Source organism: Microtus oregoni, unplaced genomic scaffold (genome assembly GCF_018167655.1).
Source record: "Microtus oregoni isolate MIOR12 unplaced genomic scaffold, Mior012 000069F_ref0000032, whole genome shotgun sequence".
Classification (NCBI taxonomy): Eukaryota; Metazoa; Chordata; class Mammalia; order Rodentia; family Cricetidae; genus Microtus; species Microtus oregoni.
This window is the reverse complement of record NW_024543976.1, coordinates 4,701,556-4,773,644: the sequence shown is the minus strand read 5'-3', so window position 1 is coordinate 4,773,644 and position 72,089 is coordinate 4,701,556. Positions and strand designations below refer to the sequence as shown.

At 41.0% G+C, this 72,089-nt stretch overlaps 4 protein-coding genes across 4 annotated transcripts; 2 read left to right on the top strand and 2 right to left on the bottom strand.

Annotated features, from left to right (window-relative positions):
* Positions 1 to 6,008: 6,008 nt before the first annotated feature.
* Positions 6,009 to 7,307, top strand: LOC121440596 (interferon-inducible GTPase 1-like; the record flags this gene model as incomplete). Its single annotated transcript, XM_041641357.1, has 1 exon — positions 6,009 to 7,307. A coding segment is annotated over one exon (1,299 nt), but the record flags the coding sequence as incomplete, so codon positions are not given.
* Positions 7,308 to 11,916: 4,609 nt separating this feature from the next.
* Positions 11,917 to 23,681, bottom strand: LOC121440652 (interferon-inducible GTPase 1-like). The gene is made up of 2 exons (XM_041641444.1): positions 23,575 to 23,681; positions 11,917 to 14,020 (listed from the first exon to the last, which is right to left on the bottom strand). Exon 2 carries the CDS (start codon positions 13,999 to 14,001, stop codon positions 12,775 to 12,777), a length of 1,227 nt encoding a protein of 408 aa, XP_041497378.1. The 5' UTR covers positions 14,002 to 14,020; positions 23,575 to 23,681; the 3' UTR covers positions 11,917 to 12,774.
* An 11,319-nt stretch (positions 23,682 to 35,000) lies between these two features.
* LOC121440595 (interferon-inducible GTPase 1-like) lies at positions 35,001 to 41,882 on the top strand. The gene is made up of 2 exons (XM_041641355.1): positions 35,001 to 35,038; positions 40,550 to 41,882. The coding sequence occupies exon 2, from the start codon at positions 40,569 to 40,571 to the stop codon at positions 41,880 to 41,882; it is 1,314 nt and encodes a 437-aa protein (XP_041497289.1). The 5' UTR covers positions 35,001 to 35,038; positions 40,550 to 40,568.
* Positions 41,883 to 49,746: 7,864 nt separating this feature from the next.
* Positions 49,747 to 54,174, bottom strand: LOC121440594 (interferon-inducible GTPase 1-like). The gene is made up of 3 exons (XM_041641354.1): positions 54,049 to 54,174; positions 51,798 to 51,908; positions 49,747 to 51,143 (listed from the first exon to the last, which is right to left on the bottom strand). Exon 3 carries the CDS (start codon positions 51,121 to 51,123, stop codon positions 49,747 to 49,749), a length of 1,377 nt encoding a protein of 458 aa, XP_041497288.1. The 5' UTR covers positions 51,124 to 51,143; positions 51,798 to 51,908; positions 54,049 to 54,174.
* Positions 54,175 to 72,089: the final 17,915 nt, after the last annotated feature.

The window sequence follows — 72,089 nt, the reverse complement described above, 5'->3', positions numbered from 1 at the left end:
CTAGATAGGTGGGGTTTTTATTTAATTTTTTCAGAATTTTATACATGAGTCTTGTTCTTATGTGGTTTCTACCTCTCATTCTTTCCCTTCCAAATCACCCTACATCATCCAATACTTCCTCTCAAATTCACAATCTCTTCTTCTGTTATTAACACACATGAATGTGCAGACACACACACACCTTACTGAATTCATTTAGTGCTGCTCATGTGTCCATGTGGTTAGGACTGGCCACTTTGGATTGGATAATCTATTAGTGGGTTTATTGCTAGAGAAAATTGATTCTCCCCTTTTCAATAGCCATTGGTTTTACTTGTAGCTATTCTTCTAGAGATGAGATTTTGAGAAGTTTCTCCCATCCACATTGATAAGTCAACTGATGTCACTATGCAGCTATGGTTAGGCAGTCATATACTCGAGGTTTCCTGGCTACAGCATCCTTTCCATGTCTAAAGGAGAATATTTGCAGTTGATGTCCTGATGTTCCGACTCTTACAATCTTTCCACCTCTACTTCTGTGATTTTCCTGAGCCCTGGGTGTAATGGTTACATTGTAGATGTGTCAATTGGGGTTCAGTACCCAGAGTGACCCCTTCTCTGTGTGGAAACCAGGCACGGGCCTCTGTACCACTCCTTGACATACAGTCAAAGGACTTTATGCCCTACTGAGGAGACACCATTTATTTATTCTCTTATTTGTGGATTCTAACTGAGAACCTGTAGATTTGAGGATATAATCTGAGATAATTACAGAAGCAATGAAAGAAGGCAAGGGCCGTGGGGAAGGAGAGAAAAGAAACTCTGTAGAAGAGGAAAGCAGAATTCCCTTATGCTATGAAGATGGAAAAGGGGAAGTAGGAGGAGCTGTAGCTGCGGGCAAGATGATATGGAGGAGAGGAAAGACTGAAAGAGAAAAACACTAAGGCTGTTGAAAGCCATGGGGAAATATATTATTTTATAAACCTACTTTAGAATACATATATGATATATACATACAAATAAAAATGCATATGTTTTAATGGAATCTTGCAGCAATGAGTGATAAGGCTCCCCCACAAGAACTAAAGATCATGTAATGAAAATCCCAGTCTTAGGCATGGGAAACCTTTCTTTGACTTATAAATCAGAGGGTCCAGCAATCCACCAACACAACAAAGGCCATTTCCATTGCCCTTGGAGGCCTCCCAGAACTTGAAAATAAGGCCCTATTACTGAATACACCTTGGACACAGGACTTGGAGGAATCCACCTGGAATTGGTCTGGAAGCCTCCTCACTGAAACTAGCTCTCCCAGTAGCAGCCTCTGTGCAAGCTGCCAAGGGAGAAAAGCAAACAACAGGCCTAACTCCACTGCGGCATGATGAAAACTGACCTTTGGTGGCCAAGGGAGAGCTGGTTTGTCAGGAGAGATCTGCGTTCTCCTCTGACCTGGTCCCTTGAACAAGGGCTATCAACTTTGTTCATCAGCACAGCAAATATGGTATCAAGGGAGAACGAGGGACAATCAATCTTTTACAGAGCCTCGCAAGGGGAGAGATTGTTCTTTGGCCCTATTAACTCATAACAGCACACAATTTCACACTCAGATGCTATCGGTCTGTACCCATATGTCGCTTTCAACATTTTACTTGAAGGGGAACACTTTTCAGGACCTCACTGTTTTCAGCAAATGTGCTTAGGTCCAGCCACTGCACCTTATGTATACATCCATTGTCCTGAATTAGGGATATGAATGGTAACAAAGGAAAAACAAGGAACATGGTCCATCAGGGCCATTGATTACATTGTTTTTCTTAAAGGGCAGCTGTTTCTGACTCAGTATGTAAAAAGAATGAGTGCATAGTCTAAATGATTTCAAAGCACATTATTAACTTGGTTCAAGGTTGGGTGAAAGTTTGATCTGTAAAGACAAGCTTCAAACAGCATTTCCCAGAAAAACCATTCCCACAGAGCTCTAAAGCCATGAACCACAATGACCAGCCCAGAAAGATGTCTCTTATGGGGCAATGATAACACTTCATATTGTGGGTATTTAATAGCGTCTAATTGAACTAAGTCCCATTCTATAGAAAGAAATGTATGCCTACTTTAAACCTAGACAATTATCCATAATTGGAGAGGTCATAGACACTAGAGAAGCACCTGTTACTGCATCTTTCTAAATCATTGTAGCTTTGATTGTATTGGAAATTCTTGTCTTCATAACCACGGATAAATGTAGCTCTCACTCCTCATCAAAGAAACTTCTTTCACATATAAATCTATTTCGAATTTCATACATGAGTAATTTATAGATGAGTATTTATATCAATTCTATTTCTCCCTTTTCCCTTTCACCCTGTGTCCTCCCCAATTCATGACTTCTTTTATTATTGTTGTTGTATATACAGACATAAGTATATATACATAGACAACTGACTGGGTCCTTTTAATGTTGTTTGTATGTATTCAAGGGTGACCTCTTGGAATTGGATTCATCCAATGAGGGATAAGTTCCTAGAATGTATACAGGACATACTGTTTTCAATACAAATATGTCAAATCCCATCCATAATGAGAGGATGAACAAAACAGACAGTCCTCAAAAGAAGAACAAAATGCCCAAGGAATGCATGATAATAATCTTCAAAATCTTTAATCCAAGAAAATGCAAATAAAAACAACAGTGAGGAACTGGAGAGATGGTGCAGTGGCTAAGAGAGCTTGCTCCATAAGTATGATGACATAATTATGATGACATCCCAGCAAGCATGGAAAGAGCTGGGCAGATCAGCACTGAGAGGATCCCGAGACAAGAGGATTTCTCTGGCTTGATTACTTCCTCACTAGGAGAGAAGTAAGCCCCAGACTCAGTGAAGCCCTGTTTCAGAGGAATAGGCACCAAGTGGTGGCAGAGAAGAAATTTCTTCTAACTTCTGCACACATAGTCACCCAGCAACACACACGCTATTCCCCCTCAAATCATAAATCAATACAGATAACTCTTAAAACACAAACTCCATTGAAATTCTGTTTCACCCCCAAGAAAAATAGCTATTAATCCATAAGGGTAAAATAACACAAATGTTGGAGAGGAGGGAGGTGAGAGGGGAAGGAACACCTAAATATTGTTGATTGATGGGAGTACAGGAATGTAAATGTTAGTTCCTTTACAATGAACAATTATAATAGTGGTTTCCCAACAAAGTAAAAAGAGAAATGCTCACACACTTTTACATGCGAATATCTAGCTTTCCCAGATCATTTGCTGAAAATACTACCTTTTCTCTTGTGTATATTTTTGATGCCTTTATCAAACATTCCATGGTTGGGTTTGTTTCTGATTTCTCTATCCAGTTTCCTGACCTGAATTTCTGTGGGTGGGTGGGTGGGTTGCTTGATTGCTTGCTTTACCAATATCAGGCTGCTACTTGTCAGTGTGGTTGTATTCTGGGCTGTCCACAGGTGTTATGATGCATCCACAATCACTCTTGATTCGTGATTGCTGTGGGGCTTCTGTCCATCTGTGTGGACTTTAGGGTTGGTTTTTCTACCCCGTGAAGAATGGAACTGTAATTGTTATGCATTGCCATGTATCCAAAGATCAGTTTTAGTGATACAGCAGTTTCCACCATACTAATTCTCCCACTTTATGAGCACAGGACTTTCCATATTCTAATGTCTTCTTCAATTCTTTTCTTCAACGTTCCAAGTTTTTATTGTAAATTATGCTTATGCCCTGGTATTTATATTTTAGTTACTTTGGTGGGATTTCTCCTCCTCTCTAATTTATTTCTTAGGAAGCTTGTTACTGGCATATAGAATAGCTACTGATTTTTGTGTTGATTTAGTATTCTGCTACTTTGTTGAAAGTGTTCACCGCTATTTTCTATTTAAGTTTGTTCTTTTTTTTTTCTGACGTACTAGAACACTGGCTAAAAGCAACTTGGGGAGGAAAAGGTTTATTTGGCTAACATATCTAGGTCACAGTCCATTGAGAGAAGTCAAATCTGAGGCAGAAGCCTGGAGAAAGGAACCTAGAAGCAGGAACTGAAGCAGAGGCCGTTAGAGGAGCTGCTTACTGGGTTGCTCCCACCACTACCACCACCACCATGCACCAAACCCATTTTTCTCATCTTCCATAAAAATCTATTCAAAGGGATCAAAGACATCAGCATGAAAAATTGACTGGATATGAACCAACATGTAGGTAAGTTTGTAAGTCTATAGCTATGTGTTCACATCCAGCCAGGCTTATGCAATATTGGGGATCAAACCCAGGGCCTTTTTCATGCTAGGAACATTCCAACAACTGAGCTACTCTCCAGTGCACAGGTAGATGATTTTTATGAAGTAAAGTATGAAAATAAAACAGAGCTAAATAATAGTTTGAGCACACTGAAATATTACATTGAGTAAATGTTTTTTAACATGGACTTTAATAATGAAGAAGGTTTGTATTATTATTGAAAGTTTTCATTACTCACAGAGGTGAAAAAGACACAAAGAGAGAAAATCAATGAAAATTAATATTTACAAAAAAAAGAAAAAAATTAATATTTACATCAACTAAATCAAATGGATGAAAGTAAAAGTATAAACTGAAGGTTTATGTGACTGTTGATACAATTTGACATTGACTAAACATTGATGATGATTACTATTTGCTTCTCAGTTTGAAAGATTATACTTATGTTAGTTAAAATTCCCCACATTTTGAAGGCACATATTGAAGGATGAAAGAACACCTTGGACTGGCCTGGAAGACTCTAGTCAAATTAGATGCAACATAGTTACTCTCATTTCTAAAGTAGTTGAAGCTAGTAAATGGGCATGTGCAGATGTGTAGAGAGATGTTTCTGTCCTGTTTGGTCCCTCAGCTGTTCAGTCCCCAAAAAACACACAGCAGCTTATATTAATTATAAACTGGTTGTCCTATTAGCTCAGGTTTATTATAAATTAAATTAACCCTTAATTCTTACCTATGTTTAGCCACCTGGCTTGGCACCTTACTCAGAGCAACATTCTCATCTTGCTTCTTCCCTGTCTGACTGGTAACTGCACACTGACCCCTCCCTCTTCCCAGAATCCTCCTAGTCTGGTTGCCTTGCCTAAACTTCCTTCCTGGCTACTGGCCAATCAATGTTTTTTAAATCAATACAAGTGACAAATCTTTACAGGGTACCAGACCATTATCCCACAGCACTTCCCCTTTTTTCCTTTCAAAAACAAAATCATATCTATAAGAGTAGAACAGTCAGTCACTGGCTTTTACCTCTACCTCAGTCTGAAATGGTGGTCCTGCCTCCAGGAATCTCAGAATGAGACTGAGCCTGATAGCTGTCTCGTCCATTTTATAATCCTCTTCAGGGCTAAGATTAAAGGTGTGCACCACTGGGATTAAAGGCATGCACCGCCTTGTTTCTATAGCAACTTCTGTGGCTACTGGGATTTAAGGTGTGTGTTACCACTGCCTGGTCTGTAAACCTGACCACTAAGGCTATTTACTCTCTGATCTTCAGGCAAGCTTTATTTATTAAAATGCAAATGAATAGCCGGGCGGTGGTGGCGCACGCCTTTAATCCCAGCACTTGGGAGGCAGAGGCAGGTGGATCTCCGTGAGTTCGAGACCAGCCTGGTCTACAAGAGCTAGTTCCAGGACAGGCTCCAAAACCACAGAGAAACCCTGTCTCGAAAAACCAAAAAAATAAAAATAAAAAAAATACAAATGAAATGCCTTAACACAGATGATTATATGAATACTCTTACTTTCATAGAGTTTTAAATTTTCCATCATAAAAGACTCAACGGAGAGCAAGTAGAAATACATAAGAACTAGTCCATATCAGAAGGTGATAGGCATCTGTCTGGAGGACACAGTGCTTGAAGAGGGCAAAGCACAAAGTCATCCATCTGGCATCAGCCTATCCCAACTTACTCTCCCTTCTTCCTTTCAGGGCCTTTATTTGCTTACTGTCACGAGTCAGCTGCTCTCTGACGCGTCTAAGGATGAAGACGTGTGCAAATACTTTAAGATGATTAAGGAAGAAAACAGAATCATTTCTCAGAAAACCATCACTTCAATTGAGTTACACCTGGCACAAAGAAACATTCAGAAGACAAATAATGTAATTACTGATTCATTAAGAGAAAGTAGCAGTACCTCACTCAATATTGCTGTAATAGGAGAGTCTGGAACTGGGAAGTCCAGTTTCATCAATGCCTTTAGGGGGATTGGACATGAAGAGGAAAATTCAGCTCCAGTTGGTGTGGTGGAGACAACCATGAGGAGAACTCCATACAAGCACCCCAATATTCCCAATGTGGTTATTTGGGACCTGCCTGGGGTTGGAACCACAAAATTCCCACCCAAAGATTATCTGGAGAAAATGAAATTCAACGAGTATGATTTCTTCATCATTGTTTCTGCCACACGCTTTAAGAAAAATGATATAGACCTCGCCAAAGCAGTCAGCATGATGAAGAAGGATTTCTACTTCGTGAGAACCAAGGTGGATATAGATTTAGGAACTGAGAAAGGATGCAAACATGCCTTTGGCAGAGAAAACTTACTGCAGCAGATACAACGCCATTGTGTCGATACCTTTAAGAAAAACAACCTGCATGTACCACCGATCTTCTTGATCTCTAACAAAAATTCTTCTGACTATGATTTCCCAATCCTGAAGGACATGCTAAAAAACAAACTTTCTACTCCCACACGTCCAAACTTTATGGATTCTTCACTGAGTAAGGCTGAGGCAATCATTGAAAGAAAGCGTGAGTCGATGCACCAGTTTATCTGGCTAGAAACCATAAAGAATGAAGCTTGGACAAGTCTTTCTGTAAAGGGCATCCTCAAGGACAGTGATATGGAGAAGTTGAAGGTGATTTTAAACCACTATCGAAAGCTCTTTGGAGTTGATGATGGAACCTTGAAACTCATGGCAAAGGATTCCCAAGTGCCTGTTGAAAAACTGAAAAAAGTCATTAAATCTCCTTATTTGTTGGAAACTAAGAAAAGAGAAACATTAGAAGGAAAACTTTTGAAATATTTGGAGAGATTTGCCTCAGCCAATGGTGGACTCTTGGCTACAGGTCTCTACTTTAGGAAAACCTTTTACTTACAACTTCTGTTCCTTGACACAGTGGCTGAAGATGCCAAAGTTGTCCTTAGAGAGACATACTCAAAAATTAGTTCAAACTCACATCACCCACAGCTACTGACCATGGATAGGTGTTACTCTTTCCTCATGTCCTTGACAGGATTTGTGCTTGTATGTTTTGCTTTGTCTTATCTTAGACTTTGGACATGGAATGAGGTGTAATATCCAAATAATTTTTTTAATGTTCAGATTATTTTTATCTTACTATATAATAACACAAATATGTAATTTTTAAACATATTAACATGAGTTAATTCTGCAATAGCCTGTTTATTCAATTACTTTTAAGGCTAAGGCTCCAACCCAGGCCTCGTAGATGCTAGGCAAGCATTTTATCAATAAACTATGCATCTCACATTGTGAAAGCTTTTAGATTTAAGTAAGACAATTATCTGACTATTCTGAAATTCTGAACTTATATAATTTAATTGCCGTATCTGCTCATCTAACAAAAAATGATAGGATGTAGATTACATATTGTTATTGTTCTGGCAAATAATGTAAATGAAATAGGTTCTTCAATGTTCAACATAATCATATGTAATAAACCAATTGTCACACATTTTAATATGTTAATAGTAAGTCATAATTAATTTGAATCCCTACGACATCAGCTTGTATTGCGGAACACTCAGACCATTCGTTTCCCTTCCTGATTACCCTAACCCTCCCTAATAATGTGGCAAAAACATGTGAAGGCTGGGTTTTGTTGTTGCTCTTGTTTGTTTTTATAAGATTTTTCTGTACTTCCTTAAGACCCCATTGATTTCTATAAACCTGCTTTGCAAGTACTCCTGATTTTACCCTTAAGAGAGCCCTAAGAAATGAACTCAGCGTTGCTCTCTTTAACCGGCCCAGAGAGGCAGTCTCTTGCCAGGTCTCAGGTACATCACAATAAAAACCTCAAATTTGGCTCAGAATGGTGATAATGGTCTCATTCTCACCCAGTGTGGTTCACATTGTAGGGGCATGGCTTGGTCTGTTCCAAAAGGGGGGATTTTTTTAATATTTATTTATTTATTTATTTATTTATTATGTATACAATATTCTGTCTGTATGCCTGAAGGCCAGAAGAGGGCACCAGACCTCTTTACAGATGGTTGTGAGCCACCATGTGGTTGCTGGGAATTGAACTCAGGACCTTTGGAAGAGCAGGCAATGCTCTTAACCACTGAGCCATCTCTCCAGCCCCAGGGGGAAATTTTTGTAATGAAGCCACACAAACAGAAGAAAGTAGAAATAAATGCAAATCAACTGTATTAAAAGCTGTAAAGAGAAGCATCAACTCAAAAGAGAAACACATCAAATTAACATCCAATCTCTAACCAGCAACCCTAAGTGACAGGGAAGTGTGGGGTGGTGAATCTAAAGCCCTAAATGTAAATCATTGCAGTTAATATCACTATATACACAAAGCTATCTTTTAAAATTGACAGAAAAATAAGAACATTTTAAGACAAGCACAAATTCTGACAATTATGACTACTAATCTAGTACTCCAGAACATACCTAAATGAATATGATATGCAGAAGAAGAAAAGGACAGTCTCATCCTTTTCAGTCATGACATCACAGGAAAGAAAGCAATCCATGAGAGAATAATGAACAGGGGAGGAATCAGAAAGACTGCAGCTTGTCCAGCACAGTGAACCTGCAAACAATGGGATGTGGGAGAGGACATCTAAGAAGGAAAGGAGAGTAATGGGGAAGAGGTCAGAGGGCAGGGCAGAGGAGGAGGGAGAGAGAGAAGGAATCACTAACTGAGCATGTCTGACAACACTGTACTGGATTCTACCTTTTATGTGTGCTTAAGGAGTTTAACTGGAGTTATTGTTTGCCGCAATGAGGGGGTGATGCTTGTCCAAGAAGATAGAGCTTATTGTATTAGTTAGGGTTCTGTAGAGTCACAGAACTTAGAATTAATCCCTCTTTATATCTAAAAGGGGGGATATTGGAATGGCATACAGGCTGCAGTCCAGCTAATCCAACAATGACTAGATGTGAAAGGAAACCCAAGAATCTAGAAGTTCATCAGTCCCACAAGGCTGAGGTCTCAGCTTGTCTTCTGAATACTCCAGAATTCCAACAAAACAGACTCCAATGCCAGTGAGGGAATGAATGGGCTGGCAAGGTGAGGGCAACCAGGGAAACAGCAAAAGCTGCCTCCTTTTATGTCCTTATATATGCTGTCAGCAGGAAGCATGGATAGATTAAAATTTCTTGTCTTCCTACCTCAAAGGTCCAGACTAGAAGGGAATTCACCCATTTTAACCCCAGCATAAAATCTGTCACAGATGTGCCCTCAATTTCTGGATTATACTTCATTCCAGATAGAGTCTAGAACTTGATTATTTCTAGAATGAAGTTCGCAACAAGAAGAGCTATTGAAGGTGTCAAACAGAACTCAGTGTCAGCTGTGTGATACCTGTCCCTCCGTTGTTGATCAGGAAGGTCCCAAGACCTCAAAACAATACAGGATACTGCTTTCATTCTTCAATTCCCACCAGAATCTGATGGCAAGAATCTATTGATAAAGACACCATATACTTTGGTCATAGGACATAGAAATATGTTGGCACCAACCAGAAAACTTCCTGTTTTGTGGCTAACATTCACAGTATTGGTGAGTGCTACTCAGGCTGCTGAGGAAGTCTTATGTGACTGAGGATTTGATCAAAGAACAATCCCAATGGGAAGAACACCTGCCCTGCTCTTCTGCGGAAATCTTGTTATCTAAACCTTGATCACTTCTGCATGACCTCAAGACCCAAGGCCCAGCTATGCCCTGCCATTTTCTTATTTTATCCACTGGCTTTAAAGAGTCTAGTGACTGCCATGTCCCTTTATCCAAGAGTCACTACTGCAGCAGGGCTCATCACTGTGGGTATGAAATGCTGTCCTTTGGACAAGTATGACTCATGTTGGAATAGAGTCCTGTTCTATCGAGTGTGAGTCTCTGGAGCATCTGTTTCCTGTTAGAGCCATGGCCGTGCTGTGCTCTGTTCCATAGGGACAGAGTTATTGCCACATCTATTCCCATGGAAATGAGCTACTGAGCCATATGTCTGAGTCACAGACCGTGGATATGTGATCTGTTTTCTCCTGAGCCTTATGAGGGAATGTAGGCTTATGTCCTAGGTGCCACAGACCCTGAGGGCCATCATTTCACTGCCGCTCCAAACAGAACTGCCTTCAAACAGCCTAAAATGATGCTGTGGTTTACTCTGGGTCACAGTGGACCTGAACCTTTTCAAAACAGCCCTTCCTTACAGTGAGTCTTCAAAAGCTCAGTTGTATTGCACATAAAATTCATACTAACCCCACACCCAGAAAAGTTTTTTTAAGAATTTAGTTTTTCGTTTCTCCTAAAATGTATTGTCCATGTTCTTTGTTATAAGCAAACGCAAACAATCCCAAATGAAGGGCAAAGCCTGTCTAGTGCAGGTTCCTCCCTAGCTGTACTGAGGCCTTCATTGCTAGAAAATGATTGACAATGGGAAGAAAAGAAATATGGCAGATATATGGGAACCTGTATTAATCTACCAGATATGATGGTGGCTTTGACCAGGGAGACTTCGACGTGAACAATCATAGGTAAATAAGAATTTATTTAAATAAGAAATAAGAATTACCAAAGTCCTGGTCTTAGAGGAATGAACCCCATTGCCTCACTTGCAAGAGGGATTCTCAGTTGAGGAATTCCTTTAATCAGATTGGCTTGTGGGAATATCTCTGGGGGATTTACTTGATTGATAAATAATGTAGGAGAATATAGCCCACTGTGGTGAGTGCCATCCCTAGGAATGTGGTCCTGGGATGTGTGAGAAAATAGGGTGAACAAGCCATGGAGAGCAAGTCAGTAAGCAGTGTTCCCTCCCAGTCTCTCCTTCAGTTCCTTGGTTTCTTTTGATGATAGACTGTAACCTGCCAGCCAATTAAATACTTTCCTCCCTCAGGGTGACTTAGTTAGTGTTTCTGCTGTATTTGGCGGCATGAACTTGGGAGAGTGGAACCTAAAAATGAGGTGGTCTAAAGTCTCATGCAATAACCAACTTTATTCAGGGAATCAGACAATTTATATTCTGAGTGCATTTTGTGTGTCAAACAAGATCATGTGAGCAAAGATCACTTGAGTTCAAGTTATGATCAATCACAAAGGCAAGCTCACCTGGGTTTAGGCAGTATAAAGTCAGGAGGACAACTTCTGTTTGGAAACATCATCCTGAATACTAGAGGTAAGATGACGGGTAATCTACAGTAAAACCCACTCCTGTTTATTCCACCTCAGAGGGGCACGGCAGCGCATTCCACAAAAAAAAAAAAAAAAAAAAAAAAAAAAAAAAAAAAATCCATGCTATGGAAGAACAGAATTACAAAAAACTTATATGTAAATATGTAAATTTTATGATTGCTTTAGCCAGGTGGTTTTGTCTTTTTGTCATTGTCCTGGAGTTTTCTCACAAGCTCTCAGGAATCTCCTCACACAGCTTCCTTCACTGACTGTGTATCAAGAGCTAGTGTTTAATCCCATCAACAGAATTACAAACTATGACAATGTACAGACTACTTGTTATCCTTGAGGAGAGCTTCATGAAACTTTTATGTTTCCATACTTTAAGACTTGAGATTTTATTTCCTTCCTGAATCTTATTTTATTTTATATTTAAAATGTATCCCTGTGTACATGTTTACATGTGTGCGGACATGTCAGGCTTATGTTGGGTCTCCTGCTCCATTACTTTCTACCCTTTTCATCAATGCAGTTTCTCTCAATTGAATCAAGAGCTTGTAGATCTACACAGCCTAGCAAGCCAACCTGCTCCATGATTGCACTGTTTCTGCATTCTGAGTGTGGAAGTACAAGGCAGCTGCCACACACACTGAACTTCTATATAGGTTCTAGCAATTGAGCTCTGGTCCTCATACATGCATGGCAAGTGCCTCCAGCTACCTGGGATGCCATTAGAATGTCTGATTATCTGATTAGGAGGAATTAGCTACAAAGCACTTATTCATATCTTTTGTGTGTGCTTGAATATTTTGGGTGTTGTACATGTCGATTCATGAATGTGTGCATGTTTGTGTGTGTGTATTCAAGTGTGCAGGTGAATGTATCTGATTTTTTGGGCCACCAATCGGCTCCCAAATTATGACACAGAGAGTTATTAGCATTGAATGCTGGGCCTCACTTTAGCTGGGTTTTTTTTTTTTTAAAGTGGCTTTTTTCTTTTTCTTATTTCTTTTTTCTCAGCTTTTTTAGGCCCTACTTGAAAATACAGGCCCCACATTGGAATGCCAAATGTACCATGATTTTTACACAGTTAAGGTCATATTCTGCAACATAAATAAATGTAACACATCTTTGTCCAGATAAAACAATTTTCCTCAACAGGTGGAGTTGAAGACAGAAAGGAGGGTAGAGAGGTGAAGAGGGATTGGGTTGTGAGACTGTGACATAGTAAAAAGCAGGGTCCATATCTTTAGGTGTCTCCATGGTGATACTCGTTTCGATAGAGTAAAAAAAAAAAAATATGTCCGAAGGGGGAATTCATCTAATGACTTCTTGATAGTAATCATTTGCTCTTGTCATGGTCAGTAGCTGTGGATGAGGTGAGTTCAAACTACTTTCCTAAATTTGTCTAAGGAGAACTTTGGCGTCTTTAGTCACTGTATCAAGGAACAGAAATTGCAAGTAAAAGGTTTTCCTAAAGTAGAGACCTGTAGCCAAGGGCCCACCAGTAGCTGAGGCAAATTTCTCCAAATATTTCAAAAGCATTTCTTTTAATGTTGTTTCTCCCTCAGTTTCCAACAAATAAGGGGATTTAATCATTTTTTTCAGTTGTTCAACAGGCACTTGCGAATCCTTAGCAATGACTTCCAGGGATGCATCGTCCACTCCAAAGAGGACTCGATAGTGGTTTAACTTCTCCTTCAGCTTCTCCACATCATCCCTGAGGATGCCCACTACAGGAACAGTAGCTAAAAGTCCATCCTTGCAGGCTTCCCACCAGATAGCCTGCTGCATAGAGTTGTGCTTTCTGTCAATGGCTGGTTCTGTAATATTAGCCAAGGAAAGCATAAAATTGTGGCGCTTTTGAGCAGGAAGATCCTTTACCAGGGTGTCCATCAGGACTGGAAAATCATAGTCAGATAAATTGCTGTTAGAAATCAAGAAAATCTGTGGAGCATCCATGTTATTCTGACTGAAGGTGTTCACACACATGCTTCTGATCTGCTGCAGGGTCTTTTCTCTGTCAAAGGTATGTGAATTGCGTTTCTTCTCATTGTCTAAATCCAGGTCCACCTTGGTTCTCACAAAGTAATAATTCTTTTTCATAAATTTGATTGCTTTGGCAAGGTCTAGTTCAAGTTTTGTAAAACGTGTGGCAGAAACAATAATGAAGAAATCATACTCATGGAAATTCACTTTCTCCAAATAATCTTTTAGTAGAAAGTTTACAGTTTCAATGCCAGGCAGGTCCCATAAAGTCAAAGTTTGAATTTTGGGGTGTTTGTATGGAGTTCTTCTCATAGTTGTTGCTACCACCCCAACTTCAGCTGCACCTTCTTCTTCAGGTTCAACCCCCCTCAGGGCATTGATCAAACTGGACTTCCCTGCTCCAGACTCTCCAGTGACAGCAATGTTTATTGGGACATTATCAATATTTTTAAAAGCATCCCTGATTACAGAGTTTGCCCCCTGAATGTTTCCTTTTTTTAGGTGTAACTCAATTGAATCGATGGTTTCTTGGGGAATGATTTTGCTTTCTGTGTTAGTCTTAAAATATGCAGTAAAGCTGGACTCCAAATCTCCACAGTCTTCATTCTTAGATGTATCAGAGAATAACTGACCCATGAGTGTTGATAAAAAGGCCCTGAAAGAAAGTAGGGAGAATAAGTTGCAAGAGATTCAAGATGCCTTTATGCTTAACATTGAGTTCTCTATGCTGCAGCCTCAGTTATGTTCTGATGCTGACCAGTTCCCATATATATTATGTTGATTATTTTCACCCAACAGGATATAAGCTGTAGTCCTTTTGGAGGAGAAAATCTCATTTGAGGAATAACCTCCATCAGATTGAACCGGGAGCAGTCTTAAGTGATATTTTCTTGATTGAGTATTGATGCGGAGCTACCAGTTCACTGTTGGTGGTACTACCCCTGAGCTGGTGGTCCTGGGTAAATTAAGGAAGCATTATCAAACTATGAGGAGCAAGAGAGTAAACAATATTCTTCTTGAAGCACAATTAATAGAAACTCAGAGAGAGAAAATGGGTTTCAACATGAAGGCCAGAAGAGCAAAGCAGCCATGCACCGGCTCTTACCTCTACCTCAGTTTGAAATGGCGATCCTGCATCTAGGAATCTCAGAATGAGACTGTGTCAGACAGATATCCTTCCATTTTATCATCCTCTCCAAGGCTGGGATTAAAGGCATGCACTGCCTGGTTTCTATGGCAACTAGTGTGGCTACCGGGATTTAAGGTGTGTGTTACCACTGCCTGGTCTGTAAGGCTGAACATTGAGGCTGTTACACTCTCTGATCTTCAGGTAAGCTTTATTTATTAAACTACAAATGAAATGCCACGTCATCTCCTATTGATCCTGCCTCTACTCCTGTCGAGCTTCTGCCCAGACGCCCCCAATCATAGACTGTTAGCAGAGTGTGTAAGTCCAAAAAAAAAACATTTTCTTCTAGAAATTCTTTTGGTCGGTTGCTGAGGAATCCCATCAGGACGGGTGAGTGTGTGCTATCCAGGGGCGGACTGTCCTGGAAGAGAGCACAAACCCCCTTCCCCCAGCTCCTTCTGCAGCAATCAAACAGGTTAGGGAAGCGGTTCAAGACATGAAGAATGAAATGGAAGCAATGAAGAAAGCACAAACCGAGGGAAGAATGGAGATGGAAAATCTGGGTAAACGAACAGGAATGACAGAAACAAGTACTAACAACAGATTACAAGAGATAGAAGAGAGAATATCAGACACTGAAGATACCATAGAAAAAATAAACACACTGATCAAAGAAAACAGCAAAACCAACAAATTCTCATCACAAAACATTCAGGAAATCTGGGACACAATAAAAAGACCAAACCTAAGAATAATTGGAGTAGAAGAAGGAGAAGAAGGGCAGCTCAACGGTCCAGAAAATATACTTAATAAAATTATAGAAGAAAACTTTCCCAACCTGAAGAAAGATATACCTATGAAGGTTCAAGAAGCATACAGAACACCAAATAGGCTGGATTAAAAAAAAAAAACATCCCCTCGCCATATAATAATCAAAACACAAAATATACAAAATAAAGAAAGAATATTAAGAGTCGCAAAGGAAAAAGGCCAAGTTACTTATAAAGGTAAACCTATCAGACTTACACCTGACTTCTCTATGGAAACCATGAAAGCCAGAAGGTCCTGGATAGATATACTGCAAAAACTAAGAGATCATGGATACAAGCCCAGACTACTATATCCAGCCAAGCTTTCGTTCACTATAAATGGAGAAAACAAAATTTTCCAGGATAAAAACAAATTTAAACAATATGTAGCCACAAATCCAGCCTTACAGAAAATAATAGAAGGAAAATCACTAACCAAGGAGTCCAACAATGCCCACAATAACTCAGTCATCTAGAGACCCTTCAACAGCGCAACTCAAAGAAGGGAAACACACAAACCCTACTACTAAAAAAAAGGACCAGAGTTAACAACCACTGGTCATTAATGTCACTTAATGTTAATGGCCTCAACTCACCTATAAAAAGACACAGGCTAAGAGATTGGATACGAAAACAGGATCCAACATTCTTCTGTTTACAAGAAACACACCTCAACCACAAAGACAGGCACCTACTCAGAGTAAAGGGCTGGGAAAAGGCTTATCAAGCAAATGGACCTAAGAAACAAGCAGGTGTGGCCATACTAATTTCTAACAAAGTTGACTTCAAACTTAAATCAATCAGAAGAGATGGAGAGGGACATTTTATACTCATAACAGGAACAATTCATCAGGATGAAGTCTCAATCCTGAATATCTACGCCCCTAATATAAAAGCGCCCACGTACATAAAAGAAACATTACTAAAACTCAAGGCAGCCATCAAACCACATACACTAATAGTAGGAGACTTCAACACTCCTCTCTCACCAATGGACAGGTCAATCAAACAGAAATATAACAGAGAAATTAGAGAATTAATGGAGGTAATGAAGCAAATGGACTTAACAGACATCTATAGATTATTCCACCCAAATAGGAGAGAATATACCTTCTTCTCTGCAGCTCATGGAACCTTCTCGAAAATTGACCACATACTCGGTAGCAAAGCTAACTTACACAGTTACAAAAAAATATTAGTAACCACTTGTGTCTTATCAGATCACCATGGATTAAAGTTAGAATTCAACAACAATGCTACCCCCAGAAAGCCTACAAACTCATGGAAACTGAACAGTCTACTACTGAACCATACCTGGATTAAGGAAGAAATCAAGAAAGAAATTAAAGTCTTCCTTGAATTCAATGAAAATAAAGAAACATCATACTCGAACTTATGGGTCACTATGAAAGCAGTGCTAAGAGGAAAGTTCATCGCACTAAGTGCCCACTTAAAGAAAACAGAGAAAGCACATATTGGAGACTTAACAGCCCACCTGAAAGCTCTAGAAAAAAAAAGAAGCAGACTCACCTAGGAGGAGTAGAAGACTGGAAATAATCAAACTGAGGGCTGAAATCAACAAAATAGAAACACAGAAAACAACCCAAAGAATCAATGAAACAAAAAGCTGGTTCCTGGAGAAAATCAACAAGATTGATAAACCCCTATCCAAACTAATCAAACGGCAGAGAGAGAATTTGCAAATTAATAAGATCAGAAATGAAAAGGGGGACATAACCACAGACACAGAGGAAATTCAGAGAATCATTAGATCTTATTACAAAAGCCTGTATAACACAAAACTGGAAAATGTAAAAGAAATGGACACTTTTTTAGATAAATACCATATACCAAAGTTACACCAGGACCAGGTGAACAATCTAAACAGACCTGTTGGTCGCGAAGAATTAGAAGCTGTTATCAAAAACCTCCCTACCAAAAAAAGCCCAGGACCAGATGGTTTCAATGCGGAATTCTACCAGAACTTCCAAGAAGAGCTAATACCTATACTCCTTATTGTATTCCACAATATAGAAACAGAAGGGTCATTACCTAATTTCTTTTATGAAGCTACAGTTACTCTGATACCAAAACCACACAAAGTCTCAACCAGGAAAGAGAATTACAGGCCAATCTCACTCATGAACATCGACGCAAAAATCCTCAACAAAATACTGGCAAACTGAATCCAAGAACACATCCCAAAAATTATCCATTTTGATCAAGTAGGCTTCATTCCTGATATACAGGGCTGGTTCAACATACGAAAATCTATCAATGTAATCCAGCATATAAATAAACTGAAAGAAAAAAACCATATGATCATTTCATTAGATGCTGAAAAAGCATTCGACAAAATTCAACATCCATTTATGTTAAAAGTCTTGGAGAGATTAGGGATACAAGGGTCATACCTAAATATAATAAAAGCTATATACAGCAAACCGACAGCTAACATCAAATTAAACGGAGAGAAACTCAAAGCCATCCGGCTTAACTCAGGAACACAAGGCTGTCCACTCTCGCCATACCTCTTCAATATAGTGCTTGAAGTTCTAGCAATAGCAATAAGACAACATAATCGGATCAAGGGGATTCGAATTGGAAAGGAAGAAGTTAAACTTTCGTTATTCGCAGATGATATGATAGTGTACTTAAGCGACCCCCAAAACTCCACCAAAGAACTTTTACAGCTGATAAACAGCTTTGGTAATGTGGCAGGATACAAGATCAACTCCAAAAAATCAGTCACCCTCTTATACACAAAGGATATGGAAGCAGAGAGGGAAATCAGAGAAGCTTCACCATTCACGATAGCCACAAACAGCATAAAATATCTTGGGGTAAATCTAACCAAGGAAGTGAAAGATCTATTTGACAAGAACTTTAAGGAATTGAAGAAAGAAATTGAAGAGGATACCAGAAAATGGAAGGACCTCCCTTGCTCTTGGATTGGGAGGATCAACATAGTAAAAATGGCAATTCTACCAAAGGCAATTTATAGATTCAATGCAATCCCCATCAAGATCCCATCAAAATTCTTCACAGATCTGGAGAGGACAATAATCAACTTTATATGGAAAAACAAAAAACCCAGGATAGCCAAAACAATCCTATACAATAAAGGATCTTCTGGAGGCATTACCATCCCTGACTTCAAACTCTATTACAGAGCTACAGTGATGAAAACAGTGTGGTACTGGCATAAAAACAGAGAAGTCGACCAATGGAATCGTATAGAAGACCCGGATTTTAACCCACAAACCTATGAACACCTCATTTTTGATAAAGGAGCTAAAAGTATACAATGGAAGAAAGAAAGCATCTTCAACAAATGGTGCTGGCACAACTGGATGTCAACCTGTAGAAGAATGAAAATAGACCCATATCTATCACCGTGCACAAAACTCAAGTCCAAATGGATTAAAGACCTCAATATCAGCCCGAACACACTGAAAAGGATAGAAGAGAAAGTGGGAAATACCCTACAACAGATGGGCACAGGAGATTGCTTCCTATGTATAACCCCAGAAGCACAGACATTAAGGGCAACATTGAATAAATGGGACCTACTAAAACTGAGAAGCTTCTGTAAAGCAAAGGACACTGTCACTAAGACACAAAGGCAACCTACTGACTGGGAGAAGATCTTCACCAACCCCGCAACAGACAAAGGTCTGATCTCCAAAATATATAGAGAACTCAAGAAACTAGACTTTAAAATGCTAATTAACCCAATTAAAAAATGGGGCCCTGAACTGAACAGAGAATTCTCAACAGAAGAAGTTCAAATGGCCAAAAGACACTTAAGGTCGTGCTCAACCTCCTTAGCAATCAGGGAAATGCAAATCAATACAACTTTGAGATATCATCTTATACCTGTCAGAATGGCTAAAGTCAAAAACACCAAGGATAGCCTTTGCTGGAGAGGTTGTGGAGAAAGGGGTACACTCATCCATTGCTGGTGGGAATGCAATCTTGTGCAACCACTGTGGAAGTCAGTGTTTCAGTTTCTCAGGAAATTCGGGATCAACCTACCCCTGGACCCAGCAATACCACTCTCGGGAATATAACCAAGAGATGCCCTATCATATGACAAAAGCATTTGTTCAACTATGTTCATAGCAGTATTATTTGTAATAGCCAGAACCTGGAAACAACCTAGATGCCCTTCAATGGAAGAATGGATGAAGAAAGTATGGAATATATACACATTAGAGTACTACGCTGCGGTAAAAAACAATGACTTCTCGAATTTTGCATGCAAATGGATGGAAATAGAAAACACTATCCTGAGTGAGGTATCCCAGACCCAAAAAGATGAACATGGGATGTACTCACTCATAATTGGATTCTAGCCACAAATAAGGGTCACGGAGTCTACAATAGGTGAATCTAAAGAAGCTAAGTAAGAAGGTGAACCCAAGGAAAAACATATAGTTATCCTCTTGGCGAACGGAAGTAGAACAAATTTCTGGGGAGAAAATTGGGATCTTGGGGGTGGGGTGGGATGTGGGTAAGGGGAGATGGGGAGAGAAAAGTTAGAAGGGAAGGAGGGGGGGCCTTGGGGAAACAGGAGGATTGGGATAAAGGAAGGTTGGACAGGGGAGCACGGAACCACAATTCTTAGTTAAGGGAGCCACTTTAGGGTTGGCAAGAGACCTGACCCTAAGCCGAGGTCCCCAGTTAGTTCCTGGGGCAGCTGAGGATAGGGAACCTGAAATGACCCTATCCTAGAGCAATAATGACGAATATCTTACATATCATCATAGAACCTTCATCTGGTGATAGATGGAGATAGAGACAGAGACCCACACTGGATCACTGGACTGAGCTCCCAAGGTCCCAATGAGGAGCAGAAGGAGGGAGAACATGAGCAAAGAAGTCGGGACCACGAGGGGTGCACCCACCCACTGAGACAGTGGAGCGGATCTATTGGGAGCTCACCAAGGCCAGCTGGACTGTGACTGAAAAGGCATGGGATAAAACTGGACTCTCTGAACATGGCAAACAATGAGGGCTGATGAGACGCAAAGGACAATGACACGGGGTTTTGATCCTGCTTAATGTGCTGGCTTGGTGGGAGCCTAGCCAGTTTGGATGTTCACCTTCCTAGATATGGACGGAGGGGGGAGGACCTAGGACTTACCACAGGGCAGAAAACCCTGACTGCTCTTTGGACTGGAGAGGGAGGGGGAAAGGAGTGGGGGGAGGGGGAGAAGGGTGGGAGGAGGGGGAGAAGGGTGGGAGGAGGGGGAGGGAAATGGGAGGCTGGGAGGAGGTGGAAACTTGTTTTTTTTTCTCCTTTTCTCAATAAAAATAATAATAATAAAGAAATTCTTTTGGTCACAGTGTTTATATATCATAAATAGAAAGGAAACTGGAACAAATTTATACTAACTCTCAATTAAACCCTTCATTATAGAAAAATATTACCTAAGTAAAGAAAAATAATATAAAATCTGCATGTGTCTTTTCGCCAGCATCATCAAGTAATCAAGTATAAAGTCATGAGTAAATTTGTCGCATCTAACTAAAGCTGGAATATTTGTATGAAATCTGAGATTTCTTCTCCATCTGTGCCCACTTCCCTCAGTGTGTGCTTTCAAATGAATAGAAATTTAACAAACATCTAGTTTTGCACACTGAAAAATAAATAATAACAAATGACAATTGACATCAGTGTTTAATCAATGCCAAATCTCTCTAACAATCACACAAATCTGGTTTTGTCTGTGTTATTTTGTTTTCAGAACATTTCAGTAGGTTCAACTACTGTGTTTTGCTGAAATAATTCTTATTTTGTCTAGATTTACTTGCCTTCTTTTCATGACAAGGAACTCATCTCCATGAAGAATATAAACTTAAAATACTATAAAACTTCTCTACCCTTAAACTCTGTGCTAAAATTAATTTATCCAAAACAACATTTCCGTGTCTTCATGTCATCATTTAGATTCACTATTTTCTTCTAAATCTTTTATTTTATGAATGCAATCTAACTGCACTGCAGATGGAGCCCAATTGGTAGAGAGCTTTTCCATGAATAAGGCCTTGAGTTCAATCCCCAGCACCTCATCCAAAGCAGGTGATTGTGGATCCCTATAATTCTGGTAGTGAGTTAGAGGCTAACCTGAGCTACTTGAGACTTTGTCTCAAAAGGGGGAAAAAAAGAGTATCAAGTATATTAAGAAGGCTCAGCCGGTAAATACACTTACTGCCAGGTCCTAGGACCCAAGTTTAATTGTTGGGTAGTTAACGAGCTCAGATCCATATTTCAACCCTTTATTTTCCACAAGCCTGCCTATACGACCTCACACGACAGCATGATGGACCTCATTGTCAGTAAAGGAAACAGCAAATCCCCATTGTCACCCTGGAGCCTCTTTTTATCTCTCCCACAGTTCACCCTCTTAGGCTCTATTTCCTAATCCACTTACAATTGATCATTCTTCCTCCTTTATCCTATGCAGACCTCCTCAATTCAAGCCTTGATTATGTCATCGATATTGCTATATTTCCTGAGATTGTTTATGTAATAACATGCATGATCAAGCAGCCAGAGTTATCCTAGTGACACTGACGTCATACCATGTCAAGTCATTCTGTGAGGCACCACAAGGATTCCCATTTCAGTCAGAGACCATTCATTGGATTTACAGTGCACATGCTCCATACATTATACCTTTGAATACTTATTGCATTTCTGGAGCCTCTGGTGTCTGGATTCCAGACCCCTGGTATCTTGGGCTGTCTTCTCGTCTCATCACTTTGAACCTTGCAACTGCTTCTGTGTCTTTTTGTTCTCTCCCAGTAACCACACGGATATTAATTACATTTCTCTAGGTCCTACTTCAATTAGGCAGGATTCAGGATTTATATTCACATTGGGATGTACAAATATGCCTTCCTCTTATCATTTGCCATCCTTTCGTCATGTTTCAGTTTCTCCACAGCCCTTGTTGCTGCATAGTGCGTATTTGTCGTTCATTTGCTGTTACCTTCCCACAGTATAGTGAACCTCACACAGCAGAAAGTGCTTTTGTCTTGTTCACTTCTTCACCATTAACACACAGATATATCACCAGGCTATTAAAGGGGGCTGTGAGGAAAACACTTGGACTTTACTGTGAACACTTGTGTGCCTGTTCTGTAGTTCAACTGCTCAGTGGGAACCTGAAGTCTTAGTAGATTCTTAAACAGTAGCTGACAACAGCCTGGAGAGAGCATAAAACCAGTCTAATACAAAACACAGATGTCGTTAGAATCATACTGTGTATGAGCACAAGTGCATACAGACTCACTGCACATACAGTCCCTGTGCAATCTACAAGACAAATGGCTACATCTGTGTAGGGAACCAGAGCTGCAGAACTTTGTTCAGTCTGACTGCAGGCAGAGGATGGAAGGAGGTCAGTAAAGAAATTGTCCTGAAAAGGAAGCTAAACCTGGTTACATAAACACCATAGCCTGATTTACTTTTGACGGGGGGGGGGGGGGGGGCGATCACAGACAGAATGTCCCTGAAGCACACAGCTGTTCTCTCTTTTCAGTTTTCCCTCTCATTCTGTCAGCTCCTGGGTCTGTGATGCAGACTCCAGTGTGACAGTTGTCTGCAAGGTCTTTCCACTGAGTATGAACACAGGGAACGAGAAGGCTATTACACAGCAAGTATTAAAAAAGGAAACCTGCCTAAATGTCAGCTGTCACCAGATCCTGACACAGCTCATATTCCTCACAGATGGAGAGAAGGTATTAGCACTCCTGCTTTATAATAAGGAAAAGCACAGTGAAGATGATTCTTCAGGTAGAGATTTCCACAGTCAGTTACAGCAGAAGCAGCGTGCAGAGAGACCTCTTCTCCACAAGTTGGAGGCCTCGGGATGTAAGAAATTATATAGTTGACAATGAACTAGGGAGCAATTTGAGATTGCTCCCTTATTGGGATACAATAAGCCTAATACACATGGCAGAAATATTCCATTACCTATTACAGCCATTTTCGGGAGAGGAGTATGAGACCAAACCAAACGAACTTAATGACTTATTACCAAAACCAATATTGGGATCATTTCCTTCAGGTCTACTTAAACTTGAATGATTGGCTAAGAACATCTACAAACCTGTCCTGCCTGACTCCCACCAAAGCTCCTTAGCTTTCAAACTGAGGCCCCCCACTTTCAGGACATGTTTCTATATGTCCTGGTACCTGTCATATCTTTAGAGATGGTGAGGGTTCAGAGGTAGATTTGAATGCTGCTGTCCCCTTACCAGATTATCCTGTGTCCAGTGGATTTCCTCACTGGGTTCAGCTGCAGGAACCACGCTCCACTGTCCTACAATCTTTTCTCTTGTATCCCCTCTCTGCTTCCTCTGTGGGAAAGCCGCAGATTCAATTCAGCAGGGCAGGACTTATACATTCTTCTGACTTCTGCCCCTTCCCTCTCAGTGGGTTTTGACCAATCATCAAAGCGCATGGGTCTTGTTGTTTTTCTGAATCCCCTACCCTTCCGAGAAGAAGAAAGAGAAAGTGAAACTATTGGCTGTTTACCAATCTATTAGCTCTTCATTTCTTGGCAGCAAATTTTGGAAAGTCTAAAAATAATAACGGAGTGGAATGTGGCCTTTGGAAGCAGGGACAACATGGACAAGCAGCTGACTTAGATAGGCAGGAACACAACCCTTGAAAGGTAATTTTTATGATCACTGACTTCACAAATGCAACTTGAGCTGGTCACACAACACATTGTGCTGAGTCCTGTGCAGATGCCAATTTTTGTATCATTCAAGAAAATATTCATTTTCTCCCCTCTGACTATAATCCTAATTTCTCATGGTTGTAAATTCACATTCCTTAATTCTTGTTTTTCTCTATTCCCCTGTCTATGCTGCTATTCAGTCCAGCACGGGCTTGACAGGTCTTACACCTGCTGTCACGACCATGGTGAGTTCATAAGTGGAGCTGCCGTGCTGTGTGCAGAAGACACTGCTTCCCTGTCACCATCCACCAACTCTGGCTCTTTCAGTCTTGTCATCCTCTCTCCCACAACCATTCCTGTGCCTTTAGAAGAAACATTGATATATTCCATTTAGGGCCAGATAGTCTTTCATGTCCTAGTCCCTGTATCTAGGCTATTTGCTGAGCTCTGGGTTGATCTGCTGCAAACAAAAGCTTCCACGATGAGGCTTGAAAGTGCCTTATATCATTATACCCATGGCTTATATCATTATACCCATACCCATCTTATGGGTATAATGATAACTCATTTGGAGGTGGCTTGATATTATGTCCATTTAGCAGAATAACAATAATAATTCTCACCTAGGGTCTCTGATCTCTCTACATTTACAACCATGAGAAGTTAGGATTGTAGTCAGATGGGCGAAAATGAATATTTTCTTGAATGATACAAAAATTGGCATCTGCACAGGAGTCATGCTTAGGTTCATGCTCAGATACAGGTTTCTTCTTGTGGAGAAACTATTAAATCTAATCAGGAAGTAGCTGGTTACTCCTTAGACATTTCTACCACAATTATAGTGAGATGAATATGTCTTGTCTGGTCAGTTATTATTGTAGCTCACAGAGATCACAACTGGCTTTAATTAATGATTCCTTTTCACCCTTGGTATTAGGGCTACAACCTTCCAGCACCATGAAAGCTAGCCAGTAGGGTTGAAGCTTCTGGTCAGTATCAGTTTGACTTCTTCATGTTCTCTAACTCAAGCGTTTGGTGTCTTCACTAATAGTGTGTGTTACCTCCAAGTTCTGGGATGTAGACAAGAGCACCTACAATCCCTGTAATGCTGAGGGAATTCATTGGAAAACACTTTGAAAAATCAACCTATGTCCTGGGTCTGGGCTTTTTCTTTGTTACCCTGTGGTGTCTAGCAGGGACATTATTGTCCTAGTGGAGGGCAACTCCATCTAAATTCTTCTGTGTATGTGCATAGATTATTTTAGGAAATTTCTGGAGTGGCAGATTTCCATATGACTTGTGGGAAATCCTTCAGTGTTCTTTATCCCTCCCACTTTCCTTCCTCTACCTTCATCCTCTACCCTTTCACTTCCCATTTTACCCTTTCTTAAAAACATGATTTTCCTTATCCCTTTATATCAGCGTATATTATCTTTTCTCTATTGATGGTTCCACGTCATGGCCACATAGTAATATAAAACCTCTGTGTTTATTCCCAATGGAACACTCATCCATATGTAGCCTGACTCCCAAAAATATAAAGGAGGCTTTTGAGCGAAGCAGGCACAGTGGCTCACAGCCATAATCTTAACACTCAGGAGGCTGAGGCCGGAGGATCACCAAGAGCTCAAGACCAGCCTAGACGATATAGTCAGTACCTCACTCTGGGATACAGAGTAGGACACTGTCTCAAAAATGTCTTTTGTAAAAGACACCATCACCCGAGTGAAGAGGCAGCCTACAGAACAGGAAAAATCTTTACCAGTTCTATTCTGAACAGGAACTTAGTATCTAGAATCTATGAAGAATTGTTTCACATCAAGAAAACAGGCAACCCAACATTAAAATGGAGCATGAACCAAAATACAGGGCTCTCAAAAGATGAAATACAATTGACCGAGAAATGTCTTTTAAAGGTGTAACCTTCCTATCCTTAAGGAAAATGAGAATCACAACCACTTTGAAATTTTATTTTATCATGAGATTTTACCCCAGCCAGTATAGCTGGAAACAAAATTACAAATGGCCAAAATGCTGTTGTGTCTGTGGGGAAAAGAAAACACTCAGTCCCTGCTGGTGGGTGTGCAAACACATACAGTCACTAAGGTAATTTGTGTGGAAGTTCCCCCAAAAAGTAAAACTATATTTATCACATAATCCAGCTTTATCACTCCTGAGAATACTCCCAAAGGACTCTCTATTCTGATATGGAGATACTTTCTCATCCATGTTCATTCCTTCTCTGTAGACCCATATTTCTGTATGTTATGGCAGCCAGGCTCAAAAGCCATAGGCCATATCTGAGATTGTTTTACCTAGCCTATAGATAAGGAAAGCAATGACCTAAAACTAACCTTGTATTAAAAGATTCCCAATCCCTCACTTTACAATTGCAACATTTCACTGATGACTTTAGTTCAGGAGATTTACTATTTGTGTCTTACTCTCAGGAAAAAATAACTAACCATCTACACACAGCCTGGAGGAAGACAAACCTCCAATGGTGAGGCTGATAGGCATCAAGCAACCACACACACACACACACACACGCACACACACACACCTGATCTTAGAGCAAAGATATAAACTTGAGATCTAAAAATTTTTTTAGAGCTTGCTAACATTTGACAAAAGTGATAATGGAGCAGGACCATAAACTTCCCTTGTCTGTTTACTAGGTTGCTTGGTTACCCATGCCAGCAAGTTTTTGTGGGTCTTTATGGCTGGGTAATGATAAAGAAAGTTAACAGAAGTGGGAACAGGAGCTAGAGAGAAGTTAGAGAAGAAGCCTCCCAGAAATTAGCAGATTTAGGAAAATGAAGAAAGAAAAAAGAAAAGAAAATATATAGCAGAGAATTGGAATTGGAATTAGGATTGAGATAGAGAATTAGAGCTAAGAAATTCCAGATGGGACAGATGAATGAGAATAGAGTGCAATAAAGAGACTTATTGAGGAAATTGCCTGTGAGGAAATTGCTTTCCCTCAGATCCCTTAGTCATTTTCCTTCCCCAGCTGTAGTACCTTGTTGAACCTTGAAGTATTCTAAAGGACTGGTACCCTAAAGGACACTGTTTATACACCCTAGGTGAGAATTACTATAGTACTGTTAAATGGACATAATATTAAACCACCTCCTAATGATTTATCATTATATGCATAGATTAAGGCATCACTCAAGCCTTACAATGGATGCTCTTATTTTCAGTAGATGCTAATCAATACAGATACCCACAGTGGTCATGATGCAGAGAATAAGCCATTGAGAAATGAGTAGCCTTTAAAGTAACATAAGTACCTTCTACCTCAAAGGCACAAGAATGGTTGTGGAAGACGGGGTGAAAAGCCTGGAAGAGCCAGAGGTAGTAGATGACCACAAAAAAAAAACCAGCATCTTCTGAATACAGCAAGGGAGTGCCACATATGAACTCACAGTGGTTGGGACAGCTTGTGTAAGACCAGTCAATCCCAAGCCAGAATAAATCATAGCAGGATGGGGGTGGGATGAATGACAAGAATTAAGTAATATGAATCTTGTGAGGGCATAAGGTTATAATCAGAGCAGCGAGCTGGGTTGTGTCTTGGATGGGACTAGTGTTGATTGGCACAGGACCCAAGGCAATGTGCGGTGTGACTTTAGTTCAGGATGCATTTGTATTATCAGGGAACAGGAAAAATATCTTTCAGGGGTTGTGTTCCAGCCTAGTTGGTATGGTGCTTTTCCATGTTCCCACTGAGCTTCCCAGTCCCACGTTCTACCTACTTTATTATTTTAGGACTGTCGAGCTTTTTTTTCTGCCAAGAAATAAAAGGTTAATAGAATGAATGACAGCTGATACTTTGGTTTCACTTTCCACTTCTTGGAAATTTAAGTGATTCTGAAAACAACCTTGTCCATTCTCTTCTATGATAGGCCAACACACGCCTGGAGGAGAGGCACAGAAGTCAGAGGAGTGTAGAAGTCCCGCCCACCTGCCTTGCACCCGCTGCTTTCCACAGAGGAGGCAGGACTGAGTTTCAAGTGGCGAGCCTGGAGTAGAGTGGAGTGGTTCCTGCAGCTGAATCCAGTGCCTGAAGGATTTTCTAGAAAGGGGACAGGGACATTCAAATCTAACTTCAAGCCCTTATCGTCTCTTTCCTCTCAAGAGCTGATAGGTAACAAGACATTTAGGAATATGCCCTGATATTCATGAGGATGCCTATGTGTTTGTCTTTGGATTCACCTTCTTATTTAGCTTCTCTAGGAACATGAATTATAAGCTCAATGTCCTTTATTTATGGCTAGAAACCAAATATGAGTGAGTACATCCCATGTTCCTCTTTTTGGGTCTGGCTTACCTCACTCAGGATAGTGTTTTCTATTTCCATCCATTTGTACGCAAAATTCAAGAAGTCCTTGTTTTTTACTGCTGAGTAATACTCTAATATGTATATATTCCATACTTTCTTCATCCATTCTTCCGTTGAAGGGCATCTAGGTTGTTTCCAGGTTCTGGCTATTACAAACAATGCTGCCATGAACATAGTTGAGCATATACTTTTGTTGTATGATAGGGCCTCTCTTGGGTATATTCCCAAGAGTGGTATTGCTGGATCCAGGGATAGGTTGATCCCGAATTTCCTGAGAAACCGAAACACTGCTTTCCAGAGTGGTTGCACAAGTTTGCATTCCCACCAGCAATGGGTGAGTGTACCCCTTTCTCCACAACCTCTCCAGCAAAGGCTATCATTGGTGTTTTTTATTTTAGCCATAGGCATCCTCATGAATATTAACCTTCATCAGGCGATGAAAGGAGACAGAGACAGAGACCCACATGGGAGCACCGGACAGAAATCTCAAGGTCCAAATCAGGAGCAGAAGGAGACGGAGCACGAGCAAGGAACTCAGGACCACGAGGGGTGCACCCACACACTAAGACAATGGGAATGTTCTATTGGGATCTCACCAAGGCCAGCTGGCCTAGGTCTGAAAAAGCATGGGATAAATCCGGACTAGCTGAACATAGCGGACAATTAGGAATACTGAGAATTCAAGAACAATTGCAGTGGGTTTTTGATCCTACTGCACGTACTGGCTTTGTGGGAGCCTAGGCAGTTTGGATGCTCACCTTACGAGACCTGGATAGAGGTGGGCAGTCCTTGGGCTTCCCACAGGTCAGGGAACCCTGATTGCTCTTCGAGCAGATGAGGGAGGGGGACTTGATCGGGGGAGGGGGGGGAAATGGGAAGCGGTTGTGGGGACGAGGCAGAAATCCTTAATAAATAAATAAATTTAAATAAAAATAAAAATAAAAAAAAAGAAAAAAAAAGGAATATGCCCTGATAGTGGAGATCCTCAATTTGGAAGCTATGATGCTTTGGTTGGAGGTGAACAGTACTGCATCATGGATAAGTTTAGCCAATCCTTCGAGTTGAGGTGATTCTGAAGGAAAAGATCTGGATGTTGTTTTGGGTAAAGTATATCAAATTGATTTTCTTGTCTATTGTTCCTTTCCCTAAAAATGATTTGTAAATAGAAGTTTCAGATAATGGAATATCTCTGCAGTGTGTGTGAGGTTTGTTGTCTCTCATGGTCATGGATTTCCCACCTGGCTTAAACCATGAATTTAACATATGCTCCACAAAAGGTCAATGCATGCCATATAAGACTATCAATTCCTTGAATCTCCTTAAGTCTAACATTTTCACAGGAGTACATTCAGCTCTTGCACAGCCTTGGGGAAATCTATCATTTAGCAGTTGATCCTGTAAAGTTACTGGATAAATTAAAGTTTGAAACCTTAGGCTGTTCCTCTCTAACCTTAAAGTGCAATGCTGAGATTGGTTCCCCTTTAAATATCTCTATCTGTTTCTCAATATTTCTAAGAACTGTTTTAATAAGACTTTCTAAAACTTGTATCTTGGCACTCAGATTAACCAACTTCTTTAGTAATAAGAGAAAAAGCAATAAAACTGAAAAAGTTTATAGTTGACAGTACTATCTAAATCAGTTATTCCTTCATTTAATTGTCCCATTTTAAACCATCCAGTGTATTATTATACAGAGACCTAACCAACATTGTTAAAGTGTTTCTTTTTTTTTTTTTAGGTTTTATGAGACAGAGTTTCTTTGTGTAATAGCCCTGGATGTCCTGCAAATCAAACTGTAGACCAGGCTGGCCTCAAACTCACCAGAGATCTGCCTGCCTCTGCCTCCCAAGTGCTCACTCTCATTTAAAAAAAAATCCCCCACCTTTAAAAATTCGCAATTGTCTCAGCAAAGCTGCCGCCGGTGATGATGTACACTACAATGGAGTGCAAAGCTGACTGCTGCTGAGGAGAGCAGTAGAAGCCTGAGTGGATTTCAAGGAGGGAATGTGGGGAAAACTCACACCTACCAGGAGAGGGAACCCACTGTCTAAAAAAAACGCACACCAGGGATCATGCGGGAAGAAAGCTGCCTAAAGGGAGAACCAGCTGCTGGTGAGGGGCTAACTCTGGCAGTGTTTGGAGCCCAAGCTTCTGAGGAGTTTGCTGCATGTAGACCGCAAAGAAATATCCCAGACCTGCTCAGAGGCTTAGGGAAAAGGAGAGGAGAACCTGACTGTCAGGGCCGTGACTCCAGCCATGAATAGCTCCAGTCTACAAGTGTGAATACAAAGCCTCAGGCAAGCAAGCGGCTTTTTTCATGAATTCACGCCCTAAAGTTGGAGCGCTAGATGTAGTGGGAATTCTAATTGGTCTTAATAAATAAAAACCCAGAGTCAGATATAGGGACAAGTGCAGAAAGATCAGAGAAGCAGAGCATCCAGCCATTAGAGATCTTCTACACCTCTTAACCAAAAAGAAAAGGAACTCCTGTCTCCACCTCGCTGTATCACCTCCTCTCTCTGCCCAGCCACATCACTGCCTGTCTATACAGACCTCCAGACCTCTGTGGTTAGCTAGTAGCAAGCCTCTCACTCTCGTCTTCAGGTAAGCTTTATTTGTTAGAGCACAAACAAAATATCAGCACACAGTGATTAAGAATGCTGTATGCCAAGTCTGAAGATTTGAACTGAGTCCCCAGAATTCACATGATAGAAGCTGAGAATAAGCTCCCACAAGGTATCCTCTGGTCTCTACCCACAAACCATGACAAATGTACACTCCTATACATACACACAGAGAGACAAACAAACAAATGTAAAAACATAGCTAAATAAAATTTTAAAAATGAGAAAGTATTATGATTCCTTCCAGGAATAATGCAGATCAAAAGGACCAAGAAAGAAGGAAGAAATAAGATAAGTTACATTAAACTGTGTCACATTTTAAGAATTTTTGGGTTCTCTGAAAGTGCTGGTGATTAACAGCAATAATTAAGACATGAGTAGTTGATGCTTGGAGAAATAGATCAATGGTAACAGTTTTCTGCACAAGCATGAAGACTTCAGCTCAGACCCACAGCAACCATAAAGAAAGGTGAGTTAAATGGCATGTACTTGTAATGCCAGTATTGGGAGGTAGAGACAGTAGGATCTCAAGAAATCACAGGCCACCTTGTCTTGACTAATGAATGATGTAGGAGCTCCTTCTGTTTATGTGTTGCTTTCATTGGTTAATGAATAAAGAAACTGCCTTGACCTTTTGATAGGGCAGAACTTAGGTAGGCGGGAAAAACAGAACTGAATTCTGGAAGGAAGAAAGTAGAGTCAGAGAGTCATGGATCCACTGGAGATGGACCCTGGTTAGACTCTTTCCCGGTAAGCTACTGCCATGTGGCAATATACAGATTAATAGAAACGTTTTAAATCAAGATGTGAGAGTTAGCCAATAAGAGGCTAGAGCTAATGGGCCAAGCAGTAATTTAATTAATACAGTTTCTGTATGGTTATTTTGGGGCTAAGCTAACCGGGCTGTTGGGAAGAATCAGCAGGCTCCTTCCCCTGCAACAGATGAACTCAAAACTCAGTGAGAAACTCTATCTCAAAAAAAAAAAAAAAAAACCAAGTTGGTAGATGATCAAGGAAGACAGCCAATGTCAACCTCTGTACTCTAAACATGCAAACAAGAGTCTAAGCACCCTCGTTTACACATGATCACACACACACACACATATGAGAGAGAGAGAGAGAGAGAGAGAGAGAGAGAGAGAGAGAGATTGCTGAGCTGTTTTATAGCTGTGTCTCCATTGAAATTGTCTCATTCTCAAAAAGAAGGGACTGGGGACATGGTTCAGCAGATGAAGTGCTTGCTGTGCAGGCATGAACCCTGCAGGTCAGATCCCTATAGCCCATGTATAAAGTGAGTGGATATAGGTAACTCCAGCTCTCTCAAACAGAGACCAGGGATTTGCAGTGCAAACTGGCTAAAGTGAATAACTAATCTAACTTTATAGGCAAGCTCTAGGCTCAGTTGTGAGCACTGGCCTCAATGAACAAGGTCAAAGATAACAGAGAAAGAGTCTCGGCATCACCCTTGGACAAGCAAATGCTGTCTTTCACACTAGCACTGACCTGATGGGGTCAAAAGGTAAAAGGAAGATGAAATGGAGATATTGTCTTGCTAGTTCACAGGTGGCAGAATGCAGGGATCACAAATTACATTAGATCTGTACTAAAGAGGTCTTCCTGGGATCCTAAAACTTGGAACCTATGGGAAGAACTGAAGGACAAAGAGGGGAGAAAAACAAGGTAAAAATAATAAAAGATAACCCTGAAGTCCCACCTTTTCATACAAAGAGTAAGAAATTCCATGATTCAACAAGCAGCTGGGGACCTAAAGAATAACCTATGACAGGACACTAGGAGAATCAAGGAGCATAACAGCCTGAATTGCTCTAATTGGAATTTTTAAACAAACACTAACAGAGACTCCCACCCCTAGTTCATGGGGCTGTGGGATGTGAGCATAACTGAATGAACCTGAGGACGCTGCGAGTGCACAGAGTAATAGAACTGCCTGTTCTCCTTGCGGTAGAGGTTACATAATCCAAGGCAACACAAGGTCATCATTCACTGGTGGACAGTCCCACAGGAACCATTAGGAACCCGTGGTCACCACATGGAAGGGTTCCATGATATAAAGAAGAAAGGACAGACATTACAGAGAGAATTGGGCACGAGATAGCCAGTATTCAATGCCCACCTTATTAGACCACATAGAACTGCGTTCATGAGAGAACTAGGAGGACACTGTCAGGTATGTGCTTGCTATGCTAACAAGGGGACATTTATTGGAATCTCCAGCATCCACATGGAACTTCAGAGGTTGAGAAACATGTTCAAAACCTAGTCCTGGGAGTATGGGAAGAAGAACGTTCCTGGAGCTTGCTGCAGAGCCCATCTAGCTGAGTCAGCGGGCTCCAAGTTCAAGGAGAGACCCTGTCTCAAAAAATAAGATGGAGGAGCAACTGAAGAACAGCAAATGTTTTCCCTTTTGTCCCTTAATTTTTATGCCTATACATTTGATGCTATATTTCCTTGGTTGTATTTTAATTTTCTGTCTCCTCTTTTGTTATTTTAAGATCTATTTTATTTTATTAATTATTTTATTAATTGTGTGCATGTGTGTTTATCTATGTGATATATGCTATTTGGAGGGTTGCATAGGCCAGAGGCATGAGAATCCCTGGAGCTGGCTTGGCAGGTGGTGTGAATCACCTGATGTGGGTGCTGGGAAGAAAACCCTGCTCCTCTGAGAGAGCAGCAGGTGCTCTTTAACCCAGAGCCATCTCTCCAGCACCACCCCTTAAATGTTTATCTGATTTTTTTTGTCTTTATTGTGCAACCGTTTTTTACTCTCATATTCACCCTTTCTCTTTCTGCTTCAGTTTAGTAGTATTTGACTTTATCTTGTCCCTTTTCCTTTAAAAAAAAAATGTTATAAAGCTGATGAAGCATTGGAAGTGTCCAGGTGAGACATGGATGGGAAATTGCTTAGTGTGAACTTCAGAAAATAATTCCTCAAACAAGAGTTCTAGAGGCCTTGTGTGAGCTCTATATTATTCCAAGAGTATTATATTAACTCTGAGAACAACTGTAACTGTATGAAAGTACCACTATGTAATTGTCATGAACATAATATTAAGCTACCTCCAAATGAGTTATCGTTATACTCATAGAATGGATATGGATATAATGATATAAGCCATGGGTATAATGATACAAGGCATATCTCAACCCTCATCGTGGAAGCTTGTGTTTGCAGCAGATGATCATCAACCCAGACAAAGACACAGAGACTAGGACACAGAAGACTATCCAGCCCTAAATGGAATATATTAATGCTTCTTCTAAAGGCACAGGAATGGTTGTGGGAGAGAGGATGACAAGACTGAAAGAGCCAGAGTTGGTGGATGGTGACAGGGAAGCAGTGTCTTCTGCACACAGCACGGCAGCTCCACTTATGAACTCACCATGGTTGTGACAGCAGGTGTAAGACCTGCCAAGCCCGTGCTGGACTGAATAGCAGCATAGACAGGGGAATTGAGAATGAGAAGAATTAAGAAATGTGAATTTACAACCATGAGAAATTAAAGGGGGGTAAAATGAGTATTTTCTTGAATGAGACAAAAAAATGACCTCTGCACAGGACTTGGGACAATGTTTTGTGTAACCAGTTCAGGTTGCATTTGTGAAGTCAGGGATCAGAAAAAATGCCTTTCAAGGGTTGTGTTCCTGCCTATCTAGTCAGATACTTGCCCATGTTGCCCCGATTCCAAAGGTCACATTCCACTCTGTTATTATTTTATGACTGTCCATCATTTGCTGCCAAGAAATGAAGAGATAATAGAATGAAAAACAGCCAATAGTTTCACTTTCTCTTTCTTCCTCTCGGAAGTACAGGGGATTCAAAAAACCAGCAAGATCCATACGCTTAGATGATTGGTAAAAACACACTGAGAGGAAAGGGGCAGAAGTCAGAAGAGTGATAAGTCCCGCCCTGCTGACTTGAACCTGCGGCTTTTCCACAGAGGAAGCAGAGAGGGGATACAAGAGAAAAGACTGTAGGACAGTGGAGCATGGTTCCTGCAGCTGAACCCAGTGAGGAAATCCACTGGACACAGGATAATCTGGTAAGTGGACAGCAGTATTCAGATCTACCTTGAACCCTCACCATCTCTAAAGAGATGACAGGTAACAGGACTTTTAGAAACATGCCCTGAAAGTGAGGGGCCTCAGTTTGGAAGATCAGGAACTTTGGTGGGAAGCAGGCAGGATTGGTTTGTGGATGGTCTTAGCCAATCATTCATTGAGGTAGACATAAAGGAAACAATCTCAATATTTATTTTGGTAAAAACTCAAGCTGTTTTGGCTTGTCTCTTATTCCTCTCCAAAAAAAAATGGTTGTTAATAAGTAATGGAGTATCTCTGCATTGTGTAGGAAGTTTATTAAATATCATCTAAAATTGCTTCCTAATTCATGGTCAACTATGTAATTCCTTACATACCAAGGCCTCCGATCTGTGGAGAAGAGGTCTCTCTGCGTACTGCTTATGCTGCAGCTGTCTGTGGAAATCTGTGCCTGAAAAATCTTCTTTACTGTGGTTTTCTTTATTGTAAAGCAGGAGTGTTAAGGAGCTTCCCTCCATCTGTGAGGGACATGATCTCTGTCAAGGAGTGGTGGCAGCTGTCATTTAGGCAGGCATCATTTTTTTTACTTTTTATTTACTTATTTTTTTATTACTTAAAAGAAATACCAATCCAAATTCCCACTCCTTCCCCTCCTCCCAGTCCCCTCCCTCTCCCTCCACAGAGCCTCCCACCCCACCCCTTCAACCCTAAGGGAGTGCCATGCACCCTGCCCTGTGGAAAGTCCAAGGCCCTCCCTATTACATCGAGGTTGAGCAAGATTACATCCAAAGAGAATAGGATCCCGTGAAGCCAGTATATGCAGTAGAGACACATCCCAGTGTCACTATTGATGGCCCCTCAGTCTGCCCCAGCTGTCAACCCCCTTCAGAGGGGCTTGGTTGTTCCCATGCTCATTCACTCCCAGTCCATTGGAGTTGGTGAGCTACCATTAGCTCATGCACACTGTCTCAGTGGATGAAAGTGTGGCACATCCACACATTAGAGTACTACTCAGCAGGGGAAAAAAAGACAACTTGAATTTTGCAATCAAAGGGACAGAATTAGAAAACATTACCCTGAGTGAGGTAACCCAGACCCCAAAAAAACGAATATGGTATGTACTCACTCATAAGTGGATACTAGTCATAAACAAAGGGCAACGAGCCTATAGTTCAGGATCCTAGAGAAACTAAGTAATAAGGTGAACCCAAAGAAAAACATATGTAGACCCACCTGGAAATTGGAATCAGACAAAAATTTGGGAGCAGGGAGGCAGGGGATAGAAGGAAGGGGAGAAGGGGAGTTGAGGAGAACTTGAGGGAATGGAATAATTGTGATGGAAGAAGGACAGATACGAGAGCAAGGAAAGAGATATCTTGATTGAGGGAGCCATTACAGAGTTAGCAAGAAATCTGGCTCTAAAAAAATGCCCCAGAACCCACAGGGATGACCCCAGCTAAGACCCTAAGCAATAGAGGAGAGGGTCTCTGAACTGGCCTTAACCCAGTAGTCAGACTGATGATTATCTTAAATATCACCATAGAAACTTCGTCCAACAACAGATGGGAACAGAGGCAATGACCCACATCGGATCACTGGACTGAGCTCCCGAGATCCAGTTGAAGAGTGGAAGGAGTGAGAATATAGGCAGGCATCGTATTGTAATGCCTGCTCTGTCACAGCCTTCTCGTTCCCTGTGTTCATACTCGGTGGAAAGACCTTGCAGACAACTGTCACACTGGAGTCTGCATCACAGATCCTGGAGCTAGAACTAAAAGAATGAGAGAGAAAAACTGAAGATGAGAACAGCTCGTGTGTTTCAGGGACATGCTGTCTGTGTCCTGTGGGTGACTGTCACCTTCAACAGTAAATGAGGCTATGTAGTTTATCTAATCTTGTTTAGCTTCCCTTTCAGGACAATCTTTTTACCACCTCTTCCCATCCTGTGCCTGCAGCCAGACTGAACAAAGTTCTGCAGCGCTGGTTTCTTGCACAGCTGTCCCCATTTGTCTTGTAGATTGGAGAGGGGCTGTATGTGTTGAGTCTGTTTGCACTGTGCTCATACACAGTAAGATTCTAAGAACACCTCTGTTTTGTATTACACTGTTTTATGCTCTCCCCAGACTGTTGGCACCCACTGTCTATGAATCTACTAAGACTTCAGGTTCCCGCTGAGCAGTTAAAACTACAGAACAGACACGAGTGTTCACAGTAAACTCCAAGTGTTTTCCTCACAGCCCCCTTTAATAGCCTGGTGATATATCTGCGTGTTAATGGTGAAGACGTGAACAAGACAAAAGCACTTTCTGCTGTGTGAGGTTCACTATACTGTGGGAGGGTAACAGCAAATGAACGACAAATACACACTATGCAGCAACAAGGGCTGTGGAGAAACTGAAATATGACGAAAGGATGGCAAATGATAAGAGGAAGGCGTATTTGTACATCCCAATGTGAATATAAATCCTGAATCCTGCCTAATTGAAGTAGGACCTAGAGAAATGTAATTAATATCCGTGTGGTTACTGGGAGAGAACAAAAAGACACAGAAGCAGTTGCAAGGTTCAAAGTGATGAGACGAGAAGACAGCCCAAGATACCAGGGGTCTGGAATCCAGACACCAGAGGCTCCAGAAATGTAATAAGTATTCAAAGGTATAATGTATGGAGCATGTGCACTGTATACCCAATGAATGTTCCCTGGTGGAAATGGAAATCCTTGTGGTGCCTGTCAGAATTGCCTTGACATGGTATGACGTCAGTGTCACTAGGATAACTCTGGCTGATTGATCATCCATGTTATTGCAGAAACAATCCCAGGAAATATAGCAATATCAATGACATAATCAAAGCTGGAATTGAGGAGGTCTTGCAGAGGGTAAAGGAGGAGGAATGATCAATTGTAAGTGGATTAGGAAATAGAGCCTAAGCCTGTGAACTAATTTGATGAGGGAGAAACAGAAAGAGGAGACTCCAAAGTGACAATGGGGATTTGCGGTTTCCATAACTGATTGTGAGGTCCATTGTGCTGTCGTGCGAGGTCTTGTAGGCAGGTTTGTGGAAAATAAAGGGTAGAAATATGAGATCTGTGCTAGCTAAATGCCCAACAATTATACTCAGGTCCTTAGACCTGGCAGCAAGTGTATTTACCTGTTGAGCCTTGTAATGAACTTGAGCCCAGGTTAGCCTCTAACTCACTACCAAAGATGACCCTCTTACTCTGAGTTCCAGAATTACAGGGATCCACAAGCACCTACATTTGATGAGAATTGAACTCAAGGCCTTATCCATGCTGGGAAAACTCTCTACCAATTGAACTACATCTCCAGTGCTCCGTTAGACTGCTTTCATAAAAGAAAAGATTTAAAAGAAAATAGTGAATCTAAATGATGACTTGAGGACACAAAAAATATTGTTTTAAATAAACTCATTTTAATGCAAAGTTTAAGGTATAAAAAGTTTTGTATTATTTTATGTTTATATTCTTCATGGAAATGAGTTCCATGTCAGGAAAATGATAGAAGAAAAGTAAGTCTAGGCAAAATTAGAATTATTTCAGCAAAACACAATAACTGAACTTGCTGAAATATTTTTGAAAACAAAATAACACAGACAAAACCAGATTTGTGTGATCATTAGAGAGATTTGTCATTGATTAAACACTGATGTCAATTGCCATTTGTTGTTTTTTATTTTTCAGTGTATAAAGCTAGATGTATGTTAAATTTCTATTCATTTGAAAGCAAACACTGAGGGTAGTGTGCACAGATGGTAACGACATCTCAGATTTCAAACAAAATATTCCAGTTCTAATTAGATGCAACACAGTTACTCATGATTTTATACTTGATTACTTGATGATGCTGACAAAAGGATACCTGTACATTTTATATTATTTTTATTTACTTAAGTATTATTTTTTCTTTAATGAAGGGTTTAACCGAGAGTTAGTAAAATTTGGTTTAGTTTCCTTTCTAATTATAATATAAACACTATGACAAAAAGAATTTCTAAAGAAAAGGGGTTTTCAGGCTTACACACTCTGCTCACAGTCAATCACGGGGGAAAGTCTGGGCAGAAACTCTGCAGGAGTAGAGGCAGTATCAATAGGACATGATGTGACATTTTATTTGTTTTTTAATAAATAAAGCTTTCCTGAAGATGAGAGAATAAAACAGCCTCAATGATCAACCTTACAAGACCAGGCAGAGGTAACACACACCTTAAATCCCAGTAGCCACATTAGATGCCATAGAAACCAGGCGGTACATGTCGTTAAGGCCAGTGGTGTGCCTTTAATCCCAGCCTAGAGAGGATTATAAAATGGGAAGAGACAGCTCTCAGACATAATCTCTTTCTGAGATTCCTGGAAGCAAGATCACCATTTCAGACTGACGTAGACATAAGAACCAAATGGATGCCTGGTTTGTCCTTATGACCTTCAGGTTGTGGTGCAAGACAATTCTGTATTCTGCCAATTATGTGTGATTTTCTTTGGGGCATAACGGCTGCAGAAACTGGGCAGGACAGAAACTCCAATAAGCAGGTCCTCATGTTACAATGTTGAACCCCAATTTCTTTCTCTGAGTTTTTAATTAATTGTGCTTCAAGGAGAATATTGTTTACTATCTTGCTCCCAATAGTTTGATAATGCTTTCTTAAATTACCCAGTTCAGGAGTGGTACCACCAAGAGTGGGCTGGAAGCTCCCACATCAATATTCAATCAAGAAAATAGCACATAAGGATGCTCGTGGGCCAATCTAATGGAGGCACTTCTTCAAATGAGATTTTTCTCCTCCAAAAGGACAGCAGCTTATATCTTGTTGACTGAAAATAATCAGCAAATGAACTTGTCTAAAGGTGAGATGGTCCTTCGGGTTCCTGCTTCATGAAAGAGTCTGCAAGAAATTCTGCAAGACACAGAAGAAGGTGACTGACAAATTGCCAATATAGGTGGAACTGTCTTTGAAATTTCCTGCTTCATTGAAAAGTCTGCTGGATATTAAGGGCTTGTAGGCTGAAGATGGATGCCCCAACAATACAGAAAAACTTTGAGTAACTGTCCAGGCAGCAAGAAGTCTCTGTCATCTTGATAGATTTGGAAGTTGCTTACAATGCACTTCCTGTTTATTTAGGTAATAGTATATCCTTCTGGAGTCTTTGATGGAGTTGAAGAATATGATAAACAATAAAGTAGATATAAATACTGTAACTGTATTTTTTGCTTGATACCTGTCTTGCTGTATGTAATTTTACTATGTTAAAGTTAAAATCTTCCTTTTTATTTAAACAGAAAGGGAGAAAAGGTGTGGGAAGTCCTTCTATATATGTGTTGCTTTTATCAGTTAATGAATAAAGAATCTGTATTGGCCTGTGGGGGAAAAAAGAAAAGAATCAGCATAAAATATATGGTTAACATCAGAACACATCCGAGATTGCAACATAGAGAACTCAATGTTAAGCATAAAGGCATCTTGAATATCTTGCAACTTACTCTCCCTTCCTTCTTTCAGGGCCCTTTTATCAACAGTCATGGATCAATCATTCTCTGATACATCTAAGAATGAAGACCATGGAGATTTGGAGTCCAGCTTTACAGCATATTTTAAGAAAACCAAGAAAGAAAGCAAAATCATTACTCAGGAAACCATTGATTCAATTGAGTTACACCTGACAAGAGGAAATATTCAGGGGGCAAACTCTGTAATCAGGGATGCATTAAAAAATATTGATAATGCCCCAATAAACATTGATGTCACTGGAGAGTCTGGAGCAGGGAAGTCCAGCTTCATCAATGCCCTGAGGGGGGTTGGACCTGAAGAAGAAGGTGCAGCTGAAGTTGGGGTGGTAGCAAGAACTATGAGGAGAACTCCATACAAACACCCCAAAATTCAAACTTTGACTTTATGGGACCTGCCTGGCATTGGAACTCTGAACTTTCTACCAAAAGATTATCTGGAGAAAATGAAATTCCAAGAGTATGACTTCTTCATTATTCTTTGTGCCAAACATTTTACAAAACTTGAACTAGATCTTGCCAAAACAATCAGACTTATGAAAAAGAATTATTACTTTGTGAGAACCAAGGTGGACCTGGATTTAGACAATGAGAAGAAATGCAAACCACGCACCTTTTACAGAGCAAAGACCCTGCAGAAGATCAGAAGCATGTGTGTGAACACCTTCAGTCAGAATAACATGGATGCTCCACAGATTTTCTTGATTTCTAACAGACATTTATCTGACTATGATTTTCCAGTCCTGATGGACACCCTGGTAAAGGATCTTCCTGCTCAAAAGCGCCACAATTTTGTTCTTTCCTTACCTAATATTACAGAACCAGCCATTGACAGAAAGCACAGCTCTATGCAGCAGGCTATCTGGTTGGAAGCCTGCAAGGATGGACTTTTAGCTACTGTTCCTGTAGTGGGCATCCTCAGGGATGATGTGGAGAAGCTGAAGGAGAAGTTAAACCACTATCGAGTCCTCTTTGGAGTGGATGATGAATCCTTGCAAGTCATGGCTAAGGATTCCCAAGTGCCTCTTGAACAACTGAAAAAAATTATTAAATCTCCTTATTTGTTAGAAACTAAGAAAGAAGAAACATTCGGAGAAATGCTTTTGAAATATTTGGAGAAACTTGCCTTAGGTAATGGTGGGCTCCTAGCTTCATGTATTTACTTTAGGGAAACCTTTTACTTGCAATTTCTGTTCCTTGACACAGTGACTGAAGACACCAAAGTTCTCCTTAGAGAGACAAATTTAAGAAAGCAGTTTAAACTCAACTCACCACAGCTACTGACCATGACAAGAACAAACGATTACTATCAAGAAGTCATTAGATGAATTCTCCGCTCTGACATATTTTCTTTAGCCAAACCACTATCACCATGGAGACACCTAAAGATATGGACCACGCTTCTTACTTTGTCACAGTCTGACAACCCAAGTCCCTCTTCCCCTCTCTGCCTGCCTCTCTGTCTTTCAACTCTACCTGTTGTGAAATATTCTTTTAAGTACGCCAAGATGTGTTACATTTGTTTATGCTGCAGAATATTACTTTAACTGTGTAAAAACCATGGTACATTTTCTCATTCCAACATGGGGCCAGTACTTTTATGTAGGGCCTAAGAAAACTGAGGGAAAAAAGAACAAAAAAGAAGTTGTATGCTAAGCAAAAATAGTCAAAGTTAGGATCAGCATTCAAAGCTAATAATTCTGTGTCATGGATTGGGAGCTAATTAGTGGCCCCAAAGAAAGAAAGTCTGGTACATTAGCCTGCACACTTGAATACACACACACACACACACACACACACACACACACGCACACATCTACGAATGGACACATACAATGCCCAAAATGTACAAGCACATACAAAAGATATGAATAAGTTCTTTGTATCTAATTCCTACTAATCAGCTAATCAAACATTCTAATGGAGGACTTGCCATGCATGTATGAGGACCAGAGCTTAATTGCCAGAACCCATATAAATGTTCAGTGAGTGTGGCAGCCACCTTGTACTTCCACACTCAGAAGGCAGAAACAGTGCAACCATGGAGCATGTTGACTTGCTGGACTGTGTTGATCTACAAGCTCGGGATTCATTTGAGAGAACCTGCCTTGGTGAAAAGGGTAGAAAGTAACTTAGCAGGAGACCCAACATAAGCCTGACATGTCCACACACACGTAAACATGTACACCCCACACAGGGACACATTTTAAATATAAAATAATATTTAGGAAGTAAAAAAAATCACAAGTCTTAGAAAGTATAGAAACATAAAAGTTTCATGAAGCTCTCCTCAAGGTTAACAAGTAGTCTGTACATTGTCATAGTTTTTATCTCTGTTGATGGGATTAAACACTAGCTGTTGGTACAAAGTCAGTGAAGGAAGCTTGTGAGGAGATTCCTGAGAGCTTGTGAGAAAACTCCAGGACAAAGACAAAAAGACAAAACCACCTGGCTAAAACCACCATAAAATTTACATATTTACATACAAGGGTCTTGTAACTTCTATTCTTTCATAGCATGAATTTTTTTTTTTTGTGGAATGCACTGCCGTGCCTTTCTGAAGTGGAATAAACAGGAATGGGTCTTACTGTAGATTACCCGTCATTTTACCTCTAGTATTCAGGATGATGTTTCCAAACAGAAGTTGTCCTCCTGACTCTATACTACATAAACCAAGGTGAGCTTGCCTTTGTGATTGATCATAACTTGAACTCAAGTGAGCTTTGTTCACATGATCTTGCTTGACCCACAAAATGCCCTCAGAATATAAATTGTCTGATTCCCTGAATAAAGTTGGTTATTGCATGAGACTTTAGACCACCTCATTTTTAAGCCCCACTCTCCCAAGTTCATGCCCCCAAATACAGCAGAAACACTGACAAAATCACCCTGAGGGAGGAAAGTATTTAATTGGCTGGCAGGTTACAGTCTATCATCAAAAGAAGTCAAGGAACTGAAGGAGAGACTGGGAGGGAACACTGCTTACTGACTTGCTCTCCATGGCTTGTTCACCTTATTTTCTCACACATCCCAGGACCACATTCCTAGGGATGGCACTCACCACGGTGGGCTGGCTCCTCCTACATCATTTATCAATCATGAAGATTTGGACTCCGGCTTCACTGCTTATTTAAAGAAGTTTAAGGCAGAGAACAAAATCGTTTCCCAGGAAACCGTCAGGTCATCGAGTATTTTCTGACAAAAGGAAATATTTGTGGTGCTAAATCTGTAATGAGTGATGCGTTAAGAAAATATTGATAATATCCCATTAAGTATTGCTGAGATGGAAGAGTGTGAAGCAAGGATTTCCATGGATTACCTCCATCTATTGTGATTGGAAGTTTGGCTGGGTATATTAGTATGGGCTGGCATCTATGCTTTCTTAGAGTCTGAACAACATCTATGCAGGTCCTTCTGTCTTCTAGGGTCTCCACTGAGCAGTCTAGTGTTATTCTAATACATCTGCCTTTATATGTTATTTAGTTATTTTTCCTTACAGCATTTACTATTCTTTCTTTATTCTGTACATGCAGTATTTTGATTATTATACACCAAGGGGACTCTCTTTTCTGCTCCAGGCTACTCAGAGTTCTCTATGTTTCCTGTATCTTGATAGGCATTTTCTATGGCTTTGTTGAAAATATTTTTCTGTGCCATTGACATAGGTTTCTTCTCCTTCCTTTATTCCTATCATTCTTAGATTTAGTCTTTTCATAGTGTCGCAGATTTCCTGAAAAATTTTGTCAGAATTTATTTTTATAGTTAATATTGTCTTTGACCAAGTTATCCATTTCTTTTATCATCCCTTCAATGCCTGAGATTCTTTCTTCCCTCTCTTGGGTTCTGTTGGTGAGGTTTAATTAACATTAAACATGAGACTTCCCTTCATCAGCATCCTGTTGCCTAGGTAGAGGGATGACTCAAGTCAGCTACACTTGGTCAACACTTGATTACATAGGCAGAAAGCACCTCCTCCCCAGGTAGGAGCAGAGGTACATTAGCATATCCTGACCAATTGTCAGGATGGCACTGAGTTTACTTCACTTCAAAAAGGGGCCAGGTGGCCACCTCCTGTGCTAGAATGTGGGATTAAGCCTTGTTATTCCCCAAACTGTCTGACCTTCAGATAAAGTGGGAAATGGGTCAGAATTTCTCAGCCCCCACAATTTCTTCACTGATATTAGAACAATAGTTTCTAGGCTTCCATATTGGACTTTGCATCAGTGGCTTTCAAGGAAGCTTCCAGAATTTCAGTGCCAGATTGGGGCCATGGAGTTACCCAGTCTTGTTGTCTAAACAATTGTGGGGTAGTTGACCTGCCTAGTGAGAGACAGCCATTGTGGGATTACCTGAACTGGTGAGGCATGCCCCATCAAATATCGAGCCAGCAGCAAGTTCTAAACCTCTTAACTGTGATTCATGTGTTGATACTATTACAATGTAAGCTGCCTTAATAAATTATTACATACTATGTATGTATAATATACATATATTCATTCCATTGATTTGTTCCTAAAGAGAACCCAGAATAATTCCAAAGGGGTTGGCAGAACACAAATGGTATAAAGAAGTAGGTGATGATGGAGATGATTTAAGTAGACAGGAGCATGCAAGGGCAGGGCAGAGGAGGGGGAGTTGGGGAAGGAATCAATAACTGAGGGTATCTGAGAACACTATACTGAATCCTACTTTTAATGTGTGCTTAAGGAGTTTAACTGTATTAGGAGTGAGGGGGTAATGCTCATTCAAGAAGACATAGCTTATCAAACAGAAGCTCAAGGCCAGGTGTGGGATACCTCCTCTCGAGTTGTTGATCAGGGAGTGAGGTCCCAGAGACTGCCAAGCAATGCTTGTTTTTAATCCAGTCAGCTCTTCTTCATTCTTTTACCTTTGATATTATTTATAATGAAGATAACCATTGAGAGAGGTTTGCTAAATTCTGTAATCTTGGTTATTCTGGTTGATTAGATGTCCTCCCCCACATCCCATTGTTTGCAGGTTCACTGTGCTGGACAAGATGCAGTCTTTCTGATTCCTCCCCTGTTCATTATTCTCTCATGGATTGCTTTCTTTCCTGTGAAGTCACAACTGAGACTGTCCTTTTCTTCCTCTGCATACAGTATTCATTTAGGTATGTACTAGATTAGTACTAGATTAGTAGTCATAACTCTCAGAATTTGTGCTTGTCTTAAAATGTTCTTATTTTTCTGTCAATTTTAAAAGATAGCTTTTGGATATAGTGATATTAACTGCAATGATTTACATTTAGGGCTTGAGATTCACTGCCCCAAATTTCTCTGTCACTTAGGGTTGCTGGTTAGAGATTCGATATTATTTTGATGTGTTTTCTATTATGAGTTGATGCATTTCTTTACAGTTTTTAATATAGTTTATCTGCATTTATTTATTTGTGTGTGTGTGTGTCACTTCAATACAAGAATTTCTCCCTTTTGGGAAAGACCAACCGGTGTTCCCCTCTGTAAATCCCACTGTGGGAGAATAAGACAACTTTCACAATTGTGAGCCAAATTTGAAGCAAGTTTGATTTTTATTGCAGTGCACCTGAGAGCTGGCCAGAGACTACCCCCTGGTCCAGTTAAATAGAGGAACTCTGAGTTCATTTCTTAAGGCCCTCATAAGGGGTAAAATCAGGAGTACTTGCAAAGACAGTTTATAGAAATCAATGGAGCAGTAAGGAGTTACAGAAAAATATTATGAAAACAAAAAAAAAAAAACAGCAGCAATAAAACCAGGCCTCACCATGTTGTTGTCACATGATTAGGGAGGTTTAGGGTAATCAGGGAGGGAAACAAAGCATTTGAGTGTTCCCAAATACAAAACAAGGTCATGGATTGGGGCGGGGTCAGTTTCACGAATCAGAGATAGAAACTCATAATAACAATACAGTGTAATGGCTCCTGCCTTCCAGATGGAATCAGGCAGGTTCCTAATTTGGCCCTGGATTTATGTGTCTCTGTCAACTCTTTGAGAGAGGACTGTCTTAAATAATGTCATTAAATAGCAATGGTACTAGAGTTGTTTGTGTGGCAGGTGACTGAGCAAGCCACACATTGCAGAGCACAGGTCCTAATTACAATGACCAGTAGATGTAGCATTAGAGGGCTGTTGAAGTAGGGGGGCCATCTTAGTTAAATTGGCCAGTCAAAATTTGTCTGGGAGATTTTTGTCTATTTTTTTTTTATTGAGAAAAGGAAGAAAAAAAAAACAAGTTTCCACCTCCTCCCAGCCTCCCATTTCCCTGCCCCTCCTCCCACCTTCTTCCCCTCCTCCCCTCCTTCTCCCCCTCCTCCCCCTCCTCTCCCCCTCCCTCTCCAGTCCAAAGAGCAGTCAGGGTTCCCTGCCCTGTGGTAAGTCCTAGTTCCTCCCCCCTCTGTCCATATCTAGGAAGGTGAACATCCAAACTGGCTAGGCTCCCACAAAGCCAGCACATTGCGTAGGATCAAAACCCCGTGCCATTGTTCTTGGCTTCTCATCAGCCCTCATTGTTCGCCATGTTCAGAGAGTCCAGTTTTATCCCATGCTTTTTCAGTCACAGTCCAGCTGGCCTTGGTGAGCTCCCAGTAGATCAGCTCCACTGTCTCAATGGATGGGTGCACCCCTCGTGGTCCCAACTTCTTTGCTCATGTTCTCCCTCCTTCTGCTCCTCATTGGGACCTTGGGAGCTCAGACTTTTGTCTATTTCTTTACATAATGATCAATTTGTTTGTCAATAGTCTGAGAAAAATATCAGAGATATTAAATAGCACACTCCAGTAAATTGTTGACAACCAAGATTAAGTTTAAGTAACAGAGAGTCTATACTATCTCTATTTTGTAGATCAGTTGTCCTCAATCTTCTCATTTCTTGATTAAGTTGGAAAATATTACTGCCTCAATATTAGCAGCTTTTGAAATTAGACAGGCTATTTTAGAAACCTTTTGCTGTAATCCAACAAGTCCTAGGATAGGTTAAAAAAAAAAAAAGGCCATAGTGGCAAAAACTATAGTGGGATCTAATAAATGTAAGGAATCATTGCAATTTTCAGGAAGAGTTCTTGTGATTCTATTAACCGATTGTAAAGATTTCATGACTAAAATAGGGGTAACACGTTTCATGCCACATAAACCCCAGCAGCGAGTGTAGAATAAGTATCCTTTTTTTTTTTTCTTTTCAGGAAAAGTAAGGGCAATTGTATTAAGGCTGGATAAAGCAACACAAAATGAGGAAAAGGATCCCCAAAGCAGGCAAAGTGACAGGATACAAGGTTAATACACAAAAACGAGTAGCCTTACTATATACACATGATAAACAATCTGAAATAGAAATTGGGGAAGTAATCCCATTCAAAATAGCTTTACCAAAAAAGGGGGGGGGGGAGAAGGAAGGAAGGAAAAAAGAAAGAAAAAGAAATGCCTTGGAATAGAGCTAACCAAGCTATGGAAGACTTTACAATGAAACTGAAGCATCTAAGAAATACACTAAAGAGACACAGAGAGATGGAAAGCTTCCCCACGCTCGTGGATTAGAAGAAACAATATTGTGAGAATGGCTGTTTTATTGTAAGAAACCTACAGAGTCAATAAAATCCCAAAGAAAACTCTCATGCCTTTCTTCACAGAAATAGAAAAACATCGTAAAATTCATATGGAAGTAAAGACACCCCTGACAGTCAAAGAAATCCCGAGTAAAAAGTGTATTGTTGGAGGTTATGCCATGCCTGTTTTCAAGTTACCCTACAGAGCCATAGAAATAAAGACAGCATGATACTGGCACAAAAACAGACTCAGATCTATGCTAGAGAGTAAAGGACCCAGCTACAAGGCCATAAACTACAACCATCTGATTTTCAACAAAATCACAAAAGAAAAATCAATTGGAGAAAGGAGTATCTTCAACAAACAGTGCTGGGAAACTGGACAGTTACATGTAGGACACCAAAATTAGATTCTTGTCTCTCACCCTGCATAAAAATCTACCACAAATAGACCAAGGACCTCAACGTAAAACCAGACACTGCAAATTTATAGTTGAAAACATAGAGTCCACTTAAGACAGAGGCATAGGCAAGGACTTTCTGCATCAGACTCTTTTAGCTCAGCAAATAAGGGCAATAATCAATAATTGGGAACTCATAAAACAAAAATATTTTGTATAAAAAATTGTCAGATGAAGAAAAAGCACCCCAGAGAATCGGAGAAAACCTTTGCCAGCTATAAATCTGATAGAGAATTAGCTAGAATGTATAAAGAATTTTAAAGTAAACATTATGTAAACAAACAGGCCAATTAAAAAATGGGCTATGGAACTGAATTCAATTCTCAAAAATAAAATAAAAATTACAAATTAACATTTGAAAATTGTGAAACATCATTGGCTGTCAGAGATATGAAAATTAAAACTACTAAGGGGCTGCAGACCTAATGTCTGTCTCCCATTGTGGGGCTGCTTTCTATCACTCCTACCTTGATGCATGTGTCTGAAAGAAAAGTATCTCCAGTCCTTCTTGTCCAGTGCAGTCCACAGTCAGTTCAGCATTCTCTTTGGAGCCAGAGAATCTCCACTGTGCTAACTGCCTTGTCCAGGTTCACTCAGACTAGAGCTGTGAGATGCCTCAGCAGGTAAAGGTCCTTAGCAACAAGCCTGCATTACTGAGTTAGATGCTCTGACCCCTCATGGTGGAAGGAAAAAACTGACTAAGCAAGTTCTCCTCTGTCCTTCACATGCACCTGTAAGTTAAATAATATAAATGTTTCAAATAAATCAAATTCCTTAAGGGATTCAAATTTATTCTGACTTACTATTAATGAATTAAAAATACGTAACTATTGGTTTGCTATATACGATTATGTTGAACATTGAAGAACCTATTTCATTTGCATTATCTATTAGAATTATGACAATATGTAATCTGATCCTATCATTTTTGGTTAGACTGACAGATATGGGAATTAAATTCTTTAAGTTTAGAATTTCAGAATAGTCAGACTATTATCTTACGTAAATCTAAAAGCTATCAAGAGGTGAGGTGCATAGTGTAGCGATAAAATGCTTGCCTAGCATCTACAAGGCCTGGGTTGGAGCCTTAACCTTAAGTGTAATTGAATAAATAATCTATTGTATAATTAACTCATTAGTTTAAAAAAATTACATATGTGTATTCTTATATAGTAACATTAAAACGATCTGAATATTTAAAAAGTTATTTGGAGATTACTCCCCTCTTCATGCCCAAAACCTAAGATAAAACAAAACAAAAAAACAGCCACTAATCCGGCCAAGAACTTGAGGAAAGGGTAATACTTATCCATGGTCAGTAGCTGTGGGTGATATGAGGTTGAACTAGTTTTTGAGTATGTCTCTCTAAGGACAACTTTGGCATCTTCAGTCACTGTGTCAAGGAAAAGAAGTTGTAAGTAATCGGTTTTCTTATAGTAGGGACGTGAAGCATTGTCTGAGGTAAATTTCTCCAAATATTTCAAAAGATTTCCTTTTAATGTTTTCCTTTTCTTAATTTCCAACAAATAAGGAGATTTAATGATTTTTTTCAAGTGTTCAACAGGCACATGAGAATCCTTAGCAATGACTTCCAGGGATGCATCATCTACTCCAAAGAGGACTCGGTAGTGGTTTAACTTCTCCTTCAGCTCCTCCACATCACACTTGAGGATGCTCATTGCAGGAATAGTAGCTAAACAATGAGTCTTCTTGGCTTTCGACAAGATAGTTTGCTGCATAGACTTGCGCTTTTTGTTAAAGGCTGCCTCTGTAATATTAGCCAAGGAAAGCATAAAATTGTGGTGCTTTTGAGCAGGAAGATCCTTTATCATTGTGTCTGTCAGGCATGGAAAATCATAGTTAGATAAATTGCTGTTAGAAATCAAGAAAATCTGTGGTACATCCATGTTATTCCATCTGAAGGCATTCACACACATGCTTCTGATCTGCTGCAGGGTCTTTGCTCTGTCAAAGGTGCGAGGTTTGTATTTCTTCTCGTTGTCTAAATCCAGGTCCACCTTGGTTCTCACAAAGTAATAATTCTTTTTCATAAATCTGATTGCTTTGGCAAGGTCTAGGTCAAGTTTTGTAAAACATGCGGAAGAGACAATAATGAAGAAATCATACTCTTGGAATTTCACTTTCTCCAGATAATCTTCCATCGGAAAGTTCATAGTTCTAATGCCAGGCAGGTCCCATAAAATGAACATTTTATTTTTGGGGTGTTTGTATGGCGTTCTCTCTATAGTTGTCAATACCACGCCAACTTCAGCTGCACCTTCATCTTCAGGTCCAACCCCCCTCAGGGCATTGATGAAACTGGACTTCCCTGCTCCACACTCTCCTATCACAGCAATATTTATTGGGGTGTTACCAATATCTTTTAATGCATCATTAATTACAGAGCTTGCCACCTGAATGTTTCCTTTTTCCAGATGAGATTCTATTAAATGGATATGTTCCTGAGAAATTATTTTGTTTTCTGTCTTAATCTTCTTAAAATAGTTAGTGAAACTGGACTCCAAATCTCCATTGTCTTCATCCTTAGATGCAGGAGAGGAAACCTGACCCATGGCTGTGTTGAAATTGTTCCCTGAAAGAAGGAAGAGAGTAAGTTGCAGGAGACTGAAGATGCATTTTTGCTTAGCACTCTGTTCTTTCACTGTGCTTCAGCCTTAGTTATGTTCTGATGTTGACTAGTTACCATATATGTTATGCTGGTTATTTTTGGTCTACAAGATACAAGCTATAGCCCATTTTGAGGAGAAAGCCTCATTTAAGGAATTGCTTTCATGAGATCGGACTGGGAACATGCCTATTAGGTATTTTCTGGACTGATTATTGATGTGAGAGGTTCCAGCCCAGTGTTAGTGGTAAGACTCCTGGGTAAATTAAGAAAGCATTATCAAGCTAAGGGATTAAGCCCATAAACAAACAATGCGCTCCCATTGTTTCCATTTCTATGCCTGCAGTGTTTCTGCCCTGACTTCCCCTAGTGATAAACTGTGAACACAGAGTGTAAGCCAAAAAATAAAAAAAGTTTTCTTTTCAAAATTCTTGGGGTCATAGTGCTTATAATAGCATCAGAAAGGAAACTAGTACAAATTTCTACTAGCTCTCAAGTAAACCCTTCATTAGAGAAAAATTAATACTTAAGTAAAGTAAGGGGAAATAATACAAAATCTTCATGTGTTCTTTCACCAGCACCAACAAGTACAAAAGCATGAGCAACTGTGTTGCATCTTACCAGACCGGATTATTCTGTATGAAATCCAAGATATCTTCTCCGTCTGTGCTCTCTTCCCTCGGTGTGTGCTTTCAAATGAATAGAAACTTAAAATACATCTAGTTTTGCACACTGAAAAGTAAATAATAATGAATGATAATTGAAATCAGTGTTTAATCAATGCAAAATCTCTAACAATCAAATCAATCTCTTTTGTCTGTGTTATTTTTGTTTTAAAAGGTTTCAGTAAGTTCAGCTATTGGATTTTGTTGAAATCTTAATTTGCATAGATTTACTTTCCTTGTGTCTTTTTCATGACATGAAACTCTTCTCTGTGAGGAATATAAACTTGCAGTATTATAAAATTACATTACCCTTGAAGTTTGCATTTGTAAAATATTGGTAACTTCAATACATTTCAGTGTTCTCAAACAATCATTTCGATTCATCATTTTCTTCTAAACCTTTTATTTTATGAAAGCAATGCAACTTTGCACTGGAGACATTAGTCAATTGGTAGAGAGCTTTTCTCGAATGAGTAAGGCCTTGGGTTCAATCCCTTTACCTCATCAAATACATGTGTTTTTGGATCCCTATACTTCTGGTGATCGGAATACAGAGGAAAGATGATCAGTACTTACAGGTAATCCTTGATGCATAATGAGTTAGAAACTGTCCTGTGCTAGTTCAGACCCTAGCTCAATAAAATTGAGTAAGACCGGTAACATGACTCAGTAAGTAAATACACTTGCTGACAGGTTTAAGGACCAGAGTTTAATTGTTGGGGATTTAGCTCAGATCCCATAGTCCTACCCTTTATTCTCCACATACCTGCTTACAAGACTTTACCACAATGGATCTCACCATCAGTTAAGGAAACAGCAAATCCTACCTTCACACTGGAGCCTCTTCTTTCTATCTCATCCTTATCAAATCTGTTTACAGACTTAAGCTCTATTTCCAAATATACTCACAATTTATGGTTGTGAGCTTAGCCTTTAACGGCTGAGCCATCTCTCCAGCCCAATATACTCACAAATGATCATTTTTCATACATTTTCTTCTGAAGACCTCCTCAATCCCATATTTGATGTCATTGCATTGCTATATTTCCTGTGATCATTCTTGCAACAACATGGATGATCAAATTGCCAGAGTTATTCTATAGTCACTGAAATCATGCCATGTCAAGTCAATCATGAGAGGCACCACGAGGATTCCCATTTCAGTCAGGGAACATTCATTAGGTTTACGGTGCACACACTACATATAATATACATCTCAATTTCATTATTACACTTCTGGAGCCAACGGTGTCTGAATTTTAGCCACCCTGTTATCTCAGGCTGTCTTCTCACTTCAAGACATTGAACTTAGTCACTGATTCCATGTCTTTGTGCCCTGCCCAGTAGCCATATAACTATTAATCACCTTTCTCTAGGTTCTGCTTCAATTAGATACAATTCAGGTTTTATATCCATGCTGGATGTGAATATGTACCTGCCTCCATCATACGCCATTCTTTCATTATGATTCAGTTTCTCTACAGCCACATAATATGTATTTGTCTGAGTTCATCTGCTGTCTGGGCCCCACAACACAATAAACTCAGGTAACAGAGAGTGCTTTTGTCTTGCTCACTTCTTCACCATCAACACACAGATATATCATTAGGCAGTGAGTGAGGGTTATGAGGAAATTGCTTAGACTTTATTATGAATCCTTGCACTTGTTACATAGTTCTCACTGCTCAGTGGGAAACTGAATTCTTACTACATTCAGAGACAGTGGGTACCAAGAGTCTGGGGAGTGCAAAAGCAGTCTAATACAAAACAAGGAACTCCATAGACTCATACTGTGTCCTTGGGCCTGCACAAGCATGTACAGACTCACTGCACAGGCAGCCCCTGTCCAATCTATAGGACAAATAGTACAGCTGTGCAAGAAACCAGAGATGCAAAACTTCGTTCAGTCTGACCGTAAATACAAGCATGGAATGTGTGGGTAAAGACAAGCTAAGCCTAGTCAAATGAACAGCATAGCCAGATTTACTGTTGAAGGTGACAGTCACCCACAAGGTACAGACAATGTCCTCGGAAGCACACAAGCTGATCTCGCCTTTTCAAACTTTTGCTCTCATTCTTTGAGCTCTAGCTCCCAGATCTGTGATGCAGACTCCAGTGTGACAGTTGTCTGCGAAGTCTTCCCACTGAATATGAACACAGGGAATGAGAAGGCCGTGACACAGTAAGCATTAAAAAAGAACGCCTACCTAAATGACAGCTGTCACCACATCCTGACACAGCTTATGTTCCTCACAGATGGAGAGATCTTAGTACTCCTGCTTTACAATTTAAAAAAAAAACGTAGTGAAGAAGATTCTTCAGGCACATATTCCTATAGCCAGCTGCAGCAGAAGAAGCGTGCAGGGAGACCTCCTCTCCACAGGCCAGCAGTCTCAGGATGTAAGGAATTAAATGTTGGCTCTATTCTAGGACACAAAATGAGAGTAAGGTACAACAATCACATGCACACTACAAAGATAATCTATTACCTGAACCATTTCTTTACAATCATTTTAGGGAGAAGAAACACAAGACAAGCTACAAGCTAACACAACTGGATGTATATTTCCCAAAACCTTAACAAGATTATTGACCTTAGGTCTACCTCAGCTTGAGTATTTGGCAAAGACCATCCTCAAGCCTGTCCTGCCAGTCTCCCACCAAAGATCCTTAGCTTCCAAACTGAGGCCCTTCACTCTCAGAGCATGTTCCTAAATGGCTTGTTTTCTATCAGCCCTTATGAGAAAAGAGATGGTGAAGGTTAGAAGTTAGATTTAATGTCACTGCCCACTTACCAGATTGTCCTGTGTCCAGTGGATACGCTCTCTGTAGTTCAGCTACAGGAACCACACTCCACTGTGCTCCAGTCTCTTCATTTGGAACTCACCTCTGCTTCCTATGCAGCAGCAAGCTCAAGACAGTTGGGCAGGATTTATACATTCTTCTGACTTCTGCCCCTTCCTTCTCAATGTGTATTGGCCAATCATCAAAACTTATGGATTTTGTTGCTTTTTAGAATTCCCTACATTTCCAAGAAGAAGAAAGAGAAAGTGAAACTATCGCCTGTTTATCATTTTATTATCTCTTTGTTTAAAGGCGGTAAATGCTGGGTAGTCCTAAAATAATAAAGTATGTGAAATGCGAGGTTTGGAAACAGGAGGAACATGAAGAAGCAGCTTACTAAATAGACAGGAGCACAACCCTGGAAAGAGAATTTTCTGTTCCCTGACTCCACAAATGTAGGCTGAACTAAAGTCACACAACACATTGCCTGACTTTCTATGCAGATGTTATTTTAGTCTCATTCAAGACAAAACTCATTTTACACCCCTCTGACTGCAATCTTATTTTCTCATAATTGTAAATTCATATTCCTTAACTCTTATCTTTCTCAATTCCCCTTCCTAAGCTGGTTTTCTGTCCAGTGTGAGCTTCACATATCTCACATATGGTGTCACAACCATGGTAAGCTAATATGTGGAGCTGCCCTACTGTGTGCAGAAAACCCTGTTTCCCTGTCACCATCCACCAACTCTGGCTCTTTCAGTCTTGTTATCCTCTCTCCCACAACCATTCCTGTGCCTTTGGAGGTAGAATTAATATATTCCATTTAGAGCCAGATAGTCTTTCGTGTCCTAATCTGTGTCTTGGCTAGTTGTGGATCTCTGGATTGATGATCATCTGTTGCAAACACAAGCTTCCATGATAAGGGTTGAGAGATGTCTTATATCGTTATACCTGTATCTTATATCATTATACCCATATCCATCCTATGGGTATAATGATAACTCATAAGGAGGTAGCTTAATATTATGTCCATTTAGCAGAATAGTAACAATAATTCTCACCTAGGGTCTATGACCTGTCTAGCATTAGGTTCTTGCTCAGTTACAGGTTGAGAAATTATTACATTCATTCAGTAAGCCTTAGATTCCTCCCAAGATGTTTTGGCCATAATTACACTGGAGCGTATATGTAGTCTGGCCAGTCATTATTGTAGCTCATGGAGTTCATAGCTAGGAATGATTCATACTTAATTTTTTCTCCCCTGATAGTGTGGCTGGAACCTTCAAACATTATGAAGCCAGCCAGCGGGAATAAAGCTTCTGGGTCACTATTAACTTGACTTCTCCATGTTCTCTAATGCAAGTACATGGCATCTTCACTAATAGGGTCATAGAATCAAGTTCTGGAAGATAGATAAGAGCACTGACAATGACCTGCAATGTTAAGGGAACTCACTGGAAGTAAATAAAACTATGTCCTGGGACTGGGCTTTCTATTTGTTACCCTGAGGTGTCTAGTAAAGATATTGCTGTTCTAGTTGAGGGCAACTCCATTTTAACTCTTTTATATATGTGTATAGATTATTTTAGGAAATGTCTGAAGTGCCAGATTTCCATAAGACTTGTTGAAAATCTTTAAGTGTTTTTTATCTCTCCATTTTCCTTCCTCTACCTTATCTGCCCCTCACTCCTCATTTTCACCATTGTTGAGCCAAAATTTTCTTTTAGCCCTTTCTACCAGTGCATATTATCTCTCCTCTCTTGCTGGTTCCAACCCATGGCCACATAGTAATTTCAAAACCTCTGTGCATCTTCCAAATTGAATACACATATGTTTTTTATGATGTAGACAGAATATATATATTAATTTTTATTAATTTTTGTTGAGTTCTACATTTTTCTCTGCTCCCCTCCATGCTTCTCCCCTCCTGTTCAACCCTCTCCCAAGGTCCCCATGCTCCCAATTTACTAAGGAGAGCTTATCTTTTTCTACTACCCTTGTAGATTATATCTATGTAAGTCTCTCTTAGAGTCCTCATTATTGTCTATGTTCTCTGGGATTGTGATTTGTGGGCTGTTAGCAGTGATAGCGAACATCCACAAATGAGAGAAATGAAATGATGTTTATCTTTCTGGGCCTGTTTTACCTCACTCAGAATGATGATTCCAGATCCATCCATTTTCCTAAGAATTTTATAGTGTCATTTTGCTTAACAGATGAGTAATATTCCATTCTGTAGTGGGGCCACATTGTCATTATCCTTTCCTCAACTGATGCTGTCTAGACTGTTTCCTGGATATTGTGGATAGAGCATGAATGAACATGGATGTGCAAGTAGCTCTGTAGTTGGATGTAGAGTCCTTTGACTTGGAGTGACACAGCGTGATCTTTTGGCAGGTCTATTTTCACTCTCTGTGGAGCTTCTACACAAATATCTTTGTGGCTGTACCAGTTTGCCCTCCCACCAGCAGTGACTGAGTGCTTTCCTTTCCATATATCCATAGGACTCAGAAACCTCCTTTATAATTTTTGGAGTCAGTCTATAGTTTATTGATGATATGTGCATATTAAACAGCCCTCTGTGGATAGATGTTGAGAGTGGTATACAGTTCCCAAATCTTATCTTTGGGTCCAGCACATTGTTTGTCTGATTGCTGCCATAATCATGACGTTCATGGGCTGACCCTCTGATTCTCTAAGCAAGCACCCAATTAAATGTCTTTTCTCATATGCTGCCTTGGTCATGGTGTCTCTTCACAGTAAAGATAAAAATCTAAAACACTGATTTCAAGTTATACTAGTAACTTACCTACCACAAAACACATAATAATCAATGGAGCAGGACCTAGGTATAAAGCTGCATACTCACAATCACCTGATTTGTGACATAATGACAAAGATAAATACTGGAGAATATATAGCATCTCCATAATAATAGTGAGTAATAGAGTGAATACTTATGAGCTACTACTTATGAACAGTTTACATTGGTATAGATTTTTGTATGTTGATACAAGTTCAAATGATATTTGTTATTTTGAATATGTTCTTATTTCTGTTTACAATATTTGTACACCTATACAAAGTTATTTTGTCAGATTGCACGCAGGCATGTTTCCTGTAGCCCATATTTCTGTATGGTGTGGCAGCCAGGCACAAAAGCCATAGGCCCCATCTGAGGTGGTCACATAGCTCTGCAGACAAGCTGTCTCTGCCTAACAATGGTCAAGATGTTTGGTGCTCCTTCCTTTGTAATTTGGAGGATATCTTAAAGAGATGCTAATTCAGGCCTATGTGACAGCTAGCATACTCAGCAGACGTGTAGATGCGGACGTGACAAAAGGCCATTCACCTGGTTACCTAGGAGACAGTCTAATGTATTTTCCATCTCAATTTATGTGATGGTATATAAGCTGTTTATAGAATAGATGCAAGAAGTAGTAAGGAGAAAAGACCCTGAGATGCCCTTCCATGATGACCATGTAAGTTGTGTCTGATTATTCCTTGCGGCTACGTACCAGTCCAGTTAGGGAAAAGAATTATCTGTGTTGGAGGCACATGGGCTCTAAGAGTTTCCTCCTCTGTTTAAGACATTTTATATATTGATACAATTTTAGGATATATTTATCATATTGCATTATATAGTTCTACCTCTGATCAAGATATTTATACATTGTTTACATTTTGGGGTCATTGTCCTCCTTTACTGCACAGTTGTTTAAAGCTTGTTTAATATTCTAATATGAAGTTTTAATCTTAATATAGGTATTAAGTATTATAGGTTAATAGTCATTCATGTTTGTTATACTTTTAGTCAGACTAATTAGGTTCTTTAGATACATAGAGATTGTATTCTGTACAGATAGGTAACCTTCAACCACTTCAAAGATCTGTATAATATGGCATTTAATCAATTTAGTATCCTGTTGACATGAAACACAATTGCTCCTGGCAGCACCCATCTATTCCCAAGAGAGTGGGGACACACTTTATATCTGCATTTATAGTAGCATTTATATAGTCCAAGTGGGCTGGTATCTTAAAGGCTATTGACCAAAGGAGCTCTTGCAGCAGAGAGTGTTCAACATCTTAGCCATCGGAAAACTTCAAATTAAAATTACTTTGAGATTTCATAGAACCCCAGTCAGAATAGGACCTCCATCCAGAAACTGTTAGAAGCACATACAGAGACAGATCTACAGCAAAGCACTGGGTTAAGCTTCTGGAGACCAGTCCAAGAGAGGGAGGCATGATAGTATGAGCAAAGGGGGTCAAGACCATGATGTTGATGAAATTACCTGGGCATGAGTGAGAGGGAAACATGGAACCCCAACAAACCCACTTAGGAGTTTATTAGAGGGGGTGCATATACCTGGGGATCAGTGTGCAGAGAGAGAGCGAGAGATGGTGCATCCAGCTTTTAAAAGCTGCCTTGCACATGTGCACAGGGGGTTGGCATGACTACATCATACTCTGATGATGCAGATGATGGGTGGCTCACGCATGTGCTCAAGGGTTTTAGCTGAGTCATACATGGATGTAACCATGCATGTATGCACGTGGGTTATGCAGGGTGCTTTGTGCCCGAGGGCCTGTCTGCACATGCTGCCTTTAGAACCAAGAAATGCAGCCTTACCTGTGGCTGAATAATTGCATTTCACCATTTTGTTTATTATAAAAATTTGGGGGATTGAGGATCTTAATGGGTGGGAATGGGGTCTCTCGTGACTGCTTCACACTGACTTTGTGGGTGTCAAGAAGTTGAGATGCTTGACCACATCCTGGGGTGGCTGATTTCTGTTGTGTTTTCTGGGCTCTGAGGAACTGGCTGGCTGGCAGCTTGGACCTTGCAAGATGCTAGCTTTTTGGGTTGGGGTAATAGTTAATCCCAAATAAATGACCTGAGGGGTAGACAGTTGGGCCTTAGAAAGTGAGATTCTATAACCCCTTTTGGACAGAAAATTTAAAAGAGCAGAGGTATCCGTTTTGCTGATTTCCAATGATGGACTGCAAAGTAAAATGTCATCCACATATTGTATGAGTTTAGACTTAGGGAGAGACAGTGAGAGAAGATCAGAGGCTAAAGCCTGGCCAAACAGCTGTGGGCTGTCCTGGAATCCCTGGGGAAGGACAGTCCAGATGAGCTGTGTGGAGAGGTGTCAGGATCAGTACAGGTGAAAGCAAAGATGTTTTGAGATTGAGAGCTAAGAATAATAGAGAAACAACATCCTTGAGGTCTAGAACTGAGAAGTGGGAGGTACTGGAGGAATAGTGGAAAGAAGTGTGTAAGGGTTAGGCACTACAGGATGAAGAGGGACCACTGCGGAGGTAATGAGCCAGAAGTCTTGAACCAGGTGATAGATAGGTTCCATTAGGTTTTTTAACAGCAAGTATAGGGGTGTTAAAGGGAGAAGAGGTGAGGCGAAGTAGCTTTTTTCTTAAAAGGTCAGAGATAATAGGCTTAAGTCCCCCAAGGCTCTGGAGAGAGAGGGCATACTGAATTTGGGAAATGTACTTAGTAGGATCTCATAATTGAATAACAATGGGGGAATGGTGTTTAGCAAAGGAGGGGTTTTGGGTGTCCCAGACTTGGGGGTCTACCTGAGAGGCTGGTAGAGGAAAAGACACATTGGGGTTGGGAGGTTGAGAAGCTAGGAGAAGGAAGAGTGGAGCTGCTGGCAAGTCTGGGGTAAGGTGAATGGGAGGAGCAAATGAAATGGAAGCTCCTACTTTTGCTAAAAAAAAAAAAAAATCCCTTCCCATGAGAGGTACCGTGCAGGTTGGCATGATTAAAAATGAATGAGTGAGATAAATACCCCTAAACACACAGTTAAGTGGTGGGGTCCGCTGAGATAGATAATGCTGTCCCCCTACCATGACAATAGGGAAACTAGAAGGAGAGGTAGACCCCCAGAATTCCCTCAGTACCGAGTACATGGCTCCAGTATCCAAGAGAAAGAAGATGGGCCATCCTGATACCGTGATGTTTACCCGTGGATCCCTGTTACAGATGATGGTTGTGGTTGGGTCAAAGGAGCCTAGGCAGCCTCACTCGTCCATGGCCAGACCTAGAAGGTCAACTTGGGAATTTTCTGGGTTTGAGTCTCCATGCCACTATGTGCACAAGGACAATCTACTGCCCAATGTCCTTCCTATGGCATCTCAGACGAGGTCTTGTGGGACCAAGATGAGGATTAGGGCATGCTCGGGCCCAGTGACCAGTTCTGCCACATTTGAAACAGGGGACTGATGGTTCTCAAGCCCCAGGGGGCAAGGGAGCAGCATGGACAGCACATATCAGGCACGCTGTCACGTTGGCCGGTTGGGAGGTCATGATTAGCACGTGACAGTGATTTTAGGCTTTGTCATTTCTCGCATGGTACATCTTAAAAGCCAACTCTAAGACTTCTGCCTATGGGGTCAAGGCACCTTTCTTCAAACGTTTAAGCTTAGCCCTAATGTCAAAGTAGCACTGAATAAAAAATGAGTCATGAGGAACTGTCTGCCTTCCATGGTTTCTGGATCTAAGTTAGTATACTGTAATAGAGCTTTTGTGAGGTATTTTAAAATGATCTTGAATGATCTCTGAAAGCTTAGTATAGTTTACTGGCTTGAGGGAAGCTTTACAGAGACCTGCCAGGAGGCAAGTCAAAAACTGGTCCCTAGCTAAAATCCCACTCTGAGTATTATAATTCCAGTGTGGCTCTTGTTCTGGGACCACCTCTGCTCCAGGAGGGTGGGAGGCAAGAGTTTGGTGAATCTCATCTGCATGCAGTCTGGCCTTCTCCCAAACTCACCTGTGTTCTTCAGGAAGTAGGTTATTAGATAGGATCATATAGATGTCATGAAAGATAAGATTATAAGACTGGTAAGGTATTGCAATTGTTTTATGAAAGTGGTAGAATTAGACAAATAGGACCCCAGTATTTTTTCTATATGGGAGAGTTCTGATGGTGAGAAAGGAACATGTACCCTAATCAATCCATCTATACCAGGCACCTCTCACAATGGGAGAACTGTTGTGGGCTTGGCTTGGTTAGGGTTAAGTTCCACAGAGGCGCATGAGCATTAGAGGAGGAGGGGTAAAGGTGGGTGCCAGAGCAGGGAGGCTGCTGCAGCCAGGCACCGGAGAAGAAGAAGAATTCAGCAGAGCTGCTGAAGCAGGGAGTGGTGGGGAGAGAGAGCTGAAAAGCAAGTGGAGGGAGGTGGTGAGGCAGTGGAGGTAAAGGAGCAGAAGTATCTGCCTGTTGAGGTCGGGAAGATGTGGGTTCCTTAGCGTGGTCCAGAGCAGTGGGTAAAAGAATTGGCATAGAAACAGGAGTAGGAGCTAAAGGGACAAGGGTAGAAGCTGGGGCTAAAGGGAGAAGAGTAAGAGCTGGGATTGAAGGAGTGACGGCAGGAGCTGAAGGAACAGGAGTAGAAACTGGCGTTGAAGGAGGAACAGCAGGGGCTGAGGGGGCAGGAGTAGAAACAGAGGGGATGGGTGTAACTTCCCAATGAGGTTGAAAAGGCAGGGGTACATTAGCTGGGTCCAGAGCAGAAGTGGAGGGTTCTTCCAGTACAGATGGCGTAGCCAGGAACATGTGAGCAGGCAAACAGCTTTCAAGGACAGAGGGCTTAGGCTTAGAGCCTAAATAGTAAAATGTATAAGGGCAGAGGAGGGGGAGTTGGGGAAGGAATCAATAACTGAGGGTATCTGGGAACACTATACTGAATCCTACTTTTAATGTGTGCTTAAGGGGTTTAATTGCATGTAGAAGTGAGTGGGTAATGCTCATTCCAGAAGACATAGCTCATCAAACAGAAGCTCAGGGTCAGGTGTGGGATACCTCCCCTTGAGTTGTTGATCAGAGAGGGAGATCCCAGAGACTGCCAAGCAATGTGGTCTATTGCTATCATTCTTGATTCACCAGAACTCGATGGTAGGATTCTATCACTGAAGACACCATACACTTAGTCACATACATTGAGAACTGACGGTACTAGCCACAGCTTCCTGACATCTGGCTAGCTTTCACAGTATTGGAGGGTGCTATGCAGGTTCCTGAGGGAGAGCAGTCATCAATAGTCTTACCTGACTGATGATTTGTTCAAAGACCAGTCGTGTGAGAAGAACACTTGCCTTCCTTTTCTGAAGAAATAATGGCATCTAAATTGACTATCACCCCCATGAAATCAATACCCAAGGTCCTCCGATGACCTGCCATTTTCAGCTTATTTTATTTTACCTTATCACCTGGCTTTACAGAGCCTAGTCACTGCCATGTCCTTATATCCCAGGGTTCAGAGTCACTACTACAGCAAGCCTCATCACTGGGGGTCTGAAATGCTATCTTCTTGGCAACTATGATTCATGCTGTAATAGAGTGCTGTTCTACCAAGTGTGAGTTTCTGGAGCATCCCTTTTCTGTTAGAGCCATGTCAGTGCTGTGCTCTGTTCCATACGGACAAAGCTATTACCACATACTTTCTCCTGGAAATGAGCAACTAGAAATATCGTCTGATTCCACCAACTGGTGTATACGCATGTTTGTGTGTGTGTGTGTGTGTTTGTATGTGTGTTTGTGTGTATTTGTGATTTGTACTGTCCTGAGCTTTAAGAATGAATACAAACCTCAAGTCCTAGTTTCCACAGACCCTAAGCACAGGATCATCACTCCACTGCAGTTTTAAACACATGTGCCCTAGAATGAAGTGTGGCTGTGGTTTCCTGTGGATGACATCATACCTCGACCCTTTAGAAAAGCTGGTGAGGTGAAACAATCATCACTATTTGTGCCAAACCTTCAAAAGTTCAATATATTGCACATAAAGTTTTATTTACCCCACCCACATGATAGACTTCTAAGAATTTTGTTTTCCTTTTTTTGCTTGAAATGTACTATTTTCTTTACTATGAGAAAACCAAAAAACAAACAAATAAAAAATGAACCAACCAACCAAACATCATCAACAACAACAAGAGCAACAAAACACATGAGGCACAAATCATTTCCAGTTTTTCAATACTAGAAGAATGGTTGAAAATGGAAAGAAGTGTAAGATGGTATCTTAAAGTTGTCTTGATTTGCATTTCCCTGATCGCTAAGGAAGTTGAGCATGACCTTAAGTGTCTTTTGGCCATTTGAACTTCTTCTGTTGAGAATTCTCTGTTCAGCTCAGTGCCCCATTTTATAATTGGGTTGATTAGCCTTTTGCGGTCTAGTTTCCTGAGTTCTTTATATATTTTGGAGATCAGACCTTTGTCAGTTGCGGGGTTGGTGAAGATCTTCTCCCAGTCAGTGGGTTGTCTTTTTGTCTTAGTGACAGTGTCCTTTGCTTTACAGAAGCTTCTCAGCTGTCAGAATGGCTAAAATAAAAAACACCAATGATAGCCTTTGCTGGAGAGGTTGTGGAGAAAGGGGTACACTCACCCATTGCTGGTGGGAATGCAAACTTGTGCAACCACTCTGGAAAGCAGTGTTTCGGTTTCTCAGGAAATTCGGGATCAACCTACCCCTGGATCCAGCAATACCACTCTTGGGAATATACCCAAGATAGGCCCTATCATACAACAAAAGTATATGCTCAACTATGTTCATGGCAGCATTGTTTGTAATAGCCAGAACCTGGAAACAACCTAGATGCCCTTCAACGGAAGAATGGATGAAGAAAGTATGGAATATATACATATTAGAGTATTGCTGAGCAGTAAAAAACAAGGACTTCTTGAATTTTGCATACAAATGGATGGAAATAGAAAACACTATCCTGAGTGAGGTAAGCCAGACCCAAAAAGAGGAACATGGGATGTACTCACTCATATTTGGTTTCTAGCCATAAATAAAGGACATTGAGCTTATAATTCATGTTCCTAGAGAAGCTAAATAAGAAGGTGAATCCAAAGACAAACACATAGGCATCCTCATGAATATTAACCTTCATCAGGCGATGAAAGGAGACAGAGACAGAGACCCACATGGGAGCACCGGACAGAAATCTCAAGGTCCAAATCAGGAGCAGAAGGAGACGGAGCACGAGCAAGGAACTCAGGACCACGAGGGGTGCACCCACACACTGAGACAATGGGGATGTTCTATCGGGAATTCACCAAGGCCAGTTGGCCTAGGTCTGAAAAAGCATGGGTTAAATTCGGACTAGCTGAACATAGCGGACAATGAGGAATACTGAGAACTCAAAAACAATCGCAGTGGGTTTTTGATCCTACTGCACGTACTGGCTTTGTGGGAGCCTAGGCAGTTTGGATGCTCACCTTATGAGACCTGGATAGAGGTGGGCAGTCCTTGGGCTTCCCACAGGTCAGGGAACCCTGATTGCTCTTCGAGCAGATGAGGGAGGGGAACTTGATCGGGGGAGGGGGAGGGAAATGGGAAGCGGTTGTGGGGAGGAGGCAGAAATCCTTAATAAATAAATAAATTTAAAAAAATAAAATGGAAGGGCAAAAGGAGGGAAAATAAAAACAGAATTTTTTTCAAAAAAAAAAGAAAATGGAAAGAAGTCAATTTGGTAGATATAAAGGGAACTTGAATAATCTGGTTGATATGATGGAGTCTTTGTCTGGGAGGCTACACTGGTGTCACAAACACGAGTCTACACCACACACTGACAAGATATTTCATCACTTCCAGGCTTCATGGCCATTCATGTTACTCATAAGCTGATCTTATATGGACTCTTAGAGGAAACTGCACAAGAAGAAAGGTTTCTTGGTCCTTAGTTAAGACATCATTGTGAGGAATTTTACCTTTGCTTGATATATTGGTTAGCTTTTATCAACTTGATACAAACCTAGACATACCTGGGGAGGAGGATTCATCCTCCCTAATCTACTGGGATTAGAGGCTCAGGCCACATTGGCTCAGTTGGAAGAGGAACTCTCAACTGAGGAATTTTGTCCATCAGATCAGCTTGTGGGAATGTCTCTGGGACATTTTCTTGATTGATAAGTGATGTAGGAGGACCCAGCCCACTATGGTGAGACCTATCCCTAGGAAAGTGGTCCTAGGATGTATGAGAAAGCAGGGTGAGCAAGCCTTGGAGAGCAAGGCAGGAAGCAGTGTTCCTTCACAGTCTACTTCAGTTCCTGCCTTGGCAGAACTCTAAATTCCCTCGATGGTGGACTGTAACCTGGCAGCCAATTGAATCCTTTGCTCCATCAAGCTGATTTGGTTAGTGTTTAATTACATCAATAGAGAAACAAACTAAAACAATGTGCAAATTCCTTCTTGGGGCCTGTGACACTGAACTGAATATTGTGGCAATGGCTATTGATGCCCAAACATCCCCACCCCTGTCTGACTTTTCCTGAAGAGATGAAGTAATGTCTATTTAGTGCACTGATGACAAACTAAAGAAGTGATTCCAACCAGGTCTGCTTTAATGACCCAGTGAGTTTATTAGGGTGTTATTGGAACTTTTATTGTCCCCTGTCTTCCTATTCAAGCAGGCACGTACATGAGAATGACTTAACATCCTGGGACTTCACTTGGCTTGGGATTTACATACACTCTTATGACAATGCACTGGGAAACCTAGAACCTTCACCTGCATGAATTTTGCATGTGAATATTAACACTGCACCTACCAAGCTAGGACATTACCCATCCCTAGTTGGGATGCATGTACACCCCACTATAGAAAAGGGACAGGATTCTTTGTCCCAGCAACACACTAAGATCTACCCTTTTGTGTCTAGTTTGTATTCACATATATCTTAATATGGGATTAAGGGGGCCGATTACATGGACAGCCTCACTTCCAAATGTCAGAACCCATTGTGAAGACAAGACAACCACACCTCCTTAACTCACCTTTGATTTTTCTGGTTCCTTTTCAATGCAGCAATTGTGTTGTACAATCTGCCTAGGGGAAACACAAACAAATGACCCCAGATAGGCACCTATGGTAGACCAAGAAAAACAAACCTTCCAGGTCTAGCTACATGAATGAGTGAGCTTATTAGGGTGAGTGTAACTTACAGGAGCATTGATCACTCAATGGCAGCTGCATCACTGAATCAGCCTCCCTCAGCAAGGCAGTGATTCACCACAGCTGCAGCCATGGAGCCCCCTGCAGGATTGGCAGCTCAGCTGCTCTGAAATCCCCCCACCAAGAATACTTACTGGTTATATAATGTTGAGAAAAGAATCATGACCCTTTTAACGTTCTGTACTTTTTAAGACATGTTTTTTATTTACCCTTGGAGACTCTCTTTTATATTTAAAATGTGTCTGTATGTGTGCTATGCATGTTCCCATGTGTGTTGGCATGTCAGACTTACGTTGCTCTCCTACCACAATTAATTTCTACCTTTTTCATCAAGGAAGGTCTCTCAATCCTACCCACTACTTGGATGTCTATACAATCTAGCTAGCAAGCTTGCTCCATGGTTCCACATTCTCCGGATTTTGAGTGTGGGATTATGAGGTGGCTGCCACATCCATTCAATATTCATGCGCATTCTGCAGATTGAGCTCTGGTTCTCATATCTGCATGACAAGTGCCTTATGCACTGTGTGTGTGTGTGTGTGTGTGTGTGTGTGTGTGTGTGTGTGTGTATCTTTGTGTGTGTATGCAGTTGCACACATGCTCATGCACGCATACACACAAATAATTGTAGATGCCTGGTAAGGTCAAAGACTTTGAAAACCTCTGAAGCTCTGGGGCTTTGAGTAGTTTCCCAGTGTGGGTGCAGAGTGACAGTTAAAGTTCAAAGTGTCAGACAGTTAAAGTTCCAAGTGTCAGCCTACTAGGAGGTAACTCGCTGATGAGGGAATCCAGGATAGGATAGGCCCTGAGACCACAGACCCCAGAATGTCTTTTGCTTCTGCTGTGCCATTATATATTTGTGTTGCTGTCTTTCTCTGGTATTTGATATGGTGTGGATGGGTGTGAGGAGATCCCCACTGTATGTAATGAAGTGTGGTTATCTCATGAAAACATCCTGCTCTTCTGGGTATTTTACCTGTGGGTTATTATGAAGATGATTTCTTCCTAAGCTGTACTGTCTAATTGATAATAATAGTGTCAGTTTAAATAGAGCTTTGATGATTAAAAATAAAACAAGAAAGTGTGGCACAGCTAGGAACACATGAGTTTCTATTGAGGAGACATATAGACTGTGATTTAGGTTAATGATTAAAAAGAATCAATTGAGTCCCAGTAGCCTGACTAGTTTAAATTCTTTTAATCTTAATGTTGGGAGATGTGTTCTCAGGTTTCTGGGTGCACAGCTGAAATGGGCTTTGAAAATAACTTAAAGTTAGACTAAGATGTTTCTGTTAAATAGTTTTGAGGTAAAAAAAAACCCAGGAAGACAACTAAGCCTCCTTCTGGAGTCTTTGGTGGAGTTGAAGAATAAATAGATAGTTATAGTTTGCCTTAGTTATGATAAAAGATAAAATAGGTATAAATATTGTAACTGTAATTCTTGCTTGATAACTGTTTTGTTATATGTGATTTTACTATGTTAGAGTGAAAGCCTTTCTTCTTTGTTTAAACAGGAAAGGGGGAAATGGAGGGCCTTCTGTCTATTGTTACTTTCATTGGTCAAATAAAGAAACTGCCTTGACCTTTTGATAGGACAGCAGCTTAGATAGGCGGAGTAGACAGAACAGAATGCTGGGAGAAAGGAGGAGAGACAGAGAGCTGCTGCCATGAAGCTGCCGGGTCAGACATGCTGAATCTTTTCTGGTAAGCCATGAGCTCATAGTGACATACAGATTATTAGAAATGGGGTAAATCAATATGTGAAAGTTAGCCAATAAGGGGCTGGAGACAATGGGCCAGGCAGTGTTTAAATGAATACAGTTTCTGTGTAATTATTTCAGGTGTAAAGTTGGCGGGAAGCAGCCCGCTGCTCTCCTTTTACAGAATGGCCCCACATTGGGCACCAAGTGTAAGTGTTGGCGTATTAGGTTAGTACAATAAATAACCAGACCAGCTCAAAACTGTAGTGAGCCGGACAGGATCGCCATTACAAGATGGCGCCAACATCCTGTCTTGTTGGAAATAAACAACTCCATATTTGGCTATGCCTTTGAGAGCTGCATGTCCCCCGCTTCCCGCATGCGCGGTGGATGAGGATCCTTGAGCCTATCCTGATGCGGTCTGGTGTCAGCTGTTGGTGGCAGCCAATCACAGGGCGACCCATGTGCCAATTCCCTATTTAAGTAGCTACCTCAGTGCCCTTCGCCCCTTTGCTTCCTGCCCTTCCCTTCCTGACCCTCGTTTCCTGCCCCTCTCGTTTCCTGCTCCCCATCAATCAAGGGTACTCCAGTAAAGCGTGGTCTGAGTGGAATCCTGGTGTGGTGGTTGTTCTTTCTTGCCGGTCGAGAGGTTTGCCACAGCTGGTGTCGAAACCCCGGGATCTTCTGTTGCCAGGCGAAGGGCCAAAGAGGATTCAGAACTCAACACGCAGAGTGGCGACGTCGGTAAGTTTCTCCCAGTATGCTGATTTTAGTCTCCCCAAGTATGCTGTTTGAGGGAGTTGATTCTAGGGTGTTTGGTCTCATGTTCTTGGCGTTTGTGGTGTTTGTCCTAGCCTGCGGTTTCTAGTTGCGCTGCCGTCAGTCCGGCCGCAGCCTCAGGGGGGACAATGTGAACATTCCGAGAGAAGAGCGGAGAGCCCTCAGTAAACACCAGGACAGTCTTTTAAAATCAGATTCAAAGGGAGAAAACTTGGATAGGCCTAAAAGAAAAAAGGTAAAAGAAAAGGATCCTGATACAGTCCTCCCTAAAAGGGAGGCAAACAAGAAGAGGGGAGGTCCCCTCTATCCAGTGCTCGAGGAATTTGCGGGCCTGGATCGGTCTGAGGAGGAGTTAGACCCTCAGGAGGAGGAAGATCTGGAGGAAGCCGCCTCTGGCTATGAGGAGGAAAGATATGGGTGGAGGTGCCCCCCCCCCCCCCCCCCCCCCCGCACATAATGAGTCAGCAGGGGTGGGTGTAGGCTCATTGGCGCCACGGGAACCACGCCCGCCCCCTGTGCCTCCATTCTATTCACAAGTGGGAGGGGGGTGCCATTTTATCAAAAGAGATATATGGGCGCGTCTAGCGTCTGCATTTCCAGTTTTTGAAGACCTGCAGACTAATGAGAGATATTATGAGCCTGTATCTTAAAAACAGTTAAAGAATTTAGTGGAAGCAGTTCGAACCTATGGAGTTACAGCTAATTATACCATAGCCTTGCTGCGTAGAATTGCCACCACGGCCATGACTCCTACAGATTGGTTTGAGATTGCTAAGACTTGCCTAAGTATGGGACAATTTTTGGATTTTAAATCCATTGTTACGGATAAAGCTCATGTCCAAGCTAAAGTGAATGCCCAGAATAATCGTCCCCAATGGACAGCAGATATGCTTTTGGGGCAAGGGCAATGGGCTGCCAACCAGCTAGGATATCCTCATGAGGTGTACCAACAGATTAATGATATCTGCTATAGGGCATGGAAGTCTTTGAATAATAAAGGAGAAGTCAAAGGCCACCTAACAAAGATTATTCAGGGGCCAAATGAACCCTTCTCTGATTTTGTGGCTAGAATGCTTGATATGGCTGGAAAGATTGTTGGGGATGTGGATCAGGTGATGCCGTTGGTACAGCAGATTGTTTTTGAACAGAGTACTAAGGAATGTCAGGGGGCCATTACTCCTGTTAAAGAGAAGGGAATTGAGGCCTGGCTAAAAGCCTGCCGAGAGATTGGAGGGCCCCTTACCAATGTAGGCCTAGTGGCTGCTGTTTTATCTACTACTCAGGCCGCAAAGACCAGAAAAGGAGGAGGATGTTTCAAATGTGGACAACAAGGGAATATTAGGAGACAATGCCCGTTACTGAAAGGGCTGTCTTCTTGGGCTCAGACTCCTAATGTAAGACAACCCGGCCTTTGCCCAAGATGTAAGAACGGAAAGCATTGGGCCAATGAATGCCAGTCTCTTAAGGACATCAATGGGCAGCCCATTGTACAGCTCGGTGGCCAGGAGTCAAAAAACGGGTTAAAGGGCCCCCGTCCCCAGGGCCCGAAAATTTATGGGGCACTGCAGCAAACCACCATTCCCAACCCGACTATATCCGCCGAGCAACCTCAGGCTCAGCAGGGTTGGACCTCCGTGCCTCCACCGGACTGATGTTAACCCAGGAGATGGGAATTCAGGTGGTTGAATCTGACATGTATGGCCCATTAGAAAAAGGAACAGTGGGGATTGTCTTAGGATGATCCTCATCCACTATGAAAGGCTTGATTGTCTTTCCAGGAGTCATTGATTCCAATTATACTGGAGTGATTAAGATCCTGTGTCATTCTTCCTGTGGCGTGATTTCTATTGCGCCAGGGGACAGGATTGCCCAACTGCTTATACTACCATCTAAGCATGAGACCTTTCCTGCGCATCTTAAGGAAAGGAATGACAGGGGGTTGAGCTCCACTGGAGTGGACCTTGCCTGTCTATCTATGGAACTAGATCAGAGGCCCATGTTGGATTTAATGATAGAGGGAAAGATATTCTCCGGATTGGTGGATACTGGGGCAGACCGGAGTATCATCCAGCTGCAAGCCTGGCCTAAGCGCTGGCCATTGCAACAGTCATCTCAATCCTTACAAGGGCTGGGCTACGCTCGCAACCCATACATAAGTGCCAAAGAGCTGGTCTGGAAAATGGAGGACCAACAAGGCACGGTTCAACCCTTCATGGTTGAAGTCCCCATTAATTTGTGGGGCCATGACATTCAACATCAATTGAAACTTAAGCTAACTAATGATTATTCAGAGGCTAGTAAAAGTATGATGAAAAGACAAGGTTTTGTTCCATCTAAAGGCCTGGGGAAAAATCTTCAGGGTTGTCACAGGCCTATAGAGTCTATGAAAAAACAGGATAGAAGGGGCCTGGGTTTTTCCTAGGGGCCACTGAAGAATTGGCTTCCAATAACAGTCCTGTGCCCATACCCTGGGAGTCCAATAAGCCGGTATGTGTTCCTCAGTGGCCCCTTTCTCAAGAAAAATTGGAAGCTGCAAATAACCTGGTTTTAGAACAATTACAGCTCGGGCATGTGGAGCCTTCTGTTTCACCATGGAACACCCCTATCTTTGTTATTAAGAAGAGCTCAGGAAAATGGAGATTATTGCATGACTTGCGTGCAGTTAATGCTCAGATGCAGGTTATGGGTGCAGTCCAGAGGGGACTACCCTTACTCTCTGCCTTGCCACATAGCTGGCCGGTCATGGCCTTGGACATCAAGGATTGCTTTTTTTCCATTCCTTTGCATCCGGATGATAGGGAGCGATTCACATTCACTTTGCCATCGGTTAACCATGAGCAACCCGATACTCGTTATCAATGGAAAATGCTCCCACAGGGGATGGCCAATAGTGTGACAATATGTCAGCTGTATGTAGTTCAGGCCCTCCTACCCGTTAGACAACAATTCCCAAAAATAAGAATAATTCATTACATGGATGATGTCCTGTTGAC

Coding starts and splice junctions, on each gene's coding strand:
- LOC121440595 (XM_041641355.1), top strand. CDS start 40,569: ATGGATCAATCATTCTCTGATACATCTAAGAATGAAGACCATGGAGAT.
- LOC121440652 (XM_041641444.1), bottom strand. CDS start 14,001: ATGGGTCAGTTATTCTCTGATACATCTAAGAATGAAGACTGTGGAGAT.
- LOC121440594 (XM_041641354.1), bottom strand. CDS start 51,123: ATGGGTCAGGTTTCCTCTCCTGCATCTAAGGATGAAGACAATGGAGAT.